General features: G+C 33.6%; 5 protein-coding genes across 6 annotated transcripts; 2 read left to right on the top strand and 3 right to left on the bottom strand.

Moving 5' to 3' along the window:
- Positions 1 to 40,189: 40,189 nt before the first annotated feature.
- LOC128133452 (uncharacterized) lies at positions 40,190 to 42,202 on the bottom strand. Its single transcript, XM_052770906.1, has 3 exons — positions 42,149 to 42,202; positions 42,052 to 42,106; positions 40,190 to 41,073 (listed from the first exon to the last, which is right to left on the bottom strand). Exons 1-3 carry the CDS (start codon positions 42,200 to 42,202, stop codon positions 40,190 to 40,192), a joined length of 993 nt encoding a protein of 330 aa, XP_052626866.1.
- A 561-nt stretch (positions 42,203 to 42,763) lies between these two features.
- LOC111886799 (E3 ubiquitin-protein ligase RGLG4) lies at positions 42,764 to 45,603 on the bottom strand. 2 transcript variants are annotated; one of them, XM_052770312.1, is made up of 12 exons: positions 45,451 to 45,603; positions 45,213 to 45,379; positions 45,007 to 45,091; positions 44,760 to 44,900; positions 44,556 to 44,669; positions 44,353 to 44,450; positions 44,192 to 44,271; positions 43,894 to 43,999; positions 43,604 to 43,731; positions 43,307 to 43,424; positions 43,160 to 43,216; positions 42,764 to 43,007 (listed from the first exon to the last, which is right to left on the bottom strand). In XM_052770312.1, the coding sequence occupies exons 1-12, from the start codon at positions 45,458 to 45,460 to the stop codon at positions 42,924 to 42,926; spliced, it is 1,188 nt and encodes a 395-aa protein (XP_052626272.1). In that variant the 5' UTR covers positions 45,461 to 45,603; the 3' UTR covers positions 42,764 to 42,923. The 2 variants fall into 2 exon arrangements, with proteins under 2 accessions (XP_052626272.1, XP_023738816.1); XM_023883048.3 differs by lacking the exon at positions 45,451 to 45,603 and having other exon boundaries at positions 45,213 to 45,441.
- Positions 45,604 to 46,067: 464 nt separating this feature from the next.
- On the top strand, positions 46,068 to 47,036 carry LOC111886801 (actin-related protein 2/3 complex subunit 5A). The gene is made up of 4 exons (XM_023883050.3): positions 46,068 to 46,309; positions 46,401 to 46,473; positions 46,575 to 46,675; positions 46,770 to 47,036. Exons 1-4 carry the CDS (start codon positions 46,221 to 46,223, stop codon positions 46,903 to 46,905), a joined length of 399 nt encoding a protein of 132 aa, XP_023738818.1. The 5' UTR covers positions 46,068 to 46,220; the 3' UTR covers positions 46,906 to 47,036.
- Positions 47,037 to 48,012: 976 nt separating this feature from the next.
- On the bottom strand, positions 48,013 to 51,461 carry LOC111886797 (uncharacterized). The gene is made up of 9 exons (XM_023883041.2): positions 51,137 to 51,461; positions 50,340 to 50,441; positions 49,191 to 49,409; positions 49,049 to 49,107; positions 48,873 to 48,967; positions 48,686 to 48,798; positions 48,529 to 48,591; positions 48,366 to 48,442; positions 48,013 to 48,249 (listed from the first exon to the last, which is right to left on the bottom strand). Exons 1-9 carry the CDS (start codon positions 51,413 to 51,415, stop codon positions 48,156 to 48,158), a joined length of 1,101 nt encoding a protein of 366 aa, XP_023738809.1. The 5' UTR covers positions 51,416 to 51,461; the 3' UTR covers positions 48,013 to 48,155.
- Positions 51,462 to 69,883: 18,422 nt separating this feature from the next.
- Positions 69,884 to 71,942, top strand: LOC111886753 (uncharacterized). Its single transcript, XM_023882998.2, has 3 exons — positions 69,884 to 70,987; positions 71,420 to 71,491; positions 71,573 to 71,942. The coding sequence occupies exons 1-3, from the start codon at positions 70,175 to 70,177 to the stop codon at positions 71,576 to 71,578; spliced, it is 891 nt and encodes a 296-aa protein (XP_023738766.1). The 5' UTR covers positions 69,884 to 70,174; the 3' UTR covers positions 71,579 to 71,942.
- Positions 71,943 to 72,089: the final 147 nt, after the last annotated feature.

Genomic DNA, 72,089 nt, shown 5'->3' with positions numbered 1-72,089 from the left:
GACTCCCAATAACCAAGAACATCATCCAAACTCGAGCCAAACTTGACGATATGTCAATGAATCCGTTGAACTTCAAATGATACAGTCCAACACTTCTAAAGAATCTCTGCTTTGATGATGCATGAAGTGACCAACGGTCGAGAACACATTGACACTTAATAAAAAGAACCAAAACCCCCGCGGAGCTGAACATACCCGTCTCTGGACTTGATTTATCGATCGACATCTACCCACTCTAGACTGGAAATAGCAATCCGAACAACAAGCTGATAAATCCCTCAACAACCGATACTCAACCTGAGTGATCTCAATGACTCCTCATCTATTCATTGGCATTCTGATATGAAACACAGAATACAACGAGCTCCTTGACCAACTACTTCCTGCTGAGAGACAAATCATGTACCTCCTGAACACCTACATCCGATAGCCGCTTGCTCTATGCCCCTGACTTGACCAAATCTTGAACCAAGATCCCACATACTCACACCGCAGATCCATATGAGCCATTCTTCTAATACCAAGAACTCGAATAGATCGATGATCCATCCAAGCAGAATACATAGTTCTCCCCCACTTAGGTTCGAACTGTTGGATTAATGTCTAAGTCCATAACTATATTTGGTATGTACTTGACTCGACCCGGTATGGTCCATTTGGGTTGCACTTCACCGGCACAATTTATATGGATAGTCTTTTGAGAATAGTATATTTATGATTTATATTAATATATTATAAGTTCTAATATATTAATATATAATCATATTATTTAATGAGTATTGATCAAGAATTAATTTATAATTAATTAAGTGATCAAAAGGAACTAATTAAATATGGACTTTTATATATATAGGGAATGGGCCAAGTTCATTTAGGTTGGGCTAAGCTTTCATGGATAGTCCACGGAGTGTTTAACCCATGGATCATATGAAATGAAAGGTCATGGGTTTAACCCTAGTCTCCATACTATATAAAGATGTCATTGGTTGGTGAAATTGGCACTAGTGTGGTTACACTAAGAGGGCTAGCTGATTTCACTAAAGAGAATCAAGTATCCATATTCTCTAAAGTCTTCCAAGGTATTTTGGTGATTTGTGATTCCACTTGAGGCTTCCACACTATGACAAGACCCTTAATGATCTTATCTATTTGCTAAGATCAACTTCCTAAAACTTTATGGACATTGACAATGAAGACACTAGAAGTCCAAAAAAAAGCATTCTCTTCCCAATGGAAAGGGATCGGCCATAGTCAACTCGGTTGACCATATGGTAAAGAGAGAGGATAAGTCTGAGATAGTCCCATTATCAAGGGTCCATAGGTATCTGTTGCCAAAGGAAGGGGCATTAGTTGCGAAGCTGCCAATTTTACCTAAGGATGTTAAAGTCAATAAGTTTGACTCTACTTCAGGTAAAGTCCATTATCTAACTCTGCTAAGTTTCTATTATGAGATTCTTGACACATGATGTGACTGGGTCACATGTTGATGTTTTAAGAATCAAAGAAAAGTGAAGAAACTTAAAGAAAGAATATGCTGAATTTGATCGCTTAGATGGATTTCTATCGCATAGTTTGAAGATCGGATTCTTGAGCTACTTCTTAGGAGTTATGATATATTGCTTAGGAATAGATAACAACAAAGTTTTCATGTGCCTTTGCACTGTAAGGATAGTTTTCCGCAAAGTTTTTAAAAATAAAAGGGAAAAATTTGATTTTATTTATTTTAAAATATCCTTACAATGACATTTGTGAAATTTTTTTGTTGCTTATAAGATTCCATTAAGAGCAAGAGTGGAAATATGAATTTGATTCTTTCATTTGTGGTAGTGTCTAAATTTACCAAATAAGGAAAGATTCGCATCACCCAAGTTTCAGTCGGATAGAAACTTGGAATCATGCAAGTTGTATAGCATGATGGATGAGAACTTTCGAGCATTGGAAAATTTAAGACAAACTACTTGTTCACATGGATGTATGAGTCAAGTAAAGGACTAAGGAATCGAGTACACATTCTTGTGCACTGGTTAAGTCCACCACAAAAGATCAATAAGACTATTCGTCATAATTTACTATAGCTCAGTAAATATGGTTATACTTACAAGCTTAAGTGTAATTCTGAGACATTGGAAAAGGTTCCAATGTATGACAGAGCGAATAAGAAGAATCAACTTAGGTAGAAAGATAAAAGTTTCTCAAATCTGAAAATATGGGAGAGTACTTTAGTATCATGTTTTAAGACCATCTTAATGATTTTAAGACCTTATCACAATTCATCCTCTAAGTGGATTCTGATAGTTAAGAAGAGGAGTTATGAATTGTTGAAGTGGTTAAATCAAGAAGATGATTCATACTTCGTTCCAAAAACAATTCTTAGAGTTATACTCTAAAATTGTAACTTGAGTGACATGTCTTAAAGAAGGTTTAAAACACTTGTCAAACATAAGAGTAAAACTTTTCTACTCTTGTACATTTGAAATTGGTAATTTGTGATGTTTTGGATAAAACAAATACCAATTAAGGTCAATTGTGTGAAGTGTTTGTCTTGATTAGAATCCACACTATCTCTTGAATATCTGACAAGAAAGTCTTATATGTCAAGAGGACAGTGGGAGTCTTAAAGGTCTTGAAAGTCTCAAAAACTAATCAAGAATAAAACCTGAAGTTCTTCACTAGCACACGACTTGAGGTTTATAACCTATGATGTTGACATATTCTGTGCCCATTCCAATTAAAGTTGACTTTGCATATGAGTTCTTAGAGTTCTCAATTGGTTGCACAACAACTTGGAAGCAATGACAGGCCCTTGAGCTGCCAGATGGCAAGAAATTAAGATTGAGTTCAGTCCATATGAGTTAGAATTTGTCATTATCCTTGTCTTGTGACTATGGTTTTGACAATTCACACGGATAAGAACACATACACTATTAAATATAAGTGTCATAAGGTTTCTCTCCGATTCATGAAAATGATGATGAGGAAACACTTTCACTAAGTAGATTTTAGCTAGATAGCAATTGTGATATTTACGTTCTCAAAGTCGTTAGTGGAGCGAGTGTGGTTAACCGGCACACTAACATAGACTTGTGAGAAGTGTCAAAGGTCTAAACAATCAAGACTATGATTACGACATCCCTTTTCATAGTTCTTAAAATTGTTTAGACACACCTGTGAGCTATTTAAGATAAGGTGTATGATATCGATAAAGTTTTATCAAAGCAATCTAGTATCAGAAATCTAACCTTTGGTAAGGAAGTCAATAAAGTATTGTTTTTCCTAGAAGTTCAGCTGATTTCTGAGTACATGTCAAAGCTAGTGGGAGCATAAGTGTTATTCTAATAATCATTATGTTAATGGGAGCATGATAATTATGATAAAGGTTGCAAGTTAGCTATGTTAATTATAGAAAACAAAAGGTTTCAATTGGGAAAGAGTTGTTTTGCTATAATTAAGGGAGAGGAAATTATACTTCATCTCAAATCTAAAAGCTTAGATTGAGGTTTTAATCATATTTAGCCAAGTATATATATGAATGTTATGTTGGAATGGCTCAACATAAGAAAATTCTATATATGGGTCTATTATTTGCGTTCTAAAATTCGATTATGATTACGGCATCCCTTTTCATAATCTAAATTATGAGAACTTGGAAAATTAAAATGGAAATATTATAGCAAAAGATTGGTTTAGTCTTTATGTGAGACATCATGAATCGTGTCCCATATGCTTCGGATATAGGATCGATTACATGTGCTATATTCATACTTTCTAAAATTTTCCAAATGCCTGGGGCATTAAGAAGGGAAAAGGTCTAGAATTGGATATGACTAAAAAGATTAAGCAATTGTCGAGGACAATCTAAGGTTTACCAAAGATTGGTTGCTTGAGGACAGTTGGAAGTATAGTGTTATTTGTTGGAATGACCGTATTAGCATATTCTGAAAAAAGGCAACTCTTGTTCAGAAGTGATAGTCAAAAGGGGAATATGGAAATGATCCCATAGGTGGAAGTTGTTCAATAAATCTGTGTAAGATTAGGAAGATTAATGCAAGAAGGATGTTTCCAAGGAGTTGATCTTCTTTGGAATGCTCTGTAATGTTTGTTGTCAAGTCTTTGTGACTTTGTGCATAATCATTACAAGAGAATCAATGCATATAAGTTTAGAATCTAACAGATTTCTATAAATGGCATGAATTTGGAATTCTTGCATTTGCAGTAAGGATTTGGGACTGTGAAATGAGAATAATTGGAGTTATGTTCAATTGATCTAATTCACAAAGTAAAGATCATAGACAAACATAGTATGCATACTTGGTGTGTGTCATGACTAGTGTTTAGAAAACATAGTGTACATGCTTGGAGCATGGGACAACTAGTGTTTTAATTCAAGTATAAAGTTGATAATTTGAAACAATATACAATGAATAATGTGTAATCATATGGTGATAAATAAAAGGTGTTTTATTTATATTCATAAGTTCTGAGACCATATTGGATCCAATTATTATTGTGTTTCATTTTGCATGTTTTGACTTCCAGAATAAACTATGTCACTCTTCCCGAATGACTAAGTTATTCAAACCATCCACATTCGGTCATATGTTGGAAGTAGATATGAATCAAGATTGTCTTGGGTTGGCTTGTAGAGGTCTAAGTTGTTGGACAAGGTTGTGCTACAACACTCATGAGTGCTCATAAGTTCTGAGTATTGGATTCAACCCACGCTCATTGGAATCACTTCATGGATTTTATCATGAGTGATCATGAGATGATAATATCTTATATTCTTCAAACCTTGAGATATGAGTTGGTTATACATTTATTGCACAAAAACGCATTGGTAACTCGATGTTATAAAACGTGCCTTTATGTATGATTCAATAAGTAGTAGAACAAGCCATAAGAGTCGAAGTTTATCCATTCCTTTTACCTTTCGGGATAAAAGTGATATATGTGGGCCCCTCAATGATTTGGTGATGACAAATGTAAGTGCTCGGCTGGGCCTGGACTGATTTGATCTGTTCAATTAGTCAGTCGTCATAAATCGGAAATCGGGAAACAAAAAATGGACAGAGAGAATGATTATAATCCATGTCTCGGTTCATATGATATCTAGAATGGAGGAATATATGATCCCTTATCTAATGGACAAGTCATTGACAAAGGTTAGAGATCATCGGCAAGGTTAGAGTTCGATAGAAGTTTTTGAGAGCTACCATTGCTAGTCGGTTCTTGAAGTCATACTTGCAATAATAGTTTTAGACTTATCCATGTGGGAGATTGTTGGATTAATGTCTAAGTCCATAACTTTAATTGGTAAGACTTGACCCGACCCGACATGGTCCATTTGGGTTGCATGACATCATGCATTTGGATAGACTATAATGAGAGAAATCACACTTAAGGTTTGTTAATATATTATAAGTTCTAATATATTAATAAGATTATTTAATTAGTATTGATCAAGAATTAATCTAGGATTAATTAAGTGATCAAAAGAAGACTAATTAAATATATGGGTTGATTGTGTAAATCATCCATACTCGTATAGTGGGCTAATGCTTCATGATTGTCAAGTTGGGCTAAAACCCATAAGATGCTCCATGGTATATTTGAACCCATGGATCCTAGGAAATGGAAAGCCATGACAATTAGGGTTCACCCTAATTGTCACTAACTATATAAGCATCTTATTGTTGACAAAATCGGTCACTATGTGTGAGAGAAAGGGCTAGCCGATTTTCATGAAGTGTGGATTTCTCTCTAATCTATTCCAAGTGTATTTGGTGTTGTGTGAACCATTTGAGGTGTCACGCTTGGGGCACTAGGTACTCAAGCTTCATGAAGACATTCTACATCAAAGAGGTATGTAATTCTAACTTGATATATTCATACGAATCAATGTTATTAAGCTAGTTAGGATGAATACCTTGGAAAGTTTATATTTGCATGTACAATAGAGAAAACATAGATCCAAGGTATTTAGGGTTTCATGTACACTTAGGAGTGTTAGAACGCTCAAAACCCAACATCATATACACCATCACAAGGTAACGCTTTAAAATAAAGAACATTATTATAGAAAGCATTAATACCATCACATTCATTATAAAATGAACAATTAAATCCTTGTTTGTAAAAACCATGAAAGGAAATAATATTTCTCGCCATTTCAGATGAGTAACAACATTTATTCAAATCTAATGTTAACACACTACTTAGCAACAAAGAATAAACTTCAATCTTGGTGACAGGTGAAACTTTCCTATTCCCCATGATTAAGTTTATCTTCGCATGCTCCATATTCTCACTTCTTCTTAGTCCCTGCAAATCAGAACATATGTGAATACCAAAACCTGTATCAAGGACCCAAGAATTAGAATAGGGTGAGTTATTAGAAAATATAGTGTAAATAATTGCATGGTTGGGTTTTACTTTCCCGTCCTTAACATCTTGCAAGTACTTTGGGCGGTTTCGCTTCCAGTGCGCCTTTTCATGGCAATAGAAGCATTCAGCCTCTTCAGGGTTGGCAGAAGGAGTGACAGAACCACCTTTGGTTCTACTTGAAGAGGATCCATTAAGAGACTTTCCCTTATACCCTTTGAGGGGCTCTTCCTCTTCTTCCTCTACCTTGCCCGATAGCCAGAACAGGGGCGGTGGTAGGAGTAGGAGTGGTAACAACCGATTTACTTTTAAGACCACTTTCGGCGGTCTTCAAAATTCCTTGAAGTTTGCTGAGTGTGACCTCCTCCTTGTTCATGTGATAGGTCATCCAGAACTGATCATAACAAGTAGGTAAGGAGTGCAATATGATATCAATATCCAACTCCTCGGGGAGGTTCACATCCAACTTCAGCAGATGGTCCACAAACCTTTGCATTTTCTGCAAGTGGCCTGTGATGGATTCACCATCCTTCATTTGGGTTATTATCATGGAGAAGATTATTTCATATCGCTCTTGACGAGCACTTTGATGGTATCTGTCCATCAAATCTTGGTGCATCTCAAATGGATAAAAGTCCTCATAAGACTTTTGGAGCTCAACTGTCATTATGGCCAACATGATACATGCAACTTTGGTAGCATCTCTCTCATGTGCCCTAAAGTCAGCGATCTCCTCGAGAGTAGCCGTAGACTAATCAAGATCCTTCATCTCCTTGTCGAGGACATATTCCTTGTCCTCATAGCGAGTGACCATCCTTATGTTCCTAATCCAATCCTTGAAATTAGTACCATCAAAGATGACTCTCCCATAAAGGTTCATGAGAGAGAAAGAACCGGTAGGGTTTGAGCCAGAAGCAACATTGTTGGAAGACATCTGAAAAAGAAGAAAGACAAGTTTAGATTAGATATAAAGATAGTCCTTAATAAGACACCCAAATGTAATAATAAGGCTAGGACCCAACACAATATTTTATAACTTAGAAGAGGGATGCCGTAATCCAAGGTATAAAATATTTGAAGGTAGGTGAATGACGATTAACCAATTTCTACCATGAAAAACTAAATGTTTCTTATTAGGTTTTAATTTGTTTTGAAACTCCTAGATTCTTTTGAGATTCATTGAACTTTTCAATGACATGTTTCAATCTCAGTTGTGCCCTTCAAGTTTTGTGACTGGGATGCCGAGGATCACAAAACAAGATGTGAATAGTCATCCAAATTACTTGGTACTATTAGTGTTTATCACCTAATCGTTGTGTCGATTAACCACACACGCTCCACCGATCTATGATAAACCTTAAGCCACCCTTTTCCAACCTTGTTAAATCCAAGTTAATGTGCCGGTTAACCATACACGCTCCACTGACGACTTAAGCAAGGTGCAAAGTGTAATTTCATGGGTTAGCACCAAATTCACATTTTCCTAAAGTAACTAAATTAGGAATTTATAAAACATTTAGTTACTTTATAATCATTCTACTTTTAATGAGGATTAGGGTCATTGTCCTACCCATTCGGCTAACGACCCTCCACTAGTCAAGGAAGCGGTGGGTGAGAGTGGAAACCCATTAACCTGTCATTTTATAGGCAACAACCTTATACCCCCTTATAGACCGACTTTGTGAATGAGGCCTACTAACGGTAAAACGACTTGTTCTTATACACACACACACACACATATATATATATATATATATATATATATATATATATATAAACTTATAATATTATAAAGTATAAGGGTTGAATTTTAACTTTTTAAAATTCTAGGGGTTGGAACTAAAGTTTTCTAAAGTGACTTTACATGTTCCAAAACTTGAGGGCAAGTTTTGTAGCTATTCAAAACTTTTCAACTTCATAACTTATGGGTTAATGGTTTATTAAAAGGGAAAATGACTTAAGAGACCATCGAAGTTTCAAATTCGTTCGGAAAAAACCATTCAAGTATTACATGTTCAAAAAACACCATCAAACTAAGACATATGTTCAAAAAACACCAACGAAGTATATGTTCTGTTCAAAAAACATCATATTTATGGTTTGGGGTAACTTACATATTTAGTCCCTAACTTTTTTTCTTAACTCGGACGGTCCCTTTAGACCCTGATCGAGTTAAAAGACTAATATACCCTTACTACTTTCATTTAACATTATTTTAATTATTTATACAATTTATGTTATTATTTATTATAAATATATCAATTCTATAAATAATTAACAAGTAATAAAAATAAATGTTAAATGAAACTAATAAGGGTATATTAGTCTTTTAACTCGATCATGGTCCGAAGGAAAAATAAAAATAAACGCAAGGGGCCGTCCGAGTTAAGAAAAAAAAAGTTAGGGGCTAAACATGTAAGTTACCCCAAACCATAAAGATGGTGTTTTTTTGGACAGAATATGTACTTCGTTGGTGTTTTTTGAACATATGTCTTAGTTTGATGGTGTTTTTTGAACATGTAATACTTGAATGATGTTTTTTGAACAAATTTAAAACTTCAATAGTCTTCTAAGTCATTATCCCTTGTTTTATAAATGAAACTAGTTACAAGACCCATATACAATATCGATTTATTTAAAAAAATAAAAAAATAAATATGAAGATCTAAAGCTTTTGAAACTTCGAATTTATAAGGAAAGAAAATTGAAGTGTGTTTTTTTCTCTTTTAAATTTAAACAAAGAATTTAAATAATAAATAATTAAAATAATTGGATTTAATTTAGAAATTATAAGGAAAGTTGCATTAATGAATTTGATATGTATTTATTATTATATTTATTATATTTAAATGTTATATGGAGTTGAATAAAATGGAAAAAACCACAAAATGACATATAGATATAATTTAGTCTAAAATTACCAAAAAATAACATGTGACATAATGAATGAGAGAATGTTAAGTGACATTTTATTTATTAGAGTATTAGGTGTAAGACTCATTTATTACATGATTTTATTTTTAAAAAAAATTAAATATGAATTTGTAAACATTTCAAAAGTTTGAATTTATAAGAAAAGTTAAAAAATATTGAATAATTAAAGTTAAAGAGTTTTTTTTTTAATTTAAACAAATAATTTAGATAAATAAACAAATGAAACCAATGAGTCTTTAATTTAGGTGATGTTTTTTTGGACAAAATGTCTACAGTTTCCGGATCACATCTATAGATCTCTGCAATATAAGTGATGAACCAAACGTCTGTAGTCTGAAAAAAAAAATTGTTTGTTTTTTCTAACATTTACAGGCTACTAAATAAACTAAAATCTAGATAAACTAATTTTTGTAAACTTCAAAGTGATTTTTTAGATATTTTTATGACTTTGTTTAAATAATTAACAAATCTAGATCAACTTTTATGTATTATTGTATAAAAAGTGAAAATAAAATTGTACGAATTAATGTATTTATTTGATAAAACCCAAAAATTTGGTCGCAAGGTTATACCTAAACATTGTAAAGAAACAAAGAATTTGACACATAAATGGATGGAAATAAACTTCATTTTTTTCTATTAAATCAATTAAAAACGTACCATAAATATTTTCCTAAGAAATTGACGATACTGCATTAAATAATGTTTTTATAAAATTTTGCACAAAAAATATAAGAATATATTATGATTTTTTTCATATTTATATAAACAATTTGAACGACCGTTATTGTAATAAATCTTTATTTATAAATTTGTCAAAAATATCATGTTTGTGTGGTCGAACCTTTTTTTTAAGTATTGTAACTTTTTTTTCAAATTGTTTATCATTAATAAAGTTGGAATATATATATATATATATATATATATATATATATATATATATATATATATATATATATATATATATATATAAACTAAAAAAACAAAGATATATGTTTTTTTTTAGATTATAAGATGTCTGAAGATGTTAGAAAACTTTCGTCCACATCTTCGCCAAGAAGATAACACACATACATTTTTAGGTCTGTAGTCTTCAAAAATACAAACAGTCTGTGAAAGCTAATATCTGTGCGGCACAAACAGAAGAGGTTAAGAAGATCTGCAGATACAAAACAAAAAACACCTTTGTACTTTTAAAATTAGAAGGAAAGTCCATTAATGAAATTGATATGTATTTATTATTACATTTAAATATTATGTAGAATTTAATAAAATGAAAAAACCATAAAATGACATATGGAAAAAATAAAATGAAAATAAAAAAAATCATGTGACATAATGCATTAAAAGATGACAAATAGCTAATTTTTTGTTGAACCAGCAAACCAACCTACTTCTAAAACCATCAATGTCTACTATTGAGACTTGAACCCATAACCTCTCATTTATTTAATAGAGAGAATATTTTAGTTAGATTTGTTAGGTGTTACAACCGTCGTCTAATATTCAATGACAACAAAACCAACATTTATTGCATTTTCTCGTAATCTTATAAGCATTTCGTAATCTTATTGCTACAATTGCTTGTGTCTTTATATATATATATATATATATATATATATATATATATATATATATATATATATATATATATATATATATATATATATATATATATATATATATATATATATTGAAAGCATCTATTTATTTCAATCATTCTTGAGTTACCAAACATACAGAAACAATGTCTCTACCTGATAAAAATTCTCAGCAACCTGATGATTTGACTATTTTTGAAATGAAAAGGCATGATCAAATTAATGAAAAGAACAATCAAACCGAGTCATCAACACCGGTTGCCATAACAAAGTCCACTTCTATGATTCCTACAAAGGACGAGGACTTCAAGGTGAAGAAACATAAAAATGTTGATGAGCAAAATCCACCAAAATTCTCAATTTCGATCTCAAAAAGTGAGATTGAAGAAGATCTATATGCCATTACGGGCAAAAGGAATCTTAGGTGCAGGAATAAAAGGGACAAGAAAAAGGAGGGTCTTAATGTAAATAATTTTTCTCTTACGTGTAGTTTTATAATTACTCTTTTTTTGTGTTTTTTTTTGTGCTTATGGAACTATTATTTTTGCAGGATATCTTTCCAGGATGTTCGTTAGATGACCATGATATCGAGAGTCTCAAGAAAAGATATGACTCAGTTTCTTCAAATCAACAATAAATTAGTTACTCGAAACTTCTATACAAATAAAGTTGACTGTTTGCTTTTGTTTGTCAATGGTTATCTCAATTTAGAAATATCATAAGAAATGATGTGTAGATTGTGGAGTCAGTTTAAGTAAGATGATGAATTGAAAGATATGAATTAATTAAAGTTGATGAATAAGGCATTTTCAACTCGACTTTTTTTCACCATTGAATATTAGACCTATTAATTATCTTTACAATGTTATAATAACAATTTATCTATAATTCTAATATGTTTGGAGCTTCGTCCTTCGTGTATACATAAATTTTGAGATTGATTTCGCACATTTAATTATTATCATGATAGAACTGAACACTTAATTAGTTAATTTCTACTTGAAGGAAGCACTCGGTGTTTTGCTATTTACATGGCATCGTAAATCGAGTGTGGGACTAATGGATGATACAATATTATTATTACTTGTAAAATTGCAATATTATTATCAATTTTTGTTATGAACTTTCACAAATCGACTTGTTTTATTGAATAATAAAACATTTTTGGGCGTGACAAGTGGTTGTTGAAGAGCGATGGTGAGAAATTATTTTTCCGTTAAATCTCTTTGTGATCTTATGTCTAAAAACATTGGTGAAGTTTGCTTGAATCCGTTTAAATTGATGAAATTGATGCCCTTAAAGGTCAATTATTTTGTTTGGCGATTGTTTAGAAACAAAATTCTAACTTCTGAATCTAATCAAGTGTGATGTTCAGATTTTCTTCTATGTATGTCCCTTATGTCATGTTTATGATGAATGCACGAATTATGTCTTATTCTCATGTTATTCTTTTGCTTTGGTCATATGGAGATGGATGGTAGATTGGTCTTCTTGTTTATAGGTGCAACCCTCTTCTTGTGATGAGTTACTAGCTTTACTCAACAACAATACTAAAAGACAACAAAAGTTGAGGTTGTCAATTGTCTATAATATCCTTTGGATGATATGAATTCTCAAAGGCATGCAATTCTATTCTCTTTAGGAACGAAAGACACGGACAATTATGTTAACTGCAGATGATATTATTATTAACTTCTTTAATTTAATTTTAATTGGATTAAATGTAGATCTAAATGTATCTCCATTAAATGGGCCGCTTGGAGCTCTTTCCCGATTTTGAATTGTTTCATGTAATTTTCTCAAGCTTCTCGCTTGAGTTGTTTCTTTCTTATTAATATATCACCTACTGTTACATTACAAAAAAATAAATAAATAAATAAAATCTTTGGTTCCGAATTATATTGATTGAGGACATAATCATGTAAAATATAACTAACGAGTAGATTTTTCACCCAGTAGCATTTACATGATTTTACAAATATATAGTAATACTCTTTTAGTGTAATAATAATCACATGATAACTTAAGTTTGCCTTTAAAATCTGCTATGATTTTAGTGTGGATATAGAACTTCGAGGCAATTTCCGCTTTCTCTTTCTGCATATTTATGCACCAAGGTGGCCACCCTATCATAAAATGAAATCAAGAGCATTGGCCAAATGATGCATTTTAATTATACTTTTGTTTGATAGCATTGTAGATCAATTGTTTTTTGGTCAATTTATAATTTCATATGAATTCTAAATTGAAATTCAATTGAATTCCTTGGCTGAAGAATCCATTTTTCGCTATAAATATTTCGTAATAGTTTTTGATTATTTTCTAGCTCCTCCCTAGAAAATATAATAAAAGTTTTCAAAAATAAAAATCTTCTGTTTTAATGAAAAATTCAATAAAAAATTTCTTGTCTAACCGTTAACTTTTTTGTTATAGCATTGTTAAGGATCAATATATAACTCACCTAACGTTCAAATGGATTTATAGATACTAAAACTCTTTTATTCATATCTTTATCTTTATTTATATATAAAGAAGATCTTGTGTTGTATTTTAGCTGTTTGCTTAAATGTTTTGTAACTCCTGCACCTTTCTAGCCTTTTTATAATAAAACTCTCTTTCTGTTAAAAATTAACCTTATTTCAACATAAACCGAAACATTTCATCTCCAAACTAGAAATTCCTATATTACAAGTTGTGTAACCAACATGTTGAATATTGGTTTCTAAATCATTTTTAGTTTGTTTTGCATTGGAGCCTTATAGTTATAACATGCAACATGTTGAGTATTTCTCACTTGACATTATAAATATTATTTCATTATATGGTAAAAGATAAGACCTTTAAATATATGTAAAATTCTATGTTTTAGGTATCTAGAAAAACAAAATGTGTTCTGCGCTCCCCTACATGTCTATACACTAAGTGGTATGGAACTGAATGTTATTAAATAGGGGGTTGGCTAAAAAGACACCCTAATAAGGGTTGGCTAAAAAGACACCCCATTTTATCATATATACACCCTAATTTGATTAGAAAATAAATAATTAGAGCTCCATGGACTATTGCCACAATCTCTTGTAATCTTGATGTGAAGAAATATTTGTGGCTTAATGAATGTTGCTAGTATTTAGGTAAAGATATTGCTAGTATTAGAGATGATGCTAACTTTTTCTTAGGTGTGAGGGTTAAGTAGCAAGTCCATTTTGTTGTATGTAAATAGAAGAAGAGGAAAAAAGATAATATTTCACTGCCATTTAAAACTGAGAAATTACAGAGCTTAAATAGGAAACAAAAACATGAACTGAAAGAAAGATAAAAAGGCAGACTAAGACTCTTGACTTTTGTAACTGAAAAACAACTTTTAAGACTCTACTAATGCAGTAATTAAAGTCACATGGCAGTGATTATTTGAATCAATTAACCAACACTCCCCCTTGATTCAAAGTTGCATACTCCGAGCTGCATTCTAAAGAACTCATGTTTGGCTTAAGGAAGAGATTTAGTGAATATATCTGTTGTCTGCTCATTTGTTCCACAAAAACTCAGTTTAATCTTTCCATCAGTGATCAACTTGCGAATAAAATGGTAATGCACATCTATATGCTTCGTATGAGCATGGAAAGAAGGGTTCTTGGCCATTGCAATGGTTGATCTGTTGTCACAAAATACCTCTGTTGCATCTTCTTGCTCAACACACAAATCAACAAGAACTTTTCGCAGCCATAAGGCTTGTCGAGCTGCTGCGTTTGCTGCTATGTACTTAGCTTCTGATGACGATAAAGCCACTATATCTTGCTTCTTAGAACTCCATGTTACAGCTCCGGAACCAAAGCTGAAAACATTTCCTGATGTGCTTTTGCGATCATCTACGCACCCAGCCCAATCACTATCGCTGAAGCCAACCAGCCTAAATTCAGAAACTCTTGAATACCAGATGCCATAATTCTTGGTACCTGCTACATAATGATGAATCCTCTTGGCTGCACCAAGATGCAATTTTGTAGGGCTGTGAAGAAACCTTGATACTACGCTAACAGGAAAAAGAAATGTCCGGTCTACTATGTGTCAGGTAGTTCAGACCACCAACTAGACTTCTAAACACACTTGAGTTTGTTTTATCGGATCCATCTTCATGTTGTAGCTTCTCATTGATGTTCATTGGTGTTGTTGATACTTTACCACCAGTCACATTGAACTTTTTGAGCAGGTTCGTAGCATACTTCTTTTGACATACAAAAATTCCATCTTTTCTTTGCAGCACTTCAAGCCCAAGAAAATATTTTAACAACCCTAAATCTGTTATCTCAAATGTGCTCATCATGCAAGATTTAAAATCATCAATTAAGGACTTAGATGTTCCCATATAGATGATATCATCCACATAAAGACAAACTAACAAGAATTCTCGATTACCTTGTTGCTTAAGGTAAAGAGTGGGCTCATTCTCACTTCTTGTGAATCCGTTTTCTTGAAAGAAAGAATCAATCTTACTGTACCACGCACGTGGAGCCTGCTTCAAACCGTACAAAGCCTTTCGCAACTTGTAGGCTTTATTTTCAGCATCTTTAACAACAAAAACTTGAGGTTGAGCTACATACACTTCTTCACTTAACTCACCATTCAAGAAGGCGGACTTCACATCAAATTGAAAAACAGGTAGTTGAAATTGTGCAGCCAATGCTATAATTATTCTAACTGTCTCGAATCTAGCCACAGGGGAAAAAGTTTCCTCATAGTCTATACCGTATTCTTGTGAATACCCTTTCGCAACAAGACGAGCTTTGTGTTTTTGAAGACTTCCATCAGCATTATACTTTGTTCGATATACCCATTTAAGTCCTACAACATTCTTGTCTTTTGGAACATCAACCAACTCCCATGTTGAGTTTCTTTCAATGGCTTGTATTTCTTCTTTCATAGCTTTCTGCCACTCAAGTTGCTGAACAACTTCTTCATAATCGGTTGGATCTGTTGCATACAAGGCAAATGTACAGGAGTTATAAACATCAGCCACGGATTTGAACTTCTTCGGTGTATCATCATAAGTGTCTCTCGGTGGTGGATTATTTGATGAATTGTCATTATCTGAATCTGAACTTGAAGAATCTGAACTTGAAGAACCTTGATCGCCCTGGGGTATTTCTGCATTATCTCCTGAACTTGTGGATGGTACCTCTTCGAAGTTTATAACCTGATCTCTTTCTTTTTGGGTATTAGGTATCCACCTTGCTTCTTCATTAAACTCAACATTCCTGCTTATTATCACTTTGCCACTAAGAGGGTTATATAAACGATATGCTTTGGATTGAGGACTATACCCAATGAAAATACATTTTAGAGATTTTTCATCAAGTTTTGAACGAGAATTTACCAAAGCATATGCTACACAACCAAAGACTTTTAAGTGGCTTACTGTGGGTTTTCTACCTATCCAAGCTTCATATGGTGTGCGATTCATAACAACTCTAGTTGGAGAGATATTTAGAATATACACGGCAGTTGCAACAACCTCTCCCCAAAACTGATCAGACACTCCCTTCGCTTTCAGCATGCTTCTTGCCATTTCTTCTACTGTTCTATTTTTCCTCTCTGCTACCCCGTTTTGTTGGGGTGTTTCAGGTGCTGTTAATTGCCTGTAAATGCCATTTTTATCACAAAAATCATTAAACTCATTAGATAAAAACTCGCCACCACGATCAGTTCTGAGAGCCTTGATGTTCCTGCCACTCTGTTTCTCCACAAGTGCTTTGAAATTCTTGAAACACTCAAAGGATTCTGACTTGAGTTTTAGGAAATAAACCCAACTCATACGACTGAAATCATCAGTAAGCAAGAAAAAATACCGACTTCCGCTAAATGTCTCAGCTTTCATAGGACCACACAAGTCAGCATGTACAAGTTCTAGGCAATCTGAAGCTCTCCAAGAACTTGCAACGGGAAACGACTTTCTGCTTTGTTTTCCATAAACACACCCCTCACAAAAACCAACTTCACCAATATTTGGCATCCCGAAAACCATCTCCTTTCTGCTTAGCAATCTCAGCTCATTTACATTCAAATGCCCATATCGTAGATGCCAAAGTCTGGCCTCATTATCACAACTAACTGTTAAGGCTTTATAATCTTTTGTAGCATCGAGAGGGAACACTTGATTTTGAGTCATTTGGACAATTGCCATAGGCTGCCCAGATTTCTTGTTAATTATGGAACACGTGTCATCATCAAATACTACACGATGTCCACTTCTCATTAGCTGTCCAACACTCAGTAAGTTGTATGCTAAACTTGGTACAAATTGAACATCATGAAGAACTTTAGTATTACCTTGCATGGTTTCAATAGTAATTGTACCTTCGCCTTTAACTTCAATCTTTCGGTCATTCCCAAGTCGGACTTCACTTTTCTTTGTTTCATCAAGATCTCGAAATGAAGATCTTGAACCAGACATGTGATTCGAGCATCCACTGTCTATATACCACACACGATCTGAAACATTAGTAGTTGTAGACATAGTCATAAATAGCCTACCTTCTTCTTCCACCTTTTCAGTAAAGTTAGCTTTATTTTCATCTTTTTGCTTGGTCCAACAATCTGCTTCAACATGTCCAGACCTATTACAATACCGACATTGCAGGTTGCTCTTTTGGTAACGTTGATCTGCAAAGTTTCCTTTTCCTCTTCCATGACCACGACCTCGAAAAGTGCCTCTTCTTTTCCCACGACCACCGGAAGAACCACCAGATTTTTCTGGCCTGCCTTTAAAAGAATTGCCTCTTACATGGAATGCTTTCTCATCACCTTTTTCGCTGCCCCTGTTTAACCTTTCTTCGTGTGCAATCAAAGAACTCATCAACTCATCAAACGTGTAAGTTGATAGGTCCTTAGATTCTTCAATCGCGACAACAACATGATTAAATTCCTTGGTCAGGCTTCGTAGGACTTTGCTTACTGTTGTTTCTTCACTAACATTTTCACCATAAGTTTTCATGTGACTGACAAGTCCAGATACTCTAGAAAGAAATACTTGCACAGATTCCTTTTCTTTCATAACCAAAGTTTCAAATTCACGACGAAGTGATTGAAGTTTCACAGTGATTACCTTTTTATCACCCATATATTCTTGCTTCAAAATTTCCCATGCCTCCGTGGATGTTGATGCTGCAGCAATACGAGGAAATATTTCATCATCCAACGTCGATTCAATGTATAGAAGAGCCTTTGCATCCTTCTTACGAGTGTCCCGCAACGATTGATCTGGTTGAGCCGGTGTTGGAGTTGGCTCTGTGTATCCATTCTCCACCAATTCCCAAAGCTCCTGGGATTTGAACAAAGTCTTCATTTTTAGACTCCACAAATGATACTTTTCTCCTTTGAAGACTGGAATCAGAGGCTGAGTTGCAGAACTGTTGTTGTTGCTTGCCATTGCTATCTCTCTTAGGTGTTTCACTCAATTACTCCTTTCTTTTGCTTGATAAAGAAAGAAGCGGATCAGAACCTGGAAGAGCTCTGATACCACTGTTGTATGTAAATAGAAGAAGAGGAAAAAAAGATAATATTTCACTGCCATTTAAAACTGAGAAATTACAGAGCTTAAATAGGAAACAAAAACATGAACTGAAAGAAAGATAAAAAGACAGACTAAGACTCTTGACTTTTGTAACTGAAAAACAACTTTTAAGACTCTACTAATGCAGTAATTAAAGACACATGGCAGTGATTATTTGAATCAATTAACCAACACATTTCTTGGAACTTTTCTTCCATATATTAGGGCTTGCATCTCCCCTCCCAAAGATTCAAGTTCTAGTTTTTTTTGTTTTTTTTTCTTTCTTCCTTGGGAGGTATAAAACGCTAACTGATAATGCTTTTAGAGATGGTTTTCCTTGGCTTAGATTTCTTTGCACTATCCCTAACAAAGCACATTTGTTGAGGAACTCTAACTAGATCTAGAGAGTGTCTGAATACACTCTTCGTGGTTAAACAATATGATTGAGAAAATATCATTATAATGAATGAGTAGCGTCGTCAATTGGCCAATTCATTTTTTAGAGTTCTCGGATTTCTTCTTTGTTCAAAGGTTTCTAGTCTAATCATAAACAAACCTATAGACAAAGGCCTTTAGAAGAGAAATGTAGGAGTAAGAGAGGAGGTTGGACTTGAATAATAATGTGTGATCAATTTGTTTGTACATAACTAAGTAAAAAGTAGATGTGCTAAGTTAAACATCTATTGGATATCATTTTTTATACTATTTTAGACAACCCATGTAAACTGGCGTTCTTCTTTTTATACACAATAAGAACAACAACTCCCCTTGGATAAGAGCCTAATGATTGAAGTGTGAAATTCTATGCATGATGTTCAAGGTTCAAACCATGCCATGTCCAAAATATTGCTAGTGTTCAACGATTAACCTTTTATATAAGATTCGGGGGGGGGGGGGGGGGGTGGATGTGGGCTGCTCATATTCTACGGTTTACCATTTCATAATAAGAAAAACAAAACTATCCTTAAAATCTTAGACAAAAATTGGTTTCAAGTGAGGTATTCGGATGTATGAGAAATTCAACAATTATCGACATCAAAATGGTATAATTTTAAGTCAACAAAATAAATTATCTTTAGGAGTTATAAAATGATCGTTCTTTTTTCAAACCTATACTGACCGTTATGATTACAAATTTCTTCAAAATCAAAAGCTATTTTGATTATTTTTTTCATGTAATATTATTTACATTGCCATCTTTTGCAAATTCTTAATGATTAGTCTTTTAAGTGAATTTAAAGCAACTCCTCTTATCAACCGCTCTATTTTACAACAATCTTTCTAACTTTGCTTAATGTTTGATATTTTTAAACATTGGTGTTCAAGTGTGCCACTATAACAACGAACTCAAATTATAGGAACGAACCAACGAACTCAATAAAATTCAACTTATCACAAATTTGAAGATTATCATGGTGTCGATATCAGTGTAGTGAGAAGCGTTCGATTTTGGTTTATGCTAATTGCAGGAGAAGTTGCTTTTGAAATCAAATTCAAAGATGGAGATTTAATGCTTGGATTCTTTATCGGTCGACCAGAAGATGTTCAAATTTCATAATTGATTTTGTTACTTCGAACAAATAGGAAACAAATCAAAATCAAAGATGGAGATTCAGAGTGTGGATTCGCCATTGATTGAACACAAGAGGTTAGATTTTCAAAACTTAATCCATTGCTTCGAACAAATAGAAAAAAAAGGAATGCATCAATAAAATGTATAAGATTTTTTTTAGATATGACATTTGTTCATTCTTCAATCCCTTTTAGTTTTTTTATCTTGTCTATTGTTTTATCTGAAATAAGGTTTATACTCCATTTGGTTCTTCTATCTGATATTGTATTTGTTGATACCGGGTTAGAGGAACCCCCCCCCCCCTTTGTATGGCAGTGATTGACATTCAAGAACCATATGAGAAAACATATGCATTAATCTGATGCATGTTTATTTGAAAAAGAAAAGTTTAATAACAACAATACAGTACAACAACTATAGAAGTCCTTAATGTTAGCTTCTTCAACACCTTTTACATATACACAAAATCTTGTTTGATTTGGGAAGAATCGCATTAGTATACAAAAGGTAACCTTTTTTGTTGTGATTCCTTAACCTGATGGGTTTGTTATGATTTAAAATATTTTCAATTTTCAAGTAATTATTATGCTTTCTACAACTTTTGTTCGTATTATTATCTTTTCTTAACAAAATAGTTTCTTGTGGGTTTGTGTACATTGTAATTTTTAACATAAATATATAGTAATTTGGCATGCATATGAAGTGTTTGACAAAATACCTAAACTAAAATATAAATTAACAACATTGCTAAAAATGAGGAAAAACAGTGTAATGGTTGGTTACAGTAGCTTTAGATTCCACCAAGTAGGTATCTAAAAGATAATCAAGACTTTAAAGAATCGGAGTTGTCTTCAAAAAAAATCTTGAATGGATAAGAATTCACAGACTAATAAAGCTCTAAACAGGGGCTGTTGAGTTTTTTGGTTTTTGTTTCAACATTTTATAAAGTTTTTACTCAACTTTAAACGTACATAACTTCCTCATATGACCTCGGAACAACGTCATTTTTTTCTATATTGTATTACTCTATATGGACTTCATTTTAAGCTCAAAAAACATCTTAATATGTTACGAATTCATAGACTTGTAAAGCTATAAACAGGGGTTGTTGGGTTTTTTAGTTTTTGTTTTAGAATTTTACAAATTTTTACTCAACTTTGAACACACATAACTTCCTTATATGATGTTGAAAAAATATTATTTTTTATAATCATATGTATTTACTTACCTGATACATATACTTATTCTTATGTATATGCATATGTTACTTATTGTTATATATGTATATGTATACAGTTATGAATATGAATATACTTATTCTTATGTATATTCATATGTATATGCATATGCTTATTCATATGCATATGCATATACTTATTTTTATGCATATGTATATGCATATGCATATGTATATACTTATTAATATGTATATACTTATTCTTATGAATATGTATATACTTATTCTTATGCATATGCATATGCTTATTCATATGCATATGAGTATGCATATTTCATATATTTATTCCTATACATATGCATATCCATATGCATACACATAAGCGTGATCTTTTGTTTTTAATTATCTTGTGCATCTACGTATTCTTATATATATGCATATACCTATTCATATGCATATATACATATACTTATGAATATGCATATGCTTATTATTATACATATGTTATATTATGCATATTCATATACATAAGCATAATCACATGTATTTAATTGTCTTATGCATATACTTAATCTTATACATAACAATAACTATATGCATATACATATGCATATGTCATATACTTATTGTAATGCATATGTATATATATATATATATATATATATATATATATATTATATATATATATATATATATAAGCATAATCATATGTATTTAATTGTCATATGTATTTATTTATTCTTATGTATATGCATATGCATATACATATGTGTATGCGTATACATATGCATATGCATATATTTATTCATATGTATATGTATATGCTTACTCTTATGCATACATATAAGGATTAAAAATGTATTTTAAAAATATGCATGTGCAGATGCACATGTTTTTTTTAATATGCATTTGCATATGCACATGTTTTTTTAAAAATATGCATATACAAAGAAATATGAATAAGCATTAAAATGCATTTTTTGTAAAAAAATAATTTAATGTTAATTTTGAAATATAAGGAATATCTTCGTTGATTTAAAAAAAATAATAAAATAAATAAAAATCAAAATAAAAATAATTTATTTATTTTTTCAAATAAGTGAATGTATACCTTATATTTCAAAATTAAGATACAAAAAAGAATTTTTCATAAAATACAATTTTAATGAATATTAAAAAAATGTTCAAAAATACATTTAAAAAAAATATGCATTATGTACATTCATATATTTTTTTTTCAATTTTTTTTTTGCAATTGTTTAGATATATGTATGTACATGCATATGTGAAATTTGGTACCTAATTCATTATAGATAAAAAGTTTGGTTATTTTCTCCGTAAATTTAGTTCTCCATTGATCGTGCCTCATATATATATATATATATATATATATATATATATATATATATATATATATATATATATATATATATATATATATATATATATATATATATATAATAAATGTATAACGAATCTATTCATTAAGGGCATTATACCAAATATATAAAGAGATAATTACCATCTATATTGATAATGATAACACTAATGTACCTCTTTTTTTTGAGCGGGAGGTGGTTGAACACTTAAATTGGATCTAACATCAACAAATAACCAAAGTGGTAGATCTTTGGTAAGAATGACAATATATTTGTAGGAGAAAGACATATTAAGCATATAACTATTTTTGTCACAAACAAAATGGATGTTGATATAGATATATGAATGGGGTTGTCTGATTTATGGACAACAAAGAGATTGCCAAACATATGAAGAGTTGAATCCGAGAAATATTATTTGGAGTTGATATGTTTTTAGGACTAAGTTTGTGGTACAGCACATTATACATAACCACTCCGACATGAGAGAGTAACGTATCATTTTATGGAAGATAAGATAAGATTTTATTCTAAAAAAATAATAATCAAAAGGTGAAAAGATTAGTGTCGATACATCCGTCTAGTTAATATATGTATAAGATATGTAGTGAGCATGGGTGTATTGATATAGAAGGATGTCGAAGTCAAGGGTTACCTAAATTGGACATCCACACTAATCGTGCAATACTTATATGATACTAGGTGAATGCACGCGCGCTGCTCAGAAACACATATATAGTTGAAATCTTTACAAACATATGTTTTATTTAATATAACAATAACGTTGTTGTTAACTTTGATACAATAATTCATATACTAAGTTGATATAATATATTGATTAGTTTGAATTATATGATAATATATACATCTATTAAAACTGCATAATCTCAATCGTTTGAATGACATCTACCCGCAGGTTACTCATAAATGAAAATAAAAAATAATATATGGTTTAATGTTATTTGTTATTGTTAATTAATTTTTTTTAACGTTTTAATTTCTATCGTTGTAATTATTTAAAACATCAAACATTTTTTTTAAAGGTAACAATATAATCGTTTATATAAAGTTAGTTTTAACTATTATTATTGTAAGTTATTTTAAGTTACTTACTTAAAAACTTTTAATGATTATAAAAATATATTTATGAAATATTCTAGTTAAATTGAGACTATAGTTTAGTTTTTGCATTTAACACTATAATTTATCACTTTTAACTACTCACAAAATATTCTTTAGGGTTTTTAAGTGAAATTTATATTTATATTTAAGTTGACCATGTAATGTTATATTTAAATTAACAATTTAAATATTTTATCAAAACTGTTCAAAAGTTGTAGCTTTAAACTAATAATGGTTTACATACAACACCATATTAAATATAGTAAATTAAATATAATACTTTAAAAATTAAAGACATAACTTTATAAGTAGAAGTAAGATATCATTTTAATATTAAAATTTAGTTTCTTTATGATTACACTTTAGGTGTGATATTTATTTAAACTTATTAACCAACTTATTATCATTATTAGAAAGATACTACAATTTATCACTTTTAACTATGTACAAAATATTATTTTGGTTGTTTAAGTTCAACTACAATTTATATTTAAGTTAACCGTGTAATGCTATATTTAAATTAACAGTTTAAAAATTATAGCTTTAAAATGATAATGGTTTACATAAAACATTTTAAAATTAATAAATAAAGTATAATATGTTATAAGTTAAAGACATAACTTTATAAATAAAAGTAAAGATATTATTTTAATATTGAAATTTAGTTTATATATGATTACACTTTAGGTTTGATATTTATTTAACCTTATTAACCAATTTATAATCATTATTAGAAAGAAATTGAAAAGTCATGGGAGTTTTAAATGAATGTGGTGAAAGGTAAAATGCTTCTTTTATATATATACTAGGCAAGTGCCCGCGCGTTGCGCAGAAACATCTATATAGATGAAATTTGTACAAATATATGTTTTTTTTAAATACAAAAATAATGATGTTGTTAAATTTGATATAATAATTCATATACTAAGTTGATATAATATATTGATTATTTTGAATTATATCATAATATATATATATATATATATATATATATATATATATATATATATATATATATTAAAACTGCATAATCTCAATCTTTTGAATGACCTTTACCTGCGGGTTACTCATGAATAAAATTAAATATAATGTATGGTTTAATGTTATTTATAGTTGTTGTTATTGTTAATTAATTTTTTTAAATTTATTTGCTTAAGGTTTTAATTTCTATCATTGTGATATTTAAAACATCAAACAATTTTTTTTTATTTTAAAGGTAACAATATAATCATTTATATAGAGTTATTTTAACTATTGTTATTGAAAGTTATTTTAAGCTACTTATTTGAAAACTTTTAATGATTATAAAATATATTTAGTAAATATTTTAGTTAAATTGATATTACAATTTAGTTTTCACATTTAGCACTACAATTTATCATTTTTAACTATTCACAAAATATTCTTTGGGTTTTTAAGTGGAACTAAAATTTATATTGAAGTTGACCCTGTAATGTTATATTTAAATTAACAATTTAAGTATTTTATCCAAACTGTTCTAAAGTTGTAGTTTTATACTGATAATGGTAAAATACAACAACATATTAAATCTAATAAATTAAGTAGTTAAAAGTTAAAAACATAACTTTATAAGTAGAAGTAAAAATATTATTTTAGTATTGAAATTTAGTTTATTTATGATTACACTTTAGGTTTGATATTTATTTAACCTTATTAATCAACTTATAATCATTATTAGAAAGACACTAAAATTTATCAGTTTTAGCTATTTACAAAATATTCTTTAGGTTGTTTAAGTTGAACTAAAATTTATATTTTAGCTGATCCTGTAAGGTTATATATAAATTAAAAATTTAAGTATTTTATACAAATTGTTCAAAAGTTGTAACTTTAAAATGATAATCGTTTACATACAACAACATATTAGACCTAATAAATTAAATATAATATCTTAAAAGTTAAAAACATAATTTTATAAGTAGAAGAATATACATTCTTTTAATATTGAAATTTGGTTTATTTATGATTAAACTTTAGGTTTTATATTTATTTAACCTTATTAACCAAGTTATAATCATTATTAGAAAGAAATTGAAAAGTCATGGGAGTTTCAAATGAATGTGGTGAAATAAAAAATGAATGAGAGTTTCAAATGAATGCGGTGAAAGGAAAAATGCTTCCTTTATAAGTATACTAGGCGAATCCTCGCGCGTTGCGCGAGAATAGAATTATATAGTTAAAATAATAACTTTTACCAAATTATTATTTAATATTTCTACTTTGAAACAAAATGTTAGTAGTAAAGCAAACATATATTTAACATATTAGTTTTATTAGACATTATAGTTTAATTTTTAAGTCATTGTGATACATACAATTGTTTGATAATTTTATAAACTGTTTAAAATTGTGTAAATTATATATCAAATGAATGATAATATAACGGGTAACAAAACATATGAACAAAAATATGAACTGCAACTTTTAATAACATAAAAATAGAAAAACATCTATTATAACCTTTATATATATATATATATATATATATATATATATATATATATATATACACAACGAATAATAAAAAATATGAAAAATAAACACTATAAATTTTAATAACATAAAAACACTAAAATATCTATTATAACATTTATATTAACTCTTCATATTTAAATCACAAATCTCTTCAAATACATTAAAATTTTTAATGAGCAAAACTTTACAACCTTATAAAAGAAAGGAAAATAAAAAGTTATTAGTGATTACTAATTAATAATCATAAGTTCAAAACTCTTGAGTTGTAACTAATAAATATACATAAATTAGAAAACTCTTGAGTTGTAGTGTGAATTTCAAATGAATGCGGTACTTGGAAATGTATTATTATTATTATTATTATTATTATTATTATATTCTTCTAAATAATTGGTTTTGATGCATCACTTTAATCCTTTCAATTATTAAACATAAAGATATTTAATTATAAATTTACAACATACATAGGTGCATATACATGATAATTACATATCAAATGTTCAAAATTATGTTATCTTTTAAATATTGTCTTTTAAATATGTTGTGTAGGATAACCCAACAAAAAAATAATAGAAAATAAACATAATCAAAATAGAAAAACTACAATCAATAAATAAGAGCATTGGGTGGTTGAATATATAAATAAAAATGTTACATAAACATACATTTAAATCAAAAGAAAAAACTAACATTTGTCAACTTTGCTCAAACAAAAAAACTATATCCATTTTATGAATCTTCTTTTTTCATTTAACACCATTCAACTATAGATACTTGATAACAATTCTTCGCTAACCTACAATCAAAATATTTTTCTTGAAAAAGAAGAAGCAGAAAGATATTCCAAGCAAAACATTGATGTTTGAAGAGTCACATTCAAGATTGAGTAATACACACAAATCACATATAAAGATCAAATGAGAAACTGAATATAAAGAAATAATAGAAAAGCTTCATTTGTTTTGGTTGAAAAAAAATCATATTAAAATTACCATCAATGCGACATAACCCATTTCTTCAAATCATCATTTTTGGATCATGAATGCTTCAACTATGTGGAAACTTTTGAATCACAATATCTTCAAATCCTTTTTACATGTAAGATTTTATATAACACAAAAGTCACAAAAGATTGGCCTTTTAATAGTAAACTTTTCACTAAATGCTAATTAAACATAATATAAGTTATAAAACTTTTGAGTGTTAAATCATAATTAGGAAAACTTTTGAGTTGCATTAGTTAGAAAAGGGGGTTTCAAATGAATGTGGTTTGAGAAAGTCAAATAAAGGGGTTTCAAATGCATAACATTCAAGAAAAATGTTAGCTTTATAAGTATGTATGATAATGATAATGAGATATATATATATATATATATATATATATATATATATATATATATATATATATATATATAATTACTTTTAATATTCTCTTAACTGTTGGAACAGAAAGAGTTCCAAACATTTATTAAATAAGGTACCATTATGTGTCTTGCAAATTTTCATAGAATAAATTTGACCATTGATATGATCAAAGAGCTCATGGTTTTAATAAACTTTTAGGTTCTTTCATTATCCTTGTTCAACAAATACATGCATAGAAACATATATATATATATATATATATATATATATATATATATATATATATATACACACACACTTATACTGAAACAAGAATTTTTAGTGAGCGATGTTAATACATGTCTTAAATATACCAAGGAATGTACTTATCACATGTTATATGCATATTGAGAATCTATTGCACATGCCTAGGAAAGTTATTTATCCTTATTAAAGTAATTTATCATGAAGTAGATGAAATTGACTTGTTAGGCAGAAATGATTGACAAAGTTTGGAAGTTGTCCTAATGGAAACTTAGGTCGCAATCATGAAGTAAAAGGGAAAAAATCCAAGACCATACAATTGCCAAAAAATTGTTGCGATTCTATTTAGATTTCTTGTCAATTAGATATACATGTAAGATGTTCGTAAAATGTTTTAGTTTGTTATTTATGATATATCTCTTATTATTTATGAATCTAGTAGGAAGAAAAATCTCGAACACCCTTATATTAGCTTTGAATTTTATGAAGATATACACTTGACTAAAAGGTGGTGATAGTCCATTCAATAATAAAATAAAGAGGATCTTCAAAGAAAGAGTACACTACATCAAAATTCGGAGAAATGTGGGTGTTTTTGACTCTTTAACAAAGTACATTGCAATTAATTTTTATTTTAATCGATTTTAAAGGGTCACCAGTATGTAATATAATGTGTACTACGACACTATGGTGGTGAAGTATGGTTATAATTGGCTTCCCCCCTTCGTATACTATACTACGGTGTGATGAATTCAGCAATCATGAAAAAAGAATGCTTGGATGGTGTTGTGTGGTCGATCCACCGAGGTTGTGGTATACATATTTATACTTTGGGTTTTTTTTATTATAGCATATTTTAGTTATTTGTTTTTTTTGTTATAGAATCTTACTTTACTTTGTTTCTTATTTCATCGTACTTTCACTTTGTTTATTTGTTTATTATAGTATCCTACATTCATTTAGTTATGTTATTTTTTTATTATAACATCCTACTTTAAGTTGGTTGTTTATTTATTTATAAAAACATTCTTCTTTAATTTAGTTTTTTATATGCTTAATATAATATCTTAATTTCAACAATGTGTTTATTACGGCACATGTACTCACTCTCAATATCTTATTTGTGCAAAAATACATGAGCCGTCCCCATCCTTGAAACATAGTCTAACAAGTTTTGCCTAATTCAAACTTGAATTAATTTGAGTATGCCCTCTCATAAAATTTGTTCTTTTGTACAAATTTTCTTTTGTTTGCATGTAGTAGGACTCACAAATATTTGTCATTATGGCAATTAATATCTCCATCTATTATTAAAACATAAAGAGATGGAACATTGGTAAATATACATTCATTTATGTTTCTCTTCTTGTTGTTTCATGGGTCGTGGTACTCATATATTCAATATTAAATAATGATTAATATGGACGTTAAATTAAATGAAATTTAAATTTTTATAAGTTAATAGTAGCACTTCTTTATGTTATTCCAATTTCCATGTTTAAATACATGTATCATGCTAATGTAAATAAATGTTATGGAGTAAATAAATTTTAAATAGACATTAAGTAACAATAAGAATATGGTAAATAAGAAACTTTTCATGGTCTAATCTCAAATAGGAAATTCTTTATTCTTTAATTGATTGAATTTGCATTAGGAAATTACTCATCCTCTATCATGTTTGCTTTTGGTTTATTTTCTAAGGAGGCATCTTCAGCTCTAGTTTGTCATTGCATGTGATTGACATATATTATTATTATTATTATTACTATTGTAATCATCCATGTCTATTGATTTATAATGTTGTTTTATCAATCATTCTCATATAATTATAACCACCCCCATTGCATTCTATTTCGCCGTCTACCAATATTTCTTATGCCTTTAAAATCCATATAGCATGTGATTGACCTATCTTGTTATTATAACATCACTCCATCTCTATACTATTTATCAAATATATACAATACATAATGTTAATATCTTCCGCTCTAATGTGTTAGTGTGTGTGAGTTCTATGATCACTTTCCATCCCCACACTTTATTTGTGATGAGGTGTGTATGAATACATATATGTAGATGAAGGTTCTTCTTGATGGTTGATGGTTTTCTCGTAGTTGAAGAAAGTAGGTTGATGCTAGGTATATGGTTTCAACTTTGTATGTAGTTGCATTTTCTTGGTTTAATCCACAATATTCATTTGAACTCGCCATGTTTCTTCTATTGTTTGTTTATATATTATTTTCATTTGGGCTTACTTACTTTTCATGTTCATTTTATTGTTCTTACAAAAACCTAAATTTAAGCATTACTCAATGAATCATCTAGTACATATGTCATAATTAGATTTACTTTAAGAACCATGTACAAATCCCCTTTGATTGGTATTAATATAAAATCAACATCACCATTTTGTCGGGATGGAAAACAAACCACTGAATTTGGTAGATCACTTATTAATGTCAAATTTTTGTCATGTAAGAAATGACAGTCAGTTGGAGTGCTCTCATTGGCATAACACCAATTTTTCTGTTGGTGTGAAATGTCTTTAGGAGTTAAATAGTTTCCTATTTTTAATATCATTATAATCTATTAAACCTAGAAAATGTATCGGCTAAAATACATGTATTATGTAAGGAATCTTATTTAATTTCCATTAACATACTATATATAAAGTACGTACCTTTTAAAGAAAGCACATTCACAAGGTGATGTAGAATACAAAACACATACAAAGATTGACGTTGCTGATCCTTGGACTATCCAGGAAAATCTCTTCCAAAGCTACATTGATTCAACGAATACATTGGTTTTAGGGCTCAAGTTCTAGCAACAAGGATTCCGAATTTGGAGAAAAATAACTATGCTTCGTAAAATTGAAAGTTACCATCCAAATTACATCATCTCAACTTAAATAAGAAGCAAAAAAATTAAACTGACTTGAGAAAAGCCCATGGGCCGAACACATTCCCAAAAACAAAACACGAAAAAAAAAAACATAAAAACATGCATAACTTCACTTAAAAAGCGTTTTTAGGAATCAAAATGGTTTAAGGACTTATCATGGTGTGATCCTCGTTTCAAGTTTCAGTATAACTAGTCGCAACACTAAAATAGAGCTAAATAGCCAAAGTTATGGTGCCAATTTCATAAAGCCCCTTTGATAACTCGATCATGGGTGTATGGATCTTTAACCATACTCCAAAATCCTTAATAAATAAGAAACATTCTTATAGTTATCTAACATGGGAACCAAGAAAACAAACCCATGATATGTATTATTTTTGGAATTCATATTAAAAATAAAGGATAAATATGTCTTTGGAAAAGAAATTATCCCCAATGTTTTTAAGTTGTCAAAAAACCTAAATCTTCTCTAATAAATGAAGATCTTTTTTGCCACTTATCACATTCTCATTCAATTTGCCAAATGTCATTTTTGGTTATTTTGAATTAATTTTTTTTCTACATGTCATTTTATAAGTTTTTCTATTTTATTAAATTCCACATAATACTTTAGTGTAATAATTGCAAGAAAATGGATATTAATTTCAGTAATAAACTTACATTTTAATTTCAAAATTCTCAAAATTAAAACTCATTAGTTTCTTTTCTTTATTTAAATTATTTGTTTAAATTTAAAAGATAAAAAACATTTCCATTATAATAATTCATTATTTTTCTTATTTTCTTATAAATTCAAAGTTTTAAAATATTTTGATCTTTATATTTAATTTTTTTTAAACTAACTCATGTAATACGTGAGTCTCATAGAATGTCGTATTTTAATGCTATAATTTTTGCACAAGTTTTAAATTTATGTATATATTTGGTCCAAACTTTAAATGTTGTTACCAACATGATTATTTTTTTTACTTATTCTCCCATAAATTAATTTTTACAACTTTTTTAAACCATTTTAAGACTTATTTTACAAATTTTATATTTTCTAAAGTTTTTTAAATGTTTTTACACTTTTTTATAATATTACAACTTTTAGAAATTCTTCCCTTAGAATTATTTTTTGTAAAAAAAGATAAGTGAGTGAGTTGTAAAAAAATTGTATGAAATGTAAAATTGTAAACGTGTTTAAAACAATTTTAAAAGGGTTGTATCAAAATTTATAAAACAATGTACAAAAAACAAAACAAAAAAAATATTAAAAGTTGTAAGAAAGTTATAAAATTTTAAAATGTTGCGAAATAGTTGTACAAAAAAATAGATCGTATTTGTAACAAAATTTAAAGAGTGGACCAAATTTGTATCAAAGTTAAAACTTAGGCTAAAAATGTAATATTGAAATGTAACTATACATGGTATAACATTATACAAGGTGAGAATAAAAAAATCAATGTTCGTTACATTTTGTACCAAATCCACTGTCGAACTCTGATTCTAATCAAACATTGGTCATAAGATAAGTGATCAACTATTCATTTGTTCTATAAGAGATCATATGAATAAAGTCACGGATTAAATGATTAACCTCATGTTCATTTGTTATTTCTCGATCTCTGATTTTATGATCAAATTCAGACTACAAAATCGAACACATCAATTTAGTATGGACTAGGCCTAATTCTTATAGATCAACTCAAATCACTGAGGGGCCTAATGATATCATTTTTCTATTAAGGAAAAAGGAAATAATAAACTTTGACTACATAATTATAACTTTTACTCATCAAATCGCACATGACGCTACGTTTTATAACATCAAGTTACTAATGCATTTACGTAACACTAATGCACAACTAACTTGCAAATTACAACTTATGTATCTCCATTTGAATAATAGAAGATATTGTCATCTTAGAATTACTTATGATTGAATCCATGAAGAAATCTCTAAGCATGGGTTTACCCAATACTTAAATTCCTATTTCCAAGTACTCATGAATATTGCAACAATCAGTATGTAGTATCTAATCTCTATAGACAATCTACAAACGATTCATTACAATCTTAATTCACTACTTACTTCCAAAAGTATGAAAGATTGTGGAATTAGAATAATAAAATTATTCAGGAAGCAAATATGCAAAGTGAAACACAATAATAAACTAATTAACTATGGTATCATACCCCTTGAATATAAATAAATCTGTATTATTTAATCACCATAACAATTACAAGTTTATCCATTGTATGTTGTTTCATGTACTCAACTAACCACTTGAACTAAATAACATCAGTGATGCCTTGTTCTAAACATGTATGCTATGCCTCATTATGGTTCTTATTTGTGAATAGATTGACTAGACGTTACTCCAATGAAGCTCATTTCAAAGTTTCAAATTCTTGTCCTTATCTAAGATGTAATGGAATTTCATCTTTACATGCATTGACCTTCTGTAATGTCGTGGTTCTAAATTCACAGAGACCGAGACTTCGTTATTACAGAATGTTCCACTGAAATTTTTTACTTGAACCAATTTGATGGTAATGAAGTCTCAAATTCAAGGTACACTCCTTGAACACTTCTCTTGCACTAAAGTTTCCAACTCACATGTAGATTTTATAAGCATCTCCCATTATGGAAACATTTCCATATTCCCATATCACCATCAATTCTGAACAAGAATTATCTCAATCCAAAATGTGTCACTATGGTCCGTCCTAAATAATAGCATACTTCTAATTGTCAACAAGCAACCAGTCTTTGGTAAAACCTTAGAATGTTCTTGACAGTTGTTTAACAACTTCAATCAAACAAAATTCTAATCCATTTCTCACAATGCCCAAGGCATCCGAAACATCAGAATAAGTACATATTATGGCATATATGATCGATCCTATATCTGAAGCATATGTGACTCGACTCATTATTACATGTACAATGATTTAATATATGTTCATTTTCTTGCTATAATATTTCTATATGTGGAATCTCCTATGTTGAACCATTTCAACATGATATTCATATATGTATTTGACTAAGTTCTATTAAAATATACAATCTAAACCTTTAGATTTGAAATAAAGTATGAGTGTCCTCTCCCCAAGTATACTATAGCGAAATAATTCCCAAACCTTGCAATTGGCAAATTGGAGATATCGTTTCATATGAGCAGCATTGCTAGCATGCAATACTACCATAACAATTATGCTCCCACTAGCTTTGACTTGTACCTAGAAATCAAATGGACTTCTAGAAATGAATACCCTTTGACTTTCATATAGATTTGCATATTTTTGTTATGTGATGCTTCGTTAAGTCTCTGACTATACTTCTCAAGCTTATACACCTTAGTTGGATAATGTGTGTGTTGGATTAAGGTGTCTAAGCTCATAAATAAATTGGTATAAACTTGTAATTAGAAACAAAGTCCTTTTGGGTTGCCCTAATAACTAGAACTTGGTTAGAATGATATTTGTAGATAGAGGATAAATTTATTAGTTTATTATATGATTAATAAATTGTAGTAAATGATTTGTTAATATATTATATAATTAATATATTAATTGGAAATAGATAGTTGAGCATAAAGAGAAGTTTGTTGCTATTTCTTAAATTTAGTCTTCACCAAATATGCAGTAAAACTGCCAACCTAAAGTGGTCTTAAGGTTGGTTATAAGTTCTGCCATCTATCAGGCAAGAAAAAAAGTAACAGGATTAAAATAGAGAGTAACCCTTTTAGTAAAGAGTAATTGGATCATAAGATAGGGAAAATATCACTATATCACAAAATAGAGAGCAACCCTTTTTAGTAAAGACTCATCATTTTGCAACAAGTTCATGTATTATGAAGTTAAGTTTGATAGCAACTTACTTTCATTTAGTTGTATGTTAAAGGAAAAATGTCATTATAGCACAATAAACTGTCATGTTTTGTTTGATTTGGTCATTATTGTTCTTTTTTGCGCAATAAATCATTAAAGTTACATTTTCGGTATCAACTACATTGTTTTCATCGATTTGTTAGCATTTAATAATTAAGATATATATTTTGCAAAAGCCATGTGCTACTTATTTTTTTTTTAATTAAGAAAATTAAAATAAATAATGATAAAAGTTAGAACTCATCTAAATCAATTCCCCCATTACTTCCTTTATGCTCAACCCTATATTAACCTCTTAACCCTAAATCACAAAGCTACAGTCGCCATCCACCATCACCTGACGATCGTCGACCATCATAGTCGGACCGCAAACCACCATCATCAAACTACCACTGATCTTCGCTTTCCCAAAGAAGAGAAATTGTTGATGTTGCCTTAACTTTTTCCGTTGAAAAGATGTTACCTTCCATGGAAATGATGTCGTCGCCTTGGTTATTTCCAGTAACCGTCTCCTTCTTCATTCTTGTCCCACCTACCCTCATACTATTTCATTACCGTAGGTGACCGCTTTCGGTGATATACACCACTGAAGCCCACAATCACCCACAATTGGCATATCAGTAATCGCGACCTCCATCCCTTATGATTGACGTGAATCATAGCTACCCCAACCGTGGCAATCATATTAGAATTCCAGTGAATTAGATCATTCCTCTGATTTTTTACACTCTATTCGAAAGTCATTTCAAGAACCTCGTGAATCGGATCCACTACCACCATCGGCATATAACTAAAATCTTTTGATTTCCAAAAATATGTTATAGTTTCGGTATTGGATCTTGATTTTCATTGATCTTTTGATTTGGTTTTGATTCATACATCAATAGTACACAGTCGATTACTATATTGTACTGATTTTCTATTTCCAACAGGTTTGGTTTTGATTTTATCACATTTGATTTTGATTTCATTAGGTCTAGTTTTGATTGTTATCATATCTAGTTTTAATTTTCATTTGCCTTGGTTTAGTAGTAACTGATATAGGTTGTCGGAGGAGGTTACAGGCGGTGGTTGTTGGACATGAAAGAGATGAGGTGGATTTGAATTTGATTGATTTTAATTTTGATTTTGGTAGCATTTTCTTTTGGTTAGTGGTAACTGATGTCACGGTGGAGGAAATAGTTGGTAAATGGATATAACATTTTCTTTAATTTTTAAATACAAACACTTACTGTTAGTATAGTGTGTTCGTTTTCGTCCTTGAAAGCTTCATGTAAAGAAAAAAAATTAGATGCAAATGATGTGGATGAGGCTCGAGTTGGACTCGATTCCCTTAAACAGATTAGCCGTCTGTTCCCAGGGTACAACAACCTAAACAGTATTGTGTACTGCCGGATATCACCACTTGCCTGAAAGAATCGCCGGAAGCAGGAGTGCAGATAAGGAAGAAGAAGAAGAGTAATTTCATTCGTGTGTTTGAATGAGAAGGCAAGGTCTTCTTTTATAGTTGAATCGTGAAACAGAAACAAATCACTAATTGATTGAGCGTTTAATGGCAATAAATGTCATTAATTACGCAATTAATGCATCAGTTACAGAATTCAAAAATAGGGACCAAAACTGTCAAGTTTAGCAAAAATGAGGGTAGCGCGCGCCCGAATTTTCAGACCTGCATTTCGTGTCCGTAGGTCGCGCCCATGCACGAGTTTGGTGTTTTTGGTCTACGGAACCAAGATTTGCACCCTCCTGCGCACGGGTAGGAATTGTAGCATAACCATAGACACAAGCTTGTAAGCCTTCCATGCAATGAAGCTTATAAACCTTGTTGAGTTTGGTCTCTCTACCAATGTGGGACTCATTCCCACATTCCTCTCTTTTGCTAACCTTATTCTCAAATACCCATCCTTGATTATCGATATCTCATTCACTTATACTCTATTTTGGACTTATAATATATCGTTTCAAAGTCCTCATGGAGGAGAACACAAACCCACTTAGAGTTCGTTATATATACAACATATGTATATATTTATATATGTCCAAAGTTAGTAAAAAACATAAATATTTATACTAAATTTCCAACAATCCCCCACATGAATGGAGATCGATCTCTACACATCCAATTTCCAGACGAAATTTTCAACAGTTGAATCCTGCATAGGATAAGTAGGTATTACCCTTTGAACCCTCCCTTAATAAGTTACACTTAATCTCCTAGCAGTTAGTAGATCTCGATGTCTTTGAACTAAGCTTCCATTTATGTAGACGACAATGTAAATCTCACAGGACTCTCCCTGACAAGGTCATATCCTCATAGACGTGTTCGTTTTAGTCATGAACACTAACCTGGTTCTGCAAGAGCTTTAGGAATTTTTTTTTTTGCCCCTATAATTCCCTTCGAAGCGACCCCACTTCTCTCTCATATAGGTGATTCCAAGAATCATTAAAAACCATATGTTTAGCCTAATTTTGTCACTACATATAGACTAGGAAGAAATGTTAACTCCCCCCCCCCCCCCCCCACAGTGACCTGCCCCACTAATACAATTAGGTTATCCTTTTGAACCCAAATCTTGGGATCTCCAGTCTTCTGGGTAAGGTTTCCTTCATATGAATTTATTCATTCATGGGCTTTAGTCCCATTCCTCTTGACGGCTTATAAACTACATCTCTACTCAAGCCTTTTATAAGCGGATCCGCAATGTTATCCTTTGACTTCACCCAGTCAACTGTGATAACCCCCGTAGAGAATAGTTGTCGTATCGTTTTATGTCTACATCTAATGTGCCTTGATTTCCCATTATACATTGTACTTTGAGCTCTACCAATTGCCGATTGGTTATCACAATGTATACATATGGCTGTTACCGGCTTAGGCCATTCGGGAATGTCCTCTACAAATTGACGAAGCCACTCCGCCTCTTCAGCACAAATATCTGCTTGGATGATTTCCATGCTACAGCAGCACCTCCAAGTGGAAACACATATCCACTTGTAGATCTGGAATCTTTTATGTCAGATATCCAATTTGCATCTATGTATCCTTCGATAAATGCTGGATGTCTGCCATAATGCAGTCTATATTCTCGCATGTATTTCACATACCTCAGCAACCTAGTAATACTCTTCCAGTGTTCAGAACTGGGTTTACTAGTGTATCTACTTAGTCTGCTCACAGCATATGCTAAGTCAGGTCTGGTACAACTCATTAGATACATCAGACTGCCAGTAATTCTTGAATATTCCACTTGATTAACACTATCACCTCTATTTTTACGTAGATGTTGACTAGTGTCAATTGGAGTTCTAGCTATGCTAGTGTCTCCTTTAGCAAATTTTTCAAGAATTTTATCCACATAGTGTGTTTGACTCAAAATCAAACCACTTTGGGTTTTTGTGATCTTCACTCTAATAATCACATCTGCTAAACCCATATCTTTCACTATCCTTCGTGGATCTTATTATCTTGTCATCACTACCAATGATAAGCATATCATCAACATACAAACACAAGATGACATAACCATGAGTGGTGTTTTCACATAGATACACTTATCACACTCATTGATTCTAAAGCCACTTTCCATCATGACTTGATCAAACTTTTGATGCCATTGTTTAGGAGCTTGTTTTAATCCATATAGAGACTTAACAAGTTTACAAACCTTGTTCTCTTGTCCTGAGGCAATGAATCCCTCAGGTTGCTCCATATAAATTTCTTCGTCCAACTCCCCATTTAGGAAAGCCGTTTTCACATCCATTTGATGAACTTGCAAGTTTCTGATAGCTGCAATGGCAAGAACTAATTTAATGGATGTTATCCACATTACCGGCGAATAGGTATCAAAGTAGGCTAGACCTTCCTTTTGTCTATAACCTTTGATTACTAGTCTTGCCTTGTATTTATCAATACTACCATCAGGTTTCATCTTTCTCTTAAAAATCCAACGGTAACCTAGTGGCTTGCTACTTGGAGGTAGATCCACTAGTTCCCATGTATCATTTTGTAAGATAGATTCTACCTCATTTTTGATGGCTTCTTTCCATTGAGGTCCCTCGGAAGAAGTTACCGCCTCTTGGTAGGTTTTAGGTTCACTTTCCACCACATAGGTGAAAAAATCATCACCAAATGATTTTTCAACTCTAGCCCTCTTACTTCTTCTGGTTTCTATCTCTTCCTCCTCAGATTGAGCTTGTTCTTCCTCTCAAACAGCTTCGTTATTTGGTAAAGATGGGCTTTCAACTTCCTTGTTCAAACAGGGAAACACATCTTCAAAGAATGAAGCATTCCTTGATTCCATTATGGTATTCTTGTGTATTTCAGGATTCTTAGAACAATGCACAAGGAACCGATAAGCACTACTACTTTGTGCATACCCAATGAATACACAATCCACTGTTTTAGGCCCTAACTTTTGTACCTTAGGTGTTGGCACTACAACTTTAGCTAGGCACCCCCATACTCGTAAGTACTTATATGATGGCTTTCTTCCCATCCAAAGTTCATACGGTGTTTCATTCTTTTCTTTGCGAGGTATCTTATTTAAAAGATAGTTAGCCGACAAAATAGCTTCCCACCACATTGACTGATTTACACCCGAACTAATTATCATGGCATTGACCATTTCTTTCAAGGTACGGTTCTTTCTTTCAGCAATTCCATTGGATTGAGGTGAATAAGGTGATGCGAATTCATGACGAATTCCGTTTTTAGCACAAAAATCAGCATAGGGAGAAACATATTCCCTACCCCTATCACTTCTAACCACTTTAATTCTCTTGTTGAGTTGATTCTCAACTTCATTTTTGTACAAGACAAACTTGTCTATTGCTTCATCTTTACTCTTAAGTAAATATATGTAGCAATATTTCGTGCTATCATCGATGAATGTAATAAAGTATTTGTTCCCACCTTGAGTAGGAATTAACTTTAGATCACACACATCAATGTGAAGTAAATCAAGAGGTTTGGTGTTTCTTTTGATTGTTTGGAAAGACAATCTATTTTGTTTGGCTTCAACACATGTTGGGTATTTGTGATTTGAGTCAATATTAAGTTTTGGTATGTATTCTAGTTTAATTAATCGCTTAATTGAATTGTAATTTACATGTCCTAAGCGACCATGCCAAACATTTGAACACTCAAGCAAATAAGCAGAACTAGAACTTTCATTATTCATTTTGTTTGTCACCATTACATTCAATTTGAACATGCCATTCAAGGCATATCCTTTTCCCACAAACATACCATTTTTCGACAAAACAAACTTGTCCGACTCAAACACTAGCTTAAAACCAAATTGGTTCAACAAACCACCCGACACTAGATTCTTTCGAAGTTCAGGAACATACAAAACATCCCTAAGCTTCACTTCTTTCCCCGAAGTCATTTTTAGAATGACATCACCAACACCTTTGATATCCGCGGTAGCTGCATTTCCCATATAGAGCTTTTCACCATCTTCAACTTCTTTGTAGGTGTTGAAAACACTTTTGTCATGACACACATGACGAGTAGCTCTCGTGTTAATCCACCACTCCTTTGAATTTGTATTCATGAGATTCACTTCAGAAACCATAGCCGTGAGATCAGTTATCCATCGTAGTAGCTGCATTTCCCATATAGAGCTTTTCACCATCTTCAACTTCTTTGTAGGTGTTGAAAACACTTTTGTCATGACACACATGACGAGTAGCTCTCGTGTTAATCCACCACTCCTTTGAATTTGTATTCATGAGATTCACTTCAGAAACCATAGCCGTGAGATCAGTTATCATGGCCACCAACTCCATGTTATCATTCACCATGTTTGCTTGATGGTTTTCCCTCGGTTGGCCACAGTTGTAGCACTTGAACTTCTTCTTGAAAGTTCCTGCCTTGGGGCCTAGGTTTTTGCCCTTTGCTTTCCCTTTGTGAGGTCCCTTGCCTTTGCTTTTGGAAGTTTGACCAGCTTCCACCATATGAACCTTAGAAGATTCAACTTCACTGCCTTTCTTCAAGGTCATTCTATTGTCTTCTTCAATGAGAAGACGCACCACCAGTTCCTCCACAGACATCTCCTTTCGCTTATGCTTAAGGTAATTTTTGAAGTCTATCCAACCAGGAGGAAGCTTTTCAACCATTGATGCAACTTGGAATGATTCATTAAGATCCATCCCTTCTGCATTGTTATCATGTATGATGACCTGAAGGTCTTGGACTTGACTCATAACAGATTTCGAGTCATCCATTTTGTATTCCAAGAACTTAGCAACAACATGCTTCTTAGTTCCAGCATCTTCTGTCTTATACTTCCTTTCCAACGACTCCCATATTTCCTTAGCAGTTGCAACTTTACAATAAACATTGTAAAGTGCATCTGTTAGCCCATTCAACACATAGTTGCGACACAGAAATTCTGAATGCTTCCATGCATCCACTGCATTCACAGATTGAGCATCAGCCTGCCCCTCAGCAATTACAGGAGCAGTTTCTGTTGGTAAATGGATATAACATTTTTTTTAATTTTTAAATACAAACACTTACTGTTAGTATAGTGTCTTTGTTTTCGTCCTTGAAAGCTTCTTGTAAAGAAAAAATTAGATGCAAATGATGTGGCTGAGGCTCGAGTTGGACTCGATTCCCTTAAACAGATTCGCCGTCTGTTCCCAGGGTACAACAACCTAAATAGTATTGTGTACTGGCGGATATCATCACTTGCCTGAAAGAATCGTCGGAAGCAGGAGTGCAGATAAGGAAGAAGAAGAAGAAGAGTAATTTCATTCGTGTGTTTGAATGAGAAGTCAAGGTCTTCTTTTATTGTTGAATCGTGAAATGGAAACAAATCACTAATTGATTGAGCGTTTAATGGCAATAAATGTCATTAATTACGCAATTAATGCATCTGTTACAGAATTCAAAAATAGGGACCAAAACTGTCAAGTTTAGCAAAAATGAGGGTAGCGTGCGCTCGAGTTTTCGGAGCTACATTTCATGTCCGTAGGTCGTGCCCATGCACGAGTTCAGTGTTTTTGGTCTACGGAACCAAGATTTGCACCCCACCTGCGCGCGGGTAGAAATTGTAGAATAACCATAGACACAAGCTTGTAAGTCTTCCATGCAATGAAGCTTATAAACCTTGTTGAGTTTGGTCTCTCTACCAATGTGGGACTCATTCCCACATTCCTCTCTTTTGCTAACCTTATTCTCAAATACCCATCCTTGATTATCGATATCTCATTCACTTATACTCTATTTTGGACTTATAATATATCGTTTCAAAGTCCTCATGGAGGAGAACACAAACTCACTTAGAGTTCGTTATATATACAACATATGTATATATTTATATATGTCCAAAGTTAGTAAAAAACATAAATATTTATACTAAATTTCCAACACTTACGTGGCAATGATGTGGCCCTATTGTTTCCATGTCATTAGTGTCAATTAAGCATAGTAACCTACAAACCTGTAAGTATTGGAGTTGATCCCCTATTTAACAAGTAAAATGTAACTTTAATGACCTATTGTGCAAAAAATACATTAATAACCAAATCGGACAATACACGATAGTTTATTGTGTTGCAATGACATTTTCCCTCTGTTAAAGCATCGTACATTTATATCTTCCTATAACACTATAATACTCGGTGACTTTTTTCCCTCTTATTTTTGTGAAATCTATTGTAACACAATATTTATAAAAAAAAAGTCCTACCGGGCGTAGTCCGGGTTCATCTCATAGTTAAAATTGAATAAAACTTCAATGAAAGGGGTAGAAGAAGCTCATAACGTGATGGAGAAGAAAACGTTGATGAAATGAATAAAAAGCACATCCTAATTGCTTTATCGTAGCGTTACATGGAATGTTCTAATACAACTCAAAAATCCGTTAAGGCCTTAATTACATGAAAAACTTCATAATTAACGGTGTGACTTGATGATAACTAAGTAGTCACCTTAATAATAGAGAAATTTTGGCTCCCCATAATAAAACGGCAACAATTGTTAATTGTTTAAGAAAAAAGTTACTTATGAGGAAACTAAAATAAAAAGTTGCACGGTAAAAAATGCACCATTTTTCAGAAAATGGTTGCATTAACTTTAGCAAAATAATTCAAATGAAAATTAAGGTTTACGATCATTATCATTAGGTTAGTACAAACTTTCATCTTTTTAAGTTGATAAAACTGAAACATCAATGATATGATTGAATAAACCGCTAATATACAATATTGGTTGTATTTCCCTTTAGATATATATACCAATAGACTTGTTTTATCAACTTACAAACTTCCATTTAGTTTAGTTTACATATGAATATTGATCGCTATGTGATCATCATGTATAAAGCCTGATCCGGGAGCTGATTTGTTGGCGACATATGTGACAGCGACTCAACCTTGATCCACATTCTCTACAAGCCTATTGCAATCATGTACATTATTAAATTACATTTACATGATAACAAATCAATCTATGAAACAACTCTGGCAACCCATCAATTAGTGCTTAGTTTGCGACTGACAGTTTCACCATGTGGAAATATAAAAGTAAAAAAGAACACTGCAACTCACCATGTGTCCACATCCAAAGGCCATATCCTTATCGTTTGTGAGACAGATTGGGCATGTCTTCACCAAATTAGAATAAAAGAAAGAAGTCAAGTTTTGGGATATAATATATCAATGTAACTAACGTAGAGTGAAATTAAATGGTATAACCTTGTTATCATCATCTTGTTGTGTAGGCAATGTGCTGTTCATATGAGGAACATGAGTGCTGCCTCTTGGACGTGGAGGTGGTCGTGGAGATATTCTCGTTGTGTTCCCAGTCACTCGTCTTATTTGATCCATGCAAATTAACAAGAAAACAAAGTTAAATGTACAAGAAATTAAGTATTCAATTTGGTTGTATTTATCATGTTTATCTTTTGTGTCATATTCCTATAGATTGAAAAGTACTGGAGAAGAAATTAATAGAACACATCATAAATTGAATGGTCTATACATTATACATACCCAAGTAAGCCAAGCTCAGTTACTGCCATATATTGTATGGGAATTTCCATAAGGGCAGCAAGTGCGAAAGCTGCTTCTTTATGAGGTGGACTTATATCTTTGGACATGATACCAGTAAAATTAACAAACTGCAGATAAGAAGCACATGAAATAGATATGAGTTTGTCTTTTGAGGTCAAATCGATTAACTTCATCTTCAAAGTTGATAATAGTTTTTGGAACTTTTTAGAAAATCCTAAGCATAAACGTAATGCATGTGTGTGTGTATATATATATATATATATATATACCTGAAAGTTATCAAATCCACGAGTAGGAAGCTTGTCATCAAACTTTCTCATGTCGTCCCAAGGACCATCTCCAACACCAACAAGAATGATCACCAGAGGATACAAACTGATCAAAAAGTGTAACACTATGATCAATTTAAAATCTTATACTTCTCTGCATCCATGATTTTCTTATTGACTAAAGAATTTTAAACACAAAGACAACTGGAATTAGATATTAAAGAAGTATGGATGAATGCATTTTGAGTTTTAGCTGACAAAACTTTGAGGAATTGGATTATCAATCGACGCAGAGTACCTTGCTTCAACAATTGCACTAATTGTTTTCTGCTCCTGTAAACTGAGTTCTCCATCACTTGTATTCACACTTCTTGTAACCTTTACTCAAGAAGAATTTATATCACTATATTGTATTTTCATGGAAGGATACTTGGAGGTGATGTTTAAATTAAAACCGACCTGTCCATCTGCTATGATAACTAGAATATGGAATTGGCCTCCACTTTTCTCTACTATATTTATGGCAGCATTCACAACGGGTGCATAAGATGTTGGCCCTTTAAACAAAATAACGTTTTATGACTTATGAGCTTTCCATCCATATAAGTAAGTTATAACTACTCTTTTTGACCTCAGAAATCAAAGTATAAAATATTATTTACCAGCCAACTGTACATTTTCCACCACCCTCTTGTAGCATGTTAAGACTTCTTCAAATCCATGACAAGGGGAACCATCTTCATGAAAGTTAAATACTTCTTGATCATGTGTTGTTGCTAGGAAAAAAAAAAAAAAAAAGATTGTTTAGATGATTAGTGAAGATTTTGAAATTGTGATGTTTTGATTTTGCGCGTAATTAAACTTACAGTCTCCAAACCCAAAACAAGGAATCAAGTTGTCATCATCAAAAGGAGCAAGTGTCTCTCCAATGATGGATATGGCCTTCTCGTAGGGATTAGGAGAATCAGTGATGGCATGAAGGCTGCGATTATTGAATGAAACTCTACCTATCATAAACAAAAAAAAAAATCTAGCTTTAGCTTACATATCCATTATAAATAAATAGTGATTCATTTTAGATAAATGAATTACAAAATTGAGAGTATTAACAACCTGTCCATTCATTACTCTTAGTAAAATCTATTCCAAGGATAAGATTAGAAGACTCTAACCCAGATGCTCTTAATGCATCTGTAACCTGCATAATGAAATCTGAAAACGTAAGGAATTTTTCAATGGCCATTGTATACATTTTCTTTTAGAATACTGAGTTTTTGTAAAATTAAACAATCTGATTTAATTAATTAAGGAGAAGGAACCTGTTCTAGTGAAGAATAGTTGTCTGGGATGTATGCGTACTTGTTCTTGTCAGTTTTTCTAGATTTTGTAGAAATAGAAGTAGAACGTTTCATTTTAAGAAAGGATGATTGTCGTTGAGATGAGGACCTATATGTTGGTGCTGATGATGGTGATGGTGTTTTTCTTGCTGCAACAAGAACACGAACCCGAGTTAGAAGATTTCCCATAATTTATTTTTGTTTCTGTAATTTCAGTCACCTCTGTCCATGGTCTTTTTATTAATGATTCTTTGGTTACTTTCTCTGTAGTTTCACAAAATCCATGCTGATATCTTTTGCCTTCAAGTTAATCCTTATGTGGCTTTACTTGGTCATTTATCACTTTAACTTTTCTTTTCATGGGAGAATATTCTTAAATTATTGTCGTGGTTGATACATGTTTCTTAGCGTATGGACTCAGGAAGCATATATTCATATTCTGCTTACACTTTGAAGCATTGCATATATAAAAATTTCCACTATGTTTCCTAGATGATGATGTCTTTTTATTGTACTTACACCATGGATGACATGCATACCATGATCAATCTATAAAATGTTTCGCTAATTAATAATTCCAGAAAAGAGTAGTCAAAAAAAATTATTGGATCATGCCATCATGGTATCCGAGATGATGATATCCGACACCAACATATTTTTGTAATCAATTTTTTATTTTAAATTTATGCGTGCAGTTTGAGTTTATTAATCCTATATGTACAAAAGGTTAATTTTGACAAAAAAAAAACAATAAGAAAAATGTAAAAATGTTATTTTCAATTGAACAAACTAATGCAAAAGGTTATTTATGTAATAATAGATCAGGGCACTAATAGTAATACCGACCCAATAAACAACAAATTACAAAAGGTGTGTTTGGTAACAATTTCACTTCAGGTCCCTGAACTTAGAAAACATTTTTATATTGAACCTAAAAATTTGGCAAAAGCCCAAGTCTGAGTCGAGAGAGAAAGGGAAGGTTGTGCAAAAATGGGGGAGCATGTGGAAGCAGACAACGCAGAAGCCATCATCACAAGGATCGAACACAAGTCTCGCAAGATCGAGAGTTTACTCAAACAGTTAGTGCACTACAACCCTAATTTTCATAACAAATTTCAACTTTCCCCAATTTATCAAAGCCCTAATAGTCGATTGATCGTGATCGATTAGGTACAAGCCAGTAGAAGCCCTCAAAACTGCTCTGGAAGGATCTCCCCCCAAGACGAGAGATGAACGATGCAAGGTTTGTTCTTCCGAAAATCCATGATAGAAAACTGAAATGTGTAATCTGTAATCATTCATTAGCCGATTATCGTCGATTTGAGTGCTAAATTGTTTATGTAGTCTGCAAATTGGATTGTGGTGCATAGAGCGTTAATGGCGATAAAAGATGTGGATTTAATGTTCACCTCTTTGGATCCCGAGTACTACGATATTCTCATGAAGTTAGTACCTGGTTTCTTCATCTCCTCCATTCTCTGTTTTTCATTTCATGCTCTTTGATTCTGAATCTGAGCTCGTGTTTGTATAATTCAACAGGTACCTGTATAGAGGATTGTCAACCGGCGATCGGCCCACCTGTGACCAATGCCTACGGATTCATGAAAAGCTTACACACAAAGCTGGTCTTGGATGCATTCTTCGTGCACTTAGTGATACTGTAAATACTGTTTGATTTTTACAATGCCAATCATCATCATAAACCAGCTTATTGTCTAAGAATAAATCATGTTTTTTGTTCTTGTTTCCATTTCTCTCCTACTCATCATATTTCACAAGAAAATATGCATCTTGTTATTTTGAAAATATGCTTCTGTGTAAAATTGTCCAGTTCGTTGTTTGTTGTTTTCTGTCAGTTTACAGTTTTTGGATTATAATGGAATTCAAATTCATATAATTATGCAACCAAACTGGGAATTCATCCATCGGAATTGAATTCCGATTCCAGGAAATCTCCTGTAATCACCGAGCTAAATGCCCCATGATTCGTAGAAAACTCCATGATTTAGAGCCTTTCTAATCAGAGTTTTTTCAAAACCTGAAAATATTGCATTTATGATTCACCCCATAAAATGGTTTTTTATGATATAGATTTTATTAACGATTATTTGGGTTTTATGCATTTAACCTCTTTTGTTCAATAATTTTTCATTTTACTCATCTAATTATATTCAAGCTTCAAATCTTTCTTATTTTTAAATAATTAATTTATTTCATTTTAATCTATAATATCTGAAATTAGATTCGTAAAGGTCATATCACATTTTTATTGTTTTTTATTTTATAACTATATGTGTATTACTATTATCTTCTTCAGAAAAAATGACCTGAAATAGTTCTTTTTTTTTGCCCGTATTATAACGTACTCTTTTCGTTAGATGTTATTGTTAGGTAATATTTTTTTTTTCCTTAAAAAATAATGTACGTTTAAGAGTGACAAATTAGATGAGAAAATTTAACAAAACAAAATTAAAATACTACACTAAATTAATCAATTAAAGAAAAGGCTTTTAGGAATTGTCAAGGATTACAGAAAGTTTATGATAATAGAATTTTGTTAAACAAAAAAGAAAAGGTTATTTGAATGATCAATCTAAGAAATCAGATACCTAAAATATTTATTAAAAAAAGCGATAATTAGTGTTAAAATTGATTGCCATCTCATGTAATTAACCCATATACAAAAGTTTATCAGCCGATGTTATAAATAATATCAAGCTAAAATACTAATTTTTATAGTATTTTAGTGATCAAGTTTAAAATTGTTAAAAAAAAACAACAATTGAAATTTGCTTTACTCTTTTACATTTAGAATAAACTTTGAAATACATGTAACATGTTACAATTTCCAATAGCAACTTCATCATGTATACAGAATACCCATGAAAAAAACATGTTTAAAAAGTAAACGAAATTTATTTATGACTACATATAGGGGTTAGGTAAACCATAGTAACCTTGAGCTGCAACTGGTGGGTAGTACATAGCACCTGCCATCAATGCTGCCGTTTCATCAACCCTATAAACACAACACAAAATCACTTTTAAACCTACCAAAATTTTCAAAGAATATAATTTATAATTTTTTTATGGAAACTACATTGCTATTTCTTGAATACAAATCAAGAAACTTACATAGACTGCTGACCACCAGTTTCCTGCATCATCTGAGTGTATATGTACTCATCAACTCTCTGTTTTGCCAACGCAACCTATTTCACATCAACTTCTTAAACTCATTTCAATCATATTTGTATTATAAAAATATTAATCTTATTTTTTTAAAGGAATCACCAACCTGTTGAGCGCTACCACCCAAGTGAATTTGTCTATGTTTGTTTTCCCCTTTCCCACCATGAACCTACATCACGAGACATCACATAAATCAAAATTAAAACAAATTTTTATTTTTATTTTTTTTATTCCTTTCAGTAACAATTAACATTTAACAAAACCTTGATAGTTGCTCCTGACTCTGTTCTGATCCGAGATATGTTTGACCCACATCTCCCAATTAATCCACCAATAAATGTCTCAGAAATCATCATCTCCAGAGTTACATATTCAGCTGAAAAGGTAAATAATAAATTCAACATATTGTTTTGTTAGCCACTAGAAATGGAATGGATGCAATTATATAACCTGAAGACGGGTCCACATATTGCTGAGTTGGCCGATGAGTGAAGCCAAGATTATAAGTTGGACTGATGGAGATTATTTGCTTAGGTGGATTATCCCTAATATGAAAATTAATTAATTATAACTAAATCTAAATTCTAAATCCAATCGATAAAAAAGAATTCCTCAAAAACCCAAACCTCAACTGGCATCCAATCTCCACCAAAGCCCTCAACACTGCAGGAACATCTCCAGATATCTATATTTTCCATAATAAAATAACAAAAAAAAAAATTAACGATTTTAATAAAATCGCCTAAAATATATTACAAAAATGACTACCTGAACTACGCGATCAGATTCATGAGCAGATGCACATAACGGCAACTGATTTTGAGCAAGAACAGTAACTGTTGCACCAGAGGAGTTTCTTAGTTGACCAATGTTTTGACCAGATACCCCAATCAAACCGCCAGCTTGGCACCCAGAAATTAACAGTCTTATAGTATTTGCTGCCACGTGTCCTGTTGCAATTTTCAATCCTTCAACATTTTGATCATCCTGCAATGAATAGTCATTACATCAGTAGAAAACAGGTATGAAAAGGTGAAACAGGAAATAAAAGGATTGAAACAAAATAAAAAAAGATGAAACACCCACATGCAAAACTATAAAGAGGATTTAGAAGCTAAAGAAAGTGACATCACATGAGACAAAATTCAAAGTTATCAACACATAAACATGCTTGCATAAATAAAGAAACATAATCTCCCTGTATTTTAACAAGATCAGATGGTGAAGTATTATATGAAAGATGGCTAATCTACAAAAATGTCATTTTTCTATACAAAACTTCAAAAGAATATAGAATGGATCAAGACACAAGTAAACCAGAAACAGGAACTTGCAGCAATGTTTCTATTTTGGTACATAGTGAGGGGGGGGGGGGGGGGGGGGGGGGGGGGGGGGAGGGGGGGATGATAAAAGGGAAGGGATGGGAAGGAGGGGGAGGGAAGGGAAGGGGTGGGATGGGGATTGGAGAAGGGAGAAGGGGAATGGAAGGAGGAAAGGAACTGTTATTTTTACCTTTGACCTCCAATTTGGCTATAATCCCACCAAGTTTTCTCTGATCTACATCTGTTCTATCAAAAATGGCCAATATTAAGAAAGGATTTATTAGATGGTAAAAAAGACAAAATGTACTAATAAAAAGAAAAGGATTTCCCTATAGTAATGACCCATTGATTCACAGACATTCATAGATAAATGGAATTTGTGCATCGTATATTTGCACATATTCTGACATCAAACTTAAATCGATAAAGAATCAAACTCTCACCAGAAATTAACTGATTGTTCAATAGATGACAAATGCTAGGTTTTGAATTTGATTAAATAAAGGTACTAACAAAAAGGTTTGATATTACTTATACTATTTACAAAGCAAAAGTGGAATAAAGCTTTAATACGCAAGATTAAATATCACATCACCATGAGAACTAAACTGCCAATTTTGTGGAGAGCATTTTCTGCATCAGTAAAAGCGTCTTCATTGTCTTTAGAGCTTATGATGATAACACGCTCCTCGTGTCTCTGTAATTTATGAAAAAAATAATAAATAATATGAACATATGTAGGCATGATATAAACCAAATGTGAAGAAGTATCTCTTCAGGTAATATTCTGTCAAAAAGCAAATAACTATCTTCCTAATAAGATAACCAAACTTTGGTTGCCCTTTAACACAAGATTCTAACTTGTATAAATGATTCATGGCCTTCTAGCATAAAGATTAAAACAACATTCTATAAGCAATAAACAGAGTTATCTGCAAAATGCAAACTTAAAGCTAAACGATCACATCTCAACATCCACTCTATAATACTTGTTGTTCAACTAGTCTTAAGAATATATACCAATTATTACTTCATCATACATCATGTGTGCTTTTTATCTCTGTTCTCAAGTAGTATTCCCCCAAATACATAGTTGTTTTATAATAGTTCTCCATTGAATAGTTTATGTTGTTCATATAGTTCTGTAGTTTTATTGTTTAAATACTTCAAATTTAAAGCTAAACAACTTTTTTAGACACTAATCTTAACACCAGATATATAGATAAATAAGTACACACAACCTATCCACCTTTTAGTGGTTCTACCCAAATTATAACCTAAGCATATCCCATAGATAACTTAATTCACGAGGAAGTTGACTAATTTCAGATTAAGTATGTGCATATACATTACACAGCACAACATATGGGCATATGCAGCAATTTAACTAACCGCGATGGCGTCTGCGATCTTGATAGTGGCCTTAGTTTCCTCTCGGATTTTCTGAATACGGTTTCCTCCTCTACCAATTACCTTCCCAATCTGTTTCGATGGCAACAATATCCTGAACAAAATATCCTGCCCTAACACTGCCCGACGCTTTATTGGCTGCAATTCCGCGCAAGTTAACGATCCCTCAAACTCCTCCTCGCGGTAACGCTTCGTTGATGGAGGAGCAACCGCCGATGAGGGAGGCCGTGGTGCGCGGGTTCCGCCTTCTTCGTGTACCATTGTTAAAAGCAAAGAGCTGTTTTTTTTGGTTGCTGTCGCTGAGACTTTTTTTTTATCAGGGGCATCTAATATTATGCTCAATATGATTATTAAGCCCTCATATTATTATATTTTTGTCAAATTGAGTACTAACCATTATAAATGAATGATTTAATAAAAATAATCAACTTATTTCAAATTTGGAAATATGACTATTCTCTTCGGAATTAGGTCGTTCCGAAGTAGTGATGTTCATTCTGGAGTTGGCGGGTTGGTAGAGTTTGGATTCTGAAATGTTTAGTTATACATTCTAGACTGACATAGTTAATTCCGGACGACCGTAGTCAAATCTATATATGTTGGCCTAACATTCTGGATTGTGTTACAGTAGTACATAATGATATCGTACATTTCATACACATATTTCGAATGCATAATTAGGAGTTTGTGTTTGCAATTGTGGTTGTGGTTATTAAAGAGATCTTTTAAGAAGGAACCATAGGTACGAGTGACATATTAAAATTAGTAAAAATATAAAGGGATTTGGTCTTAAGGGATTTTAGAGGAGGAATCATTTACACATGGTTTTAAATTTTTGTGTGATTTCTTCAATTTACCATGGTTTTCAATTTTGCAATTGGATTTTTAATACAATTATGTCTTTGATTGGAAGGTTTATTTGATTTATTTTTACATACATTTTTATGGTGTTCTACGCTTGATGTGGGCTAAATTATTTTATGCTTAATGTAGATGTGATATTTGGTGATGAAGGCAAAACATGATAGTCGGTAACATGGAGGAGGAGGACAGTGGCGTTGGTTTCCTTAAAATGAGTGGCTTCAAGTTGGATATTTCTTAATGGCAATTAATAATCCAATATAAATTTTGTGAGAGGAAAATATTGCAATTTTGATCAGAAAAATAAGATCAGGGTTTTGTTGGTTTTTGTGGGTTTGTTAAAGGATGGTGGTGGTGATGATGATGGTGATAGTGATAACGGTAGTTCATGGTGGTTGATGGTGGTTTGTAGAGGTCGATGGAGTAATGACAAGTTTAAGATTAAGGGTGGGAGATGCACGTGAAGGTGGGGTGGTGTAACATCCGGATCGCTTGAGGTATTCTTATATTATTTAATATAATTCAAAATATTGAGTTTAGGTCGCCAAGACATGGGGGAGGCACTAACACGATGTGGCATATCTGGAATGTTTGCGGGTTCTAAATTGGTTCCCACGGCGTGACAACATGTTGGCCACGATGTGGTGACCATCTGATGAGAAAACCCTAATTTTTTAGTATTAAAAGGAAAGTATAGGCTAGACTTTGTTTACCCTCAGCCTCCATCACTCTCAAACCTCAGGACCCTAACCCTAATTCCTTTTGGTGATATTTGAGTTCATATTGGTGATTATTAAGCTCTATTTGGTGTTTTTGTGCATTTTAAAGGAAGTGGGGGAAGGTTTGGAGCAAGAAGCAAGCAAGCAATACTCCATAATCTCTTAAATCACCTTGTTAGACCATTTGTAAGGTTTATTGGTCTAATCTTTTAGTTTCTTCTTAGTGGATCTAAGGTTATCTTACATGTTACAACCCTTTGGTGGATTTTGAGTGAAGCTAAGAGATAAAGTTTGCAAATTTATGATTTCTCTGAGTCCTAATATCATTATATCTCATAGATTTAGGAGTTGGTTGTGGTTTGGAAATCATGCATGAGTTTAAGTCCTTTTCATCCACATTTTTACCTAAAATTGATGAGACGTGCAATGGACATGCATGTCCATAAAGCACCAATCTTTATGACCCATTAGGTGAAGGAAAACCTTCTAGAAAGTTTGGAAGAGTATCTTTTGTGATTAAAGGCTTAATGGTTAGGTCTTGCTTCTTAAAGCCTTAAAGGACCTAGGTTTAGAGATCTTGTATTATTGAGATGTCTTAATGGATAAAGTTAGAAATTTTATCCATCAAGACCTTGGGAAGGATCATATTTGGGCTTTGGAGCCCAATGAATTGGTAGAAACCAGCTTAACCTGTAACACCCAAAATTTTCAAATAATTTTTCACATTTTAGAAACACACTTTCATTCATAAATATTATAAAAATGTCATTGTATCACATATCAATCCCCAGAAACACAACCCAAGATCATAATGTATAAAAACTCCTCATGTGTGTACTGATCATGCCGGCGCCTTCCCACGATCCTCATTGGTACCTGAAACACATAACACAACACTATAAGCATAAATGCTTAGTGAGTTTCTCCAAAATACCACATACAACACATATTAGCCACTCGAGGCTATAACTCTGTTTGACCCTCTAGTCAGTGTGTCTCAGTGGGACCCTCCAGTCCCATAACCTTGTGGACCCTCTGGTCCTAACTCTGTGGACCTGCCGGTCCTAACTCGGTAAACTCTTAATCATACATAACACAATCACATAGAAATCACATCATACAAAAGCATACAAGATACTCTGTCACATAACTCTAATTACCACTCTTTGGTAAAGTATAGTGAGAAGACTCACCTCGGGTAACTCGGTAATCTCGGGCTCGGTAAAAATCCGGTCTAGCCTCCGCCTAATCATATGAAATAAACACTTTTAATCAATACAACTCTCAAGGCTAGACTACTCCCTCTCTTAGTACTCTCAGAAGGGTAAAAGACCATTCTACCCCTCTCATGGCTCAAAGACCCTAAAGTTGACCAAACCCTAAAAGTCAACAAAAGTCAACCCTCCGGGTTACGCTGTGCGTACCAAACCTGTATGCTGGGTGTACCCAGCGACCTCACAGAAACGGGGTACGCGGCCCCTTACGCCGCGCATACTGGGATTACACCCCGCGTAACTCCCAGTTTCAGACTCCTAAGCTTTTGGGGTCTTAAACAGTTAAGACACACATCCAACCTTTAGATCTGACCATTTCTAAGTCTCTTAATCCATAAAGTTGGTGACTTTAAGCCTTTGCATGGCTGGACAAGTCACTAACACCCATAACATTCCATTTCCCACCCTAGAAAAGCTCATAACTCAAGCATGACCCCATAACAACAACCAAGTTGGGATTTTTATGGATCTATAACACAAATATCACTGAAATGGGACAGATCTAGGTCCATGGAGTCCATTACACTCATAAAGTCTCCACCTTTGAGACTTTTAACCCTAGAATGGTCCATGCAACACCAAATCAAAATAAAGAGGAAAGTTTTGAACTTTATATCTCTAGATGAAGCTCCTTCCACTGAAGATCTCATATCCAAACTTGCACTTCAAGCCCTAGCCTCCACAAGCTCCTCTCCTTCTTCTTCATTAACACACCAAGGCACTTTTAGCTCAAAACACTCACACACAAGCTAAAGGACGAAGGAAGGCTCTCTTAGGGTTTCACTCTCTGATATGGTGGCTGAGAAATAAGCCTTAGCATCCCTTATATAGTGCACAACACAAATATTAGGGTTTGCATCTGGTCCCTCTACGCCCAGCATACCTAGGTGAGTCCGCGTCCAAATTAAGCGCATGAGTACGCACAGCGTACTCCCTAGTACGCCCAGCGTACTCATTTGCTACAAAATTCACTCAAGGGCTAATCTTGACAACTTGACAAAAGAGAAGGGTTAAATAGCTTTACTTGAATTTCGGGATGTTACATAACCTGATTAAGTTGTTCAGACCAGTTCCCATGGCATGGCCTTAGGTTGCCACGACGTGGCGACTAGGGGATTAGTCATATGTTTTGTCGTTTTGTGTCCATGACGTGGCCAATGGGAGGCCACGACGTGGAGGATTGTATTGGCAATTTTGACATTGACTTTGACTGTTGACTTTGAGGGTTAACCTTTGACCTAGTTGACTTTTGGTTAAATGGATAGTTTTTATATGTGGACTAAGGATTCATCTTGTGTGGCTATCTAACTGGCATTTAGCAATTTTTTTCTGACTGTTTAAGTCGTAGACTTTTGACTGCATTTGTGATGTGAGTCTTCTCATTATACTATCTAGGATGCTAGTTGTCTTTGCGACTCACATTGTATGTTGGGCGGGACCTGATTGTATACTAGGTTGGGCATGTTTTGTATGATAGGGTGGATCTCGTTATATATGTTGGGTGGGGTCGGTTATGTATGTTGGGTAGGCCCGTTTGTATGTTGGGCAAGGCCTGTCATGATGGGTCGGTCCCGATATGTGGGCGGGGCCCGAGATTATATATGGTATATGGTATTTTGGGGAACTCATTAAGCTTTGTGCATACGGTTTGTGGTTTAAACATTTTTAGGTACTTCCAGTTCCAAAGAGAATGTCCCAACTTGACTACATAACATCCCCTTATGATTACTGCATCGGTGATTATTTTACTTTGATGATTTTGATACATTGTATTATGATTGGTTTTGAGACACCTGATGTATGGATTTGATGATTTTAAAAATAAAATTTTTTATCAATATTTTGGGACGTTACGGGTGGGGGACAAACAAAGAAAAAAAACAATATAAAGGTTAATTTGTTATTTTATATTCATTTAACGGAAAAATGTATATAGTAATTGGGACCGTGGCCATAAGGGCCATTTTTGTAATTTACTCTAATATATACTTAGTTAGCAGAAGCATGAATTCATGATGTATGGACAATATATGTTTTTGAATTTCATAAATCATAAATTATTATATCACCATTTTAAAATGATGCCCAGATAACATTTTTATAATATTCATGTAAGTTAGTAATAATTATAAATGATTCCGTCATGAAATTGGAATAATGCCCAGTAACACTTTATAAAAAGTACTATATTGATATGGTTGTAATCATAAATGATTACATCGATTTAGAATAATATCCAACAAGTTATATATTCTTTAACAATGAAAATGAAAATGTCAGGGAAAACAGACGATATTTGTCAAGACTCAGAACAAATCTAATGTCACTTGCCAAATTATGATGACCCTTGTTAGGAAGTAATGTGGATAACACACGCAACTAAAAGCACACAAAGACACACTATTTACGTGGTTCGGTAAAGGTGAATTACATCCACGGGCAGGAATGGAGTGTTCTTTATTCACAAAGTTCTCAAACAAAGATTACAAGTTCAACCAACATAGATTCGTCCAACTCACTAACGATATAAAAGACCCTACAAATGACTAAGCATGCATCTGTATTTATACTTGAGGATCATACCTAAAACCCTAATAGGCCAAGCCTATTGACCTATAATCCCATGAATGGTGTCAACCAATCACAATTCCCCGTGAAACATCTTATGGAACATTCATCCATGTCATACAACCCATGAGCATCAACAACGCACATAATGGAACATCATGAGCCATAGTGGCACGTCATGATGCACAGGTAACGTATCATGAACACTGATGGCGCTTTATCCATCATGGTGGTGCATCAACATCAAGGTGTATTCCTAAAGCATCTTTCAAATTCATGGAATCCTTGGACAATCTTGAGCATCATAGAAGTCTTCATAGCATACAGCTCATCAAGGAATACAAGTGGCACATCTTTGCAACAAGATGGTGCATCAATATGAGAATGGCGTTTCTTGTGCAAGGAATGACACTTCTTCTCCAGGGATTGCGCTTCCTTTTTATAAATGGCGCTTCTAGAACCATACTGGCGCTTTTTCCTTCATAGTGGTGCTTCTTTCTCCATAATGGAACTTCTATAACCATAGTGGCACCTATTCCTTCAAAGTGGCATACCTTGACAATGAGTAGCACATCCACATTATGGATGACACTTCTTCATCCATAATGTTGCTTCTAGAATGGCAGTTCAAGCATAGGATGACGTTTCATGATCATAGATGGGGTATCCATGCACCAAGATGCTCCATTGCACTTCCAGGTGCTCCATACCCCCTTTTAGAAGATTCGTTCCTTTGTCGCTTTATTCATTCCTTTGTCATGTAACGCCCCAAAAATTCATGACCAAAAATTTCATTTTTTAATATAACTAAAACACTATTGTAACTTTGTTCACACATTGAAAAGCATTTCAAACTAAACATTTATAGAGTTCATTCCCAGAAAATCGCGTATTGCGGAAAACATGGGTGTATGCGTTGCGATCGCCTCGAGCTCCTTTACTTGAAAACTGGAGGTACCTGAAACCAAAACTGATAATCGTAAGTACGAAGCTTAGTAAGTTCCCTAAATACCACATACCATACAATAATATACTGCCTTGCATATCTGGGTCCTGGCTTACCCCTGTGGTCTCTTTCAACCGGATACTGCCATTCATAACCATAAGCCATACATATCATACATATATATATATATATATATATATATATATATATATATATATATATATCATAATCAATAAAGATGCTATGTGCCGATACATAGTCTTGCCATTATGCCATGGTCCGCCACGTGGTATTTCTTATCAAGTCGAGGGCCACCCCCTGGGTCTTACAGAAAAGTGCCAAGAGCCACCTCTTGGTTTTCCATGCAAGCATCACAAAGACAACTAGCATACATACTACTCTACTTAGCTAACTAGCATACAGTGTGCCAGGAGCCACCTCCTAGTCTTGCATATATAATGCCTAGGGCTAACCCCCGGGTCTTCCTATAATACATAATATCATACCATGTGCCAGGAGCCGCCTCCTGGTCTTTCATACATAATGCCTAGGGCTAACCCCTGGGTCTTCCTACAGTACATAAACCAAATGGGTCGGCATTAGTGCCTTCGACCGATACAAACAGTGAGGAGACTCACCTCGAATGTTGAAGCTCGCTTCACAAAATCCTTAGATGCTACCCTGACAGTTCCTCGAGCTATCAATACCAAAATATCACCCAATCAGCAATTGGGTTCTAATCCATGATCCATAATCCATACTTGGGGTTAAAATGACCATTTTACCCCTAGCCCAACAAGATTCATAACTAAGGCCCAAATCCACACACAAAGGCCTAATTACTAGTTAGCCTTCCCAAGCCCACTAGTGGCCCACTAATGGCCCAATTTTTCAAATTGGGCCCAATTCCTCAAATGGGCATTCCCTTTTAATCCAACATATTCTTAGCCCAAAATATCTGATTTCTGATAGCCCACAAAGGCCCAAAGTAACGAAGTCCAACAAATGGCCCAAACTGAGGCCCACTTGTACGAAATCCACTCTGACTGAGTACGTAGGGTGTACTTAGTTGTACGCAACGTGTACTGGGTCCATGACTTGTACGTTGTGCGTACAAGCTTGTACGCCCAACGTACTCCTCTGTTAAGTCCTTTTTGTTATTAAGCACTTAATGTTTCAAACCAAGGGACCAAATCACATATCTGAGCTCTACTTAATGTCTAAACCCATAAAGTCAGTGACTTGGTGACTTTGCATGCCCCACATAAGCCTAAACTCCAAAAATGGCATTCTACTTCCATGAAAGTGCATTAACTCATTCATAAACTCTTCAAGACCTTCAAGGTGGTAACTTTCTATCTTAGGGACTCAAATAGCACCAAGGGTGGCAACCCTAAGCCTAGGAAACAGATTTGAACCATAAAGCTTCATCCTTGGGACCAAAAGGTACAAAAACCCAACACAAGAGATCTAAGGAAATAACCACCAAGTTTCAGACTTTATACCTCAAATGAGAGCCAAAAGTTAACGTAAATCTGGATCTAAAAGCTCCATCTTCTCCAATAAGTCTTCAAGAATGAACACCTTCTTCAAAAGTACCAAAATACTATTATAATGGCCTTTTAAGCTCTAAGATCACTCAAGTATGGATTAGGGTTTCGTAGTAGCTGCTTTAGGGTGAGAGGGTGGTTGGGCTTTAAGGCATCACATTCCTTATATAGTGACAAACCTTAAAATATAGGGTTTTGGTCTGAATGGAGTACACCCCGCGTACCTCTTAGTACTCCCGACATAGTTACAAACCACTCGCGGCCATGCAACCTTCTACGCCCTGCGTTCTCAATGAGTATGCCCCGCGTACTCATGGAACCCCTAAAACCCTAAACTTAGTTTGGTTATAACTTCTTCGTTCCAAGTCCGTTTACGACGAACTTTATATCCATGGAAAGGTGACAAGAAGCCCTACGCTTCTAACAACTCATCATTACCTAAAAAAAATCGAACAAGAATCCAAAATCCCTAGAAGACTGAGATGTCAAATTACAATTAGACCCTTGGCCTCCGAAGACACAATCAAACACTTGGATCGCGTATTCCCCAACACCCACATCCAGAATGGGTCAAATCCTTCCTTTCTTAAGGCCCTAAGCCTTATGACAACTAATGATTGGGCCGCAGCCCCGAGCAACGAAACACTTTCAAAAACCGGGTGTTACATGTTAGGAGATCCATTCCTTTCTCAGATGATCTATTCATTTGTCAAATGCTCCATGAACCCCAAGTCCTCCATTGAGTTCCAAGTGCTCCATTGAACTTAAATGCTTGATATAAATGCTCCAAATGCTCAAGTCATATTTAACAATCTCCACCTTGATTTGAATATCCTGTAAACTTCACCTTAAACAAGAATTTCCTCTCCTTTCCTATCATTCATCCCTGAAGGGACTTACCTCCTACGAACATCAACTAAGTCCAAGCAAAGCTTGAACTTCTCTTTGGGGAACGACCTTGTCACCATGTTTTTCAAATTCTCATTGGCACTGGACTTTTGAATGAATAACATGTCATAGAACATGATAAGTGTCTCCACCTTCAAAAGAATACTCTGAACGAGACCAACCGCCAATGATCTACTTATCACCAAATCACTTTCATGGTTTGAGTTTATCAATCCAACCAAGTCTCTATGCCGTGCATTGACACCATATACTAGAAAACATCAAGCGTTCTTTTCGAGTGTCGCAAGATCCATTTGACTACTTCCCAATGAGCTTTCCCTCGATTGCCTCGAGCCGCCAAAGAAGTACCAATATGTTTGGACTGATCACGATAGAACAACCGTAAGACTTTCTCAATGTAGTGAGAAATGTATAACCATTTTGCTCTTTTATCACTCTGAATCTCCATCCTTGTGATCTTATTTTCAGCTCATAAATCATTAATTACAAGATCATTCTCCATAAGCTTCTTCAAGTTGTCTTTCCTGACATCAGCATCAATATACACTTCTTCCCTGGGTTGTTCAAGGGATTCACCATGTCTATGTTGTTCAATGTCACCTTGTTTCTCCACATTTATCACACAACTATGTAGGATTTCTGTTTCAAACTCCACCTTATGGCTAGCACCTTGATCTTTCCTCACAACACTTGTACCACTTCCTCTCTGGTTATATATAACAGATTTAAAGGTCACATCTCTACTAATAATGTATTTTGGATTCTTTCCTTCTTCTATACACCACATATGATGACCTTTCCCTCTAGATTCATATCCTAGAAATATACATTTCATTACTCTCAGCTCCAGTTTACCATCATCCATATGAGCGTAAGAAGGGCATCCAAACATTCGTAAACCAGAATTTCAGAGGGTTTCCCATACCACACATCTTGATGAGTCTTACAATCAATTGCAGTTGATGGAGATCTACTCATCAGATACCAAGTAGTGTTGACTGCTTCCTCCTAAAATTGCTCCGATAAATCAACAGATAATCGCATGCACTGAGCATGCTTCATCAGTGTTTGGTTCATTTGTTCTGCCATTCCACTTTGTTGTGGTGTTAGTTGTACGGTGTGATGCATCACTGTACCATCTGTTTTGTAGAAGTTGTCACACGAAGCCTTACAGAACTCCAACCCATTTTTTGTTCTGATTGACCTGACATGGTTCTTGGTTTGTTTCTCAACTGTGATCTTCCACTCATTGAACCTCTCAAGCACTTAATCTTCGTTCTTTGTCTTCAAAAAGTACACTTAGGTCTTCCTTGAGTAATCATCAATAAAATTCACAAAGTATTGACATCTACTATGAGACTTCATAGGAAAAGGATCCCATATATCTGAATGAACACACTCGACCCTTGCGTGAGTGTTAAACCAAACTGAACTTCACCCTGCATTGTATCTCTTGAACACATGATTCACTAGGTTTAGCATTTCAAGTTGCATCTCCACCAAACAACCATTCTCACTCACATGTCCCAACTTATGATTCCATAAATTTCTTTCATCATCATACTGATCCAAGGATTGGGATACAATCATTGTTCCCTTAACCAAACAACCTTCCAAGATATAAAACCCATGAGGATTCATTTTTCCTTCATAAACTACAAGAACACCCTTGGAGACTTTTAACCAGTCACCCTCACCAAAATACTTCAATCCATCCTTCGCAAAAGTGCCAAGAGAAATCAAATTCTTTCGAAGTTCTGGGATGAACCATCAATCTAGTTTCCTAACAACATACCATTATACATCCTGATTTGCACTATGCCACTACCCTTGATACTGCTCACCCAATCATCAATCATCCAATCATCACTCATCTTGACTGTGCCATTCCACTCTTTGAAGGAGTTGAACCAGTCACGATTGCATGTTATATGATACGATGCTCTAAAGTCCAAGACCTAAGCATCAAAGGAACTAGATGTACATATTGTATACTCAGCAACTCTTTTATTGGCGCGGGCCTTCTCGGAACGTTGGGCGTTCAGCAACTCTACGCGGGGCGTAGCCTCAGATAAGGTCAACAAGTGGTGCGACTTTTGTGGGGCGACATGGAGCTTCCGAGACCAAGCGAATCTGAACGCGAGGCATTCCTTCTATGTAGCGCGTATGCAAAGAGCGATGTGCCCTTCATCCGAAGCGAGGCGTGATCAGAAAGCGACGACCGAGATGCGGCCACGTCATCACCCCCCTCACAAATTCACAATTTCACACTCCGACTTCAAAATTTTGTAACTTTCATATACGAGCTCCATTTTCGACGTTCTTTATATTCACGCGTAGGCAGGAATGTACTCTACAACTTTCTTTTAGACTCCGTCGGCTAATTTTGAATTTATTTTAAATTTATATTTTTAACAGGCCGAGACAGGATTGGTTCGTTAAAAATGCATAACTTCTTCATCCGACGTCCGTTTTCGTCTGTCTTTTTACCGTTACGCTACTATTAATGAGATCTTTGATTCTTATTTAGGTTGTGTCGGCTAGAAACTGCTCGATCTAATATTCGAATTTTCGGGTTGTACACTGCTAAGTTGAAACTTCGAAAAATCATAACTTCCTCATACGAAGTCAGATTTGGGTGTTCTTTTTATGGACGCCCACGGTTTAACATATTCTACGACTTTCGTTTAGATTGCTAAGGCTAAAAATCACTCTATTGTAAATTCACTTTTTACGTCTCCCGGTGCCGAGCCGATTCCGTCGCAAAACTTCGACGGGTCATAACTTCTTTGTTATAACTCGGATTTCGGCGTTCTTTATATGTACGGAACCCTTGAGACATATTCTACAACTTGGTTAAGATTATTTATTCTCGATAATCTTTTGTCAAAAAGTCGAATTCGACCCCTATTATCTCTAAGTTGACTAGCTCGGATCTACGGGCGTTACGGGAGTTCTTAGGCTTGGGTAGCCTTACTACTTGAGTATTCGGGAGCCTGGTTGCCAAACCAAGGGTGAGATGGGGGTCTCCTTATCGGTTAGGAATCGTTGTATCTCTGGGATGAGGAGGGATTATCGTAATCGGAAGGAATTGAAGAGATGGTGTATGCATAAATCCGCAAATTTAGGGTCATGAGTTGAGTACCAGATTGGAAATGAGTGGTTCCAATTATTTTGTTGAATCAGACTCTCGAGCTCGAGTCTAGATCCATTTGTGTATTGAATAGGCGAGATGAGGTTTCAGATTCATGGATGGGTTTCATTTTGAGGGGGTATTGGCCTCCATCTGATATCTTAGGCCGAAGTGGATCGGTTTCGTTGGTATGAGAAGTACCATGAGATGCAGGGAACCAGTAGGTAGTAGATGGTAGTAGTCGGAAGTGAGACGATTTCAGGTGGGGTTGTAGTATTTGCTTAGGGTAAAGCAAACTTTATGACTTGTGTGTCGCGATGAGCCAAGATAGTTATTGTGAGAAGGAAATTGGTGAGACGATTTCGGTATGCGATGAGTAACCTTTGGAGGTTCATTTTTTGGGTCAGGAGCTGACCTGATGCTCAGTGTTGAAGGGGATATTTGAGAGAGAACTGGGGCTTATGTCTATAGATGTCATAGGATACTTCCAAGCAAGCATGATCTTTTCTTGTGTTTGAGTTTTTGGGGTTCTTTCCTTCCGATGAGTTCTGATGGCTGTTCAGGCGGTGGGTCCTTAGGGGATTATGACCTTTTCTGTTCCTTTTGAGTTGCGATCGGGATCGTTTAGAGAATTAGAGTTGGAAGAGTGTTCTTAGAGTCTGTCAGTCAATGGGCGATTAACGTGATATTTTTGCGAGGGTGGTCTGGCAGGGAGACAGACCACTAGAGTTTTCAAGTTCTGGAGAGTCAGATCGAGTACCACAACGACAGTTGGGTTTGTCCTTCTTCGGGGTCGGGAGTCCCTGGTGGGTTCAGGTGCTTTTGAATGAGATTTTTGTAGTATGTGATGTCCTTTTGGTGGTGTTTCTCGGGTTTGGTTTCAATCCATGTGTTGATAAGGAGCAATTTCGAGGGTGAAATCTAAGTCGGTGGGGGAGAATTGTAACATCCTGTTTCGGATCGTCCGTGATTAGGGTTCGTGGGTTGCAAACCGGGCATGAGAAGGTCTCAGGGTTGCGACGAGTTGCTAGAAGCATAGGGCATCTCATCACCTTTCCGTGGGTTTGAGGTTCATGGGAATCGGGGTTATATCGAGGAAGCAATGGAAGTTTGAATTTGTGGCAGGATAAGTCCCTTATTTGAGAATGGTGGCAACTGAGTATGTTGGGCGTACATATGTGTACGCTTAGCGTACTCATGTGCGTGATTTTTAAGTAGAGCCACCTAGTACGATGGGCATACTAGGTATAGAGTGGAAACCCTAACTTTGGATGTGTCCCTATATAAAGAATGAGATGGCCTCATTCCTGGCCACCATCCTCAGTCAATAAACCCTCTAAAACCCTAATCCTTCGTTCATGGAGCTTGTGAGTTCATTTGAGAGCCTTGAGTGATCTTAGTGTGTTCTTGGAGTAAAGAAGGAGCTTTGGAGAAGAAGGAGTGAGAAGTTCAGGCCTTGGATCTGAGCATATCTAAGTTGGAAGCTTCATATGGAGGTATAAGGCTTCAATCTTTCTCATTCTTTTTTTTAGCATCATATTAGAGTATTTTAGGGTTTTTGTCCAAAACCCAAAAGGTGGAGACTTTATGAGATAGTTATCTCCAGAGACTTTGATCAACCCCTTTAAGTGTGATTAGTAGTGTAATGTCATAAAAATCCAATCTTGGTCGTTGGAATCAAGCCATGCATGAGTTATGATATTTTTGAGATAAGGGGAGTGGGTGTTTTGGGTGTTTGTGACCTTTCCAGCCATGCAAAGGCTTAAAGTCACTGACTTTATGGAGTAAGAGCCATTAGGGAGTCCAGATCTGGGATTTGAGGTAATGTCTTAATTGATTAAGACCAAGTGAGTAGAAAGAGTGAATCTGGGGAGTACGCTGAGCGTAATTCCTGTACACCCCGCGTACTACCCCTGTGTCCCCGATGGCCAATCTGGATTGTGAGTACGCTGAGCGTACCAAGGGAGGTACGCTTCGCGTAACCTTACTGTGGACTTTTGGGCTAAGTCACATGTTGGGCCTTGAGTGTTGGGCCTGTAGTTTGGGCTTGTTGCAATAGAGTATTGGACCAAAGGAATATATATTCATGCTTTGGGCCCTTGATTTGGTCTTTCCATTTATTTTTGAGAGTGGACCTCGGGTGAGCCCATTTATTATTTGGGCCTTGGTGGGCCCAATGGGTTTTAGGTTATTAATGGGCCGGTTAGTGGTCTACCCTTAGACCTAATGAGTGAGAGTTTGGACTTAGTTCTTAATTGAGTTAATTGTGGGTTTTGGATCAGAGTTAGAGGCCGGTGCGCAACAACAATGTTTTTAGGGGTTGTTCTTCATCCGAGGTGAGTCTTCTCACTATACTTTACCATGAGTGGTATTTTTGTGTGACTGGGATGTCCTATGTGCTTACATTGTGTATTGTGATATCCTTCATTATTTCTTTGTGATTTATGTTGTGTATTATTTAGAGCTTACAGAGTTAGGACCGGAGGGTCCATCAGAGTTGTGGGACCGGAAGGTCCCACTGAGACACTTTGACCGGAGGGTCTTACTGTGTTATAGCCTCGAGTGGCTACATAGCTGTGTGTGGTATTTTGGGGAACTCACTAAGCTTCGTGCTTACCGTGTTATGTGTTATGTGTTTCAGGTTTTTATCAGTATCGGGGGAAGGTGCCATCTCGATTGTACACACCAGAGAAAGAGTCATGTTTTAAGGATCCTGAATTATTAATCAAACAGTTATGGAGATGTGTTTTGTAAACTAAATAAATGAGAATTTGTGAAATGCGTTATGAGAATTATATGATTTTATAATGAAAAATTTGTTTGGAAATTTACGATGTTACATTAGAGCTGAAAATTCCTTCCCTATCCTCTCTCCTCTTAAGCTTCCAATCTGCTAGGGTTTGGGTGTGAGCCATTAGAGACACGAGACTTTTGGGGCTTGCTTTTAAAGACCAATCAAGAAGGAATAGTACTTTATGTGCTACAATAAACTAAAGGTATGTAATTTCTAATATCCCTTTCTTAATTTCGAAAATAGCAATATACTTTTGGTTCTTGATATTTAATTGTTTGTTTCGAATCATAGTGAGAACATAGATCCTTTAGGTTGCATGTGAGCTTAGGGTTTAAATTTTTCCGCCAAAATAAGATTTTTGTAACCTATAAAACCCATCGATAAGTTATTAAATACATGCATAACATCAACAACTTTCACTGAATGTGAATTCAACACAAATGAAAATACATCTTGTCTGAACTGCATCGAAGATGAAGTAGGGTGGAAATACTCCCCAAACCGCAAGCTAGTAATAAGGCAAAAAGTTTTCCTGTCAAAGCAAACCCGATAGTCGTGTACCGAAAATAGAAGCTACTCCTGATCAACCCGATGATAAGTAGTGTATTCCTTGCACATAAGATAATGAAAGAGTAAATAGTGACATTCGACAACCATTGACATGTTAACATAAGCACCAAAACAAGATGCCCTAAACATGGTCGCACATTGTGGTGTATGTTGTGAACGAACCATGATTTCTCGACCGAGTTTAGGTTTACAGGTTGTAGTTACAACCGCTTCGTATGTTCTGTCATGTTACAATAAAAAGAATTATAATTAGGCATTTGATGCATGTTCTGAACTTAAGTATAAGTTATGGAGGCCATTCTGGAACACAGTTCCGGTTCAACTTTTCAGATCAACATATATATGTTTCGGAGGAGATCCCGGAAGAGAATTTCGGGTCAACATTCTGGATCAGTTCTATTCGTTTTGGACGTGTTCTACATCTTCCGAACAAGATCTTCGTATTCCGAAGTCGTACCTAGAATCAATATATTTTTAAGATTTGTTGATCTAGTGCATACATATATCCACATGTAATCTTGCAATAACCTAAAAACCACTAAAACAAAGAACACCCATGTGATCGCATCAAATCACACAAAATAAACAAAAATATATTTTTTTAACATATAATATTAAATACAAACATATAATTATAAAGATAATGGAAACATACATATAAAAAATGGCCTCTTCATTGTTAGAAGAAAACATTCTTTCAGTTGGATTGGTGTTCGAAATGCTTTCCAAAATGAAGTATGAAATGGGTTCGAAATATTATTTATAGGGGCATATTACCGGTACGGATCCCTATCCTCATTTATTGATTATGAAATACGGGTCCAAAAAATGCCATTGCAGACTGAATGGTCATTTTCCTTTGTTTTTTTTTTTTTTTTATTTATGGTTTTATTTTAAAGTACCTGTAACATCCCGAATTCAGGTGTGTCTCTTAAACCCTTCTCCTTTTCCACGGTTGTCAAGTTAAGCCCTTAAATTGAAATGTTAGGCAAGTTAGTACGTTGGGCGTACTGAAGAGTACGCTGCGCGTACTCGCGCGCTTAATTTGGACGCAGACTCGCCTTGGTACGCTGGGCGTACCAAGGGTTACGTTGGGCATAGCAAGCCCAGATGTAAACCCTAATTTGTGGCTTGTGCACTATAAAAGGAATGATATGGCCTTTACCTCAGCCACCATTTTAGAGAGTGAAACCCTAATAGAGAGTCCTCCTTCGTTTCTAGCTAGTGTGTTGGTGTTCTAAGCTTCAAAGTGTCATTTAAAGGTGGTGGAAGAGAAGAAGAGGCCATTTTGGAAGCTAGGAGTTTGTGGACAAGAGTAGATCCGATCTTTACAGAGGTTGGAGCTTCTTTCTGAGGTAAAAAGCTCAAAACTTTCCTTGTCTTTGGTGTTGTGTGCTTCTTGGACCAATTTCTAGGGTTTTTGGTCCCAAGGTGGAGACTTTATGAGCAAATGGTCTCCATTGGCGTAGATCTATCATATTTCAGGACTATAAGAGTTGTGTGTTCATAAAAATGCAATCTTGGACGTGGATATTGAGCCATACATGAGATCTAAACCTTTTGAGGAGGAAGAAAAGTGTTAGAGGGTGTAGGGACCTTTACATCCATGCAAAGGTTTAAAGGTTCCGACTTTATGGGATAAGAGGCCTAGAAAAAGTCAGATCTGAAAGTTGATTGAGTGTCTTAACCGTTTAAGACCAAAAACCAAGGAAAGGCTGAAACTGAGACTTATGATGGGCGTAACTCTCAGTACGCGCAGCGTAAGGGGCTAAAAAAACAATAATTTCTTGAACTGGTATGGTGGTAGTACCACTAAATCTAATGACTACTCAATTTTCCAAAATTTATATTATACAGTGTAATTACAATTGAACTGGTATGGTGGTAGTACCACTAAATCTAATGACTACCAACTATATTAATTATCAACCTCTTCCTCTTTAGTTTGAATTTAGTACCGCTTCCTCTTTAGTTTGAATTTAGTTTATTGGGAGATTTTATGTTCACAATAAAAGTAGATTAAATTGTGGTTAAAAAAAAACAATAATTTCTTGAACAGTGATACGGATCTAACTTTTAAAGCACATATGGATGTACCGCAATCATTGTTGAATAGCGAAGGTGTAAGACCAGAAGGAGTGGGCTGCAATCCTTGCCGCACTTGAGTGCCATATTAGCAGGAACACCACCTCCTGGGTGTGGTAAGGGTTACAATGCGACATTCTAAGACCATCTCCAACCCATCTCCATTTTTTCCTCCATAAATGGAGTAAAAAATGGAGTAAATAGTGTTTCATCTCCAACCCTACTCTATTTTCTACCCCATTTTTACCCCAAAAAATATATTCCTAGAATATTCCATTTTTATAACTTATATATATTGTCAAATACACCCCTCTACTAATTAAACTCTATATTTATGATTAATTAATATAAATTAGTATACAACATGATATTATAAATATTAAATATTGCATTTAAATTATAATTAATAGATAAAATAAACTAGAAATATATAAAATAAAGATGTGAGGTACTAAAATTGACAACCAAACTTCACCTCCATTTTTGGAGATATGAATAGTATTCCCCTATATATAGGGGAATACTATTCATATCTCCAAAAATGGAGGTGAAAATGGGGTAGGGTTGGAGAAGAATGGGGGAGAAATGGAGTATGATGGTGGGTTGAAGATGCCCTAAAGAAGCATTCTTTCAAACAATATGATTAGTTTCTTTTTTTCTTATTTCCTTTTGATTGGTCCTTTTCATTTATTAAAAGAAATATTTAAGTGTGACACCAATCCTTAGGTGTGATATGAAACCACACTTTTGTGGTAAAGAGTAAACTAACACCTACGTGACAGTAAAGAGAATACAACTTTTATGACAATAGTCCGTCCAACCTAATATCTCCTTTAACATTTTGTTTTGTGTTTGTTGCAAATGGTAATTGAGATTTTAATTTATAAACTGTGAACTATGTTGAATAGTGATACTAATTTAAGACATCTAGTGTACCAGCATTTGTTTGGATTTGGTATGACTATAGGTGTATCATATGCCTGACACCTTTTTTTTTTTTTTTTCAATAACTTGAAATCCATATATAATATCTTTTTAGCCATACATAACATAAATTATTATATATTATAATTTTTTTTGACAACCCTGTTATTTTATTTCATGGGGTGTACCAAAAATGGTTATTTGGTCTTCCTCAAACTTTAATAGACATGAGCCAATACCCCAATTCATATTCACACTTATGAAATCTATATTTAAAATGCGTAATTTTATTTATTAAATTTGTCACGTTAATATCAACAATAAATATATATTTGAATTTATAAAAATAAAAGTCTAAGAAATATAAGTTATAAATTATGTCATGCGATTTGTTCAATAAAGAATACAAAAACAAGGCTTTCTCCTTCAATAAAACCTTGAACTTCTTCAAAACCTTGGCCACAATTCTTCTCTCATATCTCTGATCTCTCAAATTTTTTTTCTCATTCATCGAATCTCGAAAATCGCAGCAATATCACGCCCATTTAGTTTCGATCACACTCCGTGAAAGGAATTAGGAATTTCGATTCCTTTGTTGGTTTTTCTTTAATTCTCATCACTCAATAAGTTTTTTTTGGATGATGAATCGAATAAGTCTCTGATTGTAACCAAAAGCTGTTGATCGATATGGCGTCGCCGGCACCAGCGAAATTACAACTTCTACACAACTTCTCGTTGACACATCTGACGTGGAACAACAATCGCAGCGGTCGCAGCAAACTCGCCGGAGAAGTCTCCTCTACATCACCACCTCCGTCCACTCCATGGCGTGAATCGCCGCCTTTGAAGTCGCATACTCATGCTCCTTCTCATAGGCGTCAAACATCACCGTCAAGTGTTTCACAGCGGCCATCGCTTCTTCACAAGCAATCGCCGATGCGTGATTTAGAGTTCGAGGCTAATCTAAACTACGATGCTTCACAGTTTATGGAAAAAACGGATAAACGAATAATGTCCGAATCATCTACGAAATATGTTGAAAACAATAACAAAGGGAGAAGATCTAACAAGATCTCTATTCGTTTCCGGGAAAACAGCAAGCAACACGACGGCGTCGCGGAAGAAAATCGCTCATCCACACCAATGGATGATTCCATTCCGCCGCAAGCAGCGGCATCAGCAGAAGATGAATCATTGCCGAAGACCTGGAATTTGCGGCCGAGAAGACCGCCGATGAACCACAAACAATCTACTGGAGGCCCGCCGAAGATCGGCACATCACGATTGCAAGAGATTAAAACTTCTCACGAGACTAATATCCACAAACAGTTATCAGAACTGAATACTAACAATAACAGCGATCCGAGGAAGTCGAAGAAGCAGAAGTTTTCGATTCCGCTTTCCCGTAGTGAGATCGAAGAGGATGTGTTCTTGTTGACCGGATCAAAGCCGTCTCGGAGGCCAAAGAAGAGACCAAGGGCCATTCAGAGACAACTTGATGTAAGTTCCTCTTTTTCTGTTGATTTTATCATATCCCAGTTTTTCGTATGAACTATGAATTGCAATTTTAAGATTCTTTTTTGGATTGTTATGATCCGTTCAATTTACCATTTCTGGGATCTGATACCGACTGATTTCTCCACAAATTGCCGATTCCCCAAATCCATTGATTGAAAGATAATTTGCATTTGTTTTCAAAATATACAACCTTCAATATTTATCACTTTTTCTCCAAAACCATTCATTCTTCCCAAACCCATGGTATTCCCTTTTAATATTTTGGGAAATTCATCCATCTGTAAATTAAAAAAAAAGCATGATGGTTTCTACATGATTTTAAAAACCTAATCTTGAAAATATTTGTTGATTGCCACTCAAGAATATTGTGTTTTCTATTTGAATGGTTTCTGATTTTTCTTTTTTTTTTTGCAGAATCTTTTTCCTGGTTTGTGGCTCGACTCCATTACTGCTGATTCATACAAAGTATCTGAAGCTCCTACAAAGGTATATATAAATTCATTTGGTGTTTTCTTGTTCCTTGTAATAACCGATTAATTTTTTAATTTTTTTCTTTTCTGGTTTCAGGGATAGATGTAGGTTCATAACAGTTTGAGGGTTATCAATCTTTCTTTCTTTTTGATGGAAGTTGGAAGGCTCGGATTCTTTGGATGTTGTTTGAAGGTGCAATAAAACCAAAATTTGACTAGATTAACGGGTCGGGCGGGTGTATATAATCGGATCTTTGTGTTATGGTTCCTTTATCTTTTTATAAGCTTAATAAAATGGCCGAAGACTTTCCTACAGTGATACATGTTACATTCTTATCATATTAAAAATTGGGATAAATACAAGAAATAGGAATGTACCATGTAATGTTTCCTTATTATGGCAGTGTACTTTCATATTATATCTTATTAAGGCATTGTGTGATGATGTCTGAGAGTTTCAATTTCAATTTGGATTAAGATCTGTATGACATTGTTGTGTATTGATTTTCATTTCTCAATGATGTCAAAAGAACAATATTTTTGTATATTAACAAAAGTTTAAATTGATGATGTAGTTTTGTACAAAGTAGCAAAAAATCCAAAGTTAAAAGGAA

The sequence above is a fragment of the Lactuca sativa genome, chromosome 4, assembly GCF_002870075.4.
Source record: "Lactuca sativa cultivar Salinas chromosome 4, Lsat_Salinas_v11, whole genome shotgun sequence".
Taxonomy (NCBI): Eukaryota; Viridiplantae; Streptophyta; class Magnoliopsida; order Asterales; family Asteraceae; genus Lactuca; species Lactuca sativa.
This window is presented reverse-complemented; position numbering and strand designations above follow the sequence as displayed.

Excerpts from the sequence above, each read along its gene's own strand:
- LOC128133452 (XM_052770906.1), bottom strand. The coding sequence starts at position 42,202 with ATGTACGATGCTTTAACAGAGGGAAAATGTCATTGCAACACAATAAAC. Across the intron at positions 42,107-42,148 it reads GCAACACAATAAACTATCGT|GTCATTAAAGTTACATTTTA; the intron begins GTATTGTCCGAT and ends TTTGCACAATAG. Across the intron at positions 41,074-42,051 it reads ATCAACTCCAATACTTACAG|AAACTGCTCCTGTAATTGCT; the intron begins GTTTGTAGGTTA and ends ATTTACCAACAG.
- LOC111886799 (XM_023883048.3), bottom strand. The coding sequence starts at position 45,419 with ATGGGAAATCTTCTAACTCGGGTTCGTGTTCTTGTTGCAGCAAGAAAA. Across the intron at positions 44,451-44,555 it reads GGAAAATGTACAGTTGGCTG|GGCCAACATCTTATGCACCC; the intron begins GTAAATAATATT and ends TTTTGTTTAAAG. Across the intron at positions 44,000-44,191 it reads AGTGCAATTGTTGAAGCAAG|TTTGTATCCTCTGGTGATCA; the intron begins GTACTCTGCGTC and ends CTTTTTGATCAG.
- LOC111886801 (XM_023883050.3), top strand. The coding sequence starts at position 46,221 with ATGGGGGAGCATGTGGAAGCAGACAACGCAGAAGCCATCATCACAAGG. Across the intron at positions 46,474-46,574 it reads CGAGAGATGAACGATGCAAG|TCTGCAAATTGGATTGTGGT; the intron begins GTTTGTTCTTCC and ends TTGTTTATGTAG. Across the intron at positions 46,676-46,769 it reads TACTACGATATTCTCATGAA|GTACCTGTATAGAGGATTGT; the intron begins GTTAGTACCTGG and ends ATAATTCAACAG.
- LOC111886797 (XM_023883041.2), bottom strand. The coding sequence starts at position 51,415 with ATGGTACACGAAGAAGGCGGAACCCGCGCACCACGGCCTCCCTCATCG. Across the intron at positions 50,442-51,136 it reads AGATCGCAGACGCCATCGCG|AGACACGAGGAGCGTGTTAT; the intron begins GTTAGTTAAATT and ends CATAAATTACAG. Across the intron at positions 48,968-49,048 it reads GAGATTGGATGCCAGTTGAG|GGATAATCCACCTAAGCAAA; the intron begins GTTTGGGTTTTT and ends TTTTCATATTAG.
- LOC111886753 (XM_023882998.2), top strand. The coding sequence starts at position 70,175 with ATGGCGTCGCCGGCACCAGCGAAATTACAACTTCTACACAACTTCTCG. Across the intron at positions 70,988-71,419 it reads CCATTCAGAGACAACTTGAT|AATCTTTTTCCTGGTTTGTG; the intron begins GTAAGTTCCTCT and ends TTTTTTTTGCAG.